Source organism: Wyeomyia smithii, chromosome 2, assembly GCF_029784165.1.
Source record: "Wyeomyia smithii strain HCP4-BCI-WySm-NY-G18 chromosome 2, ASM2978416v1, whole genome shotgun sequence".
Taxonomy (NCBI): Eukaryota; Metazoa; Arthropoda; class Insecta; order Diptera; family Culicidae; genus Wyeomyia; species Wyeomyia smithii.
Genome location: NC_073695.1, coordinates 119,070,659 through 119,142,747, shown reverse-complemented (window position 1 = coordinate 119,142,747; position 72,089 = coordinate 119,070,659). Strand labels below are relative to the sequence as shown.

Here is a 72,089-nt window from a genome sequence, read left to right as displayed (position 1 = left end):
CAGAAAGTCTTTGCGAGATCCATTGAGTTTTTCATAGAAATGACACTGTTCTGAAAGATACAGCTGCTCCACTTCCACATTTTTACTATGTTTTCCCAAGTTGGCTGCACTAATATGTAATGGCGTCTAAGTGTCATCTGTCAGAGTTAAAAATGTTTAATATACTGTGGCTTTTCATCATATAAAGACTAACAAACAAACCGCAAATCGTTGAAACTGACTTTAATTGTTCAAATTAAAAGATTTGATCATTATTGACACGTACTTTCAACAAGATGGCGCCAACTGCCGCACAATGGAAAGAATGAATTTGGTGAACTATTTATCTCTCGTTGTTTGCGGACAAACCAAACACTATGAAGTCCTTACAAGACAAGATATCACGTGTTTTTGGAGTAATTCAAACCGAAAGCAAACTTGAACCTTCCGTATGGACTAAAACGTATAGTCGTGGTCAAAATTTGCATGAAATAATTTCTAAAACGTAAACGGCAAGATCAAATTAATCGATTCCAACAATGATTTTATATTCAAAATGCACTTTTGGACGTTTTATTCAACCTTAAAAGAGGGCCTTAAAAATCACCTTTTACACTATATTTTTTGAGCACCTTTTTCTCTTGAAAAATAAAATCACAAAATCAATTACACTAGCGTTAGAAAACCAAAAACACGTTGTACACTGCAATTACAGTAACTGTTCGCTAACTGGGCGAAGAGCACTTCCCAGTTAGCGAAATCGGCTCGCTAACTGGGAAGCTTTTTCAAATATTTACATTCGATGGGGGTTACGATGAAAAGTAGGCTGATGTTGCTTCGCGACACTTTTAGGAAAGATTTAAATTTTTAAGTTGATCGCCAGACAGAAAGTTTTATTCGTGTTGTTACTGTTTATGTTGCTATTGAATTCCAAGCTACCAACTACCAAACCGCGAAACCAACAAGGAGCAGCATCATCCTCTAATGTTTCTTATTTACGTGCCCCCCGGTCGTTTTGATCATTGACGTTTGTTATCTTTTTAACTGGGAATCGTCCTAGTTAGCGAGCGCCCAGTTAAGAAGGAGCTCAGTTAAGAAGAAGCCCAGTTAAAACGAACCCAGTTAGCGAACAGTCACTTTACAATAAGAAATTGATAAAATCCAAGTCCAATGTTCAACATTGTGCGTTAAATTTTTGCTTCAGAAATTACCATAATGACTATTTATTCTAAGAACGGTTCGACTAAATCAAACGATTCAATATCCTAATTCATATTCAATAAAAAAAAACCGCAACATTATATACTGCTCGAATTCAAGTTTTTCACTGCAAAGTTGGAAATAACGAGCGAGACGGCTGCAGTTGAATGTTCACATTAAAATTTTAACTTTTTTCCATTACACCAAACAGCGCTTTGGGAGCCACTAAACTCGATGCCGATGCCCATTTACCAACGGTCTTCCTTTTACCTCACCGAACTAAAAACGGTTGTTATGCAGGAAGAGATGCACACCTACGTTCTTCGCAGAGCGCGCCTTTCCGCTTGTTTGCTGGGGAAAACCTGGTGGCTTCCGAACCTAACCTAAACTGACACAACCCTTTCGGTGCCAGATAGAGTAGCACAGTATAGGTGTTTTTTTAAGTCCAGATGATACCGACCAAACGGAAGAAAACTACCCAACAAAAGCAATTATTTTTTCCCTCTGCTGACCATCGGACGTCCTCTCTCATCGAGCGTCTTTAAGTTTTATAGAATAATATATTTTTTGTAATGGCATAGGTACATGATTTTTACAGAACAGGAAGCACACACACAAAGCACAATGTTTAGTTCAATATTATTTCATCTTGCCCAAGTTAAATTTCTTGAATTCATCATTCATCAATAAGGATCGTTACATATACACGATTCCTATCTGATCAATTGATTTGTGTACCCACTTTTCCTGGTGATGGTAATGATGTCAATGCTTCTAATGCCGATAAACTGAAGCATGATCAACTTTTATTGCAATGTTTACTAATCAAAAAACACATATCTTTTATAATTGATACAAACTGCACAATTCTTGGTTATGATAATTCATGCCGAGCACTCGAAGAGTTTTCCAGCATGAGACTTTCATCAAGTCAAACTGTACTGTACATTTGAACGCATATAAGCATTTCGGTCTTAGGGAAAACACAAATGAAAAGCTTCATTCTCCGCAGCATCCTACACCAACGTAACCAGAGAAACGCGTGCCAGCAACAGCAACAGCAACTTGTGCATGACAACGAATATCTGAGAAGAAACTTTATTAATTTACATTCGGAAACATATTTCATATGTCGCTGTCGTCGTACAGATGTGAGCTTAATAATCAAATATTCATGCACAATGTTTGAAACACAAACGGATTTCAACATATATTAATTGACGCTTGTTTTAACGGTGACAGGCTATTCAAATTTAAATTGTCAACCAACATTGCATACGTAAAATTGCAAGGTGAGTAAATATAAGTTACCTTCAAATTAATTGTCAATTAAATATTGCTCATTGCAATTACCTATTGATATATCCATATTGATGAAACTTACAAAAGCTCAGAAATATTAGTTATGAAACTGTCGTTCGAATGTTCTGAGTAATTTCACAGATTTTTTTATAAAGAAAAATATGATAGGTTTTTTCAAAGTAAATTTTATACATATTGTATCAATATACATATTGTATCAATACATACATATTGTATCAATACATTTATACATATTGTATCAATATCAATATTTTTCATACGATTACTTTTTTATCTCCAACGCAAAGGTCATACAAGAAGACAATTCAACGAAGCTGCCGGCTGTGCAATCGTGTACGGATAAAAATGACTTGAAACTCCAACACTTTTCCAGGAGAATATTTCTGTTAAGCTAGAAACTGTACTTTTCTATGTCACCGGTCAATTAGGTTATGATTTGCAACACAGTTTCACGTAAATCCCAAGTTTATGCACCAAACCCTTTTACTTTGTTAGCTGTTCTCAAGTCTGGTGTCAAAAATAACAAATATAAAATAAAAAAAAACTCTAAGCTTCTGATTGGTTCACGCATCTGGCTGGGAGGAAGAAACGAATTCTACATTCAAAACAGAGAACACGCATCTGTGTCGTTTTTTGATAGCGTGTAACTATTTTCTTGCTGTAACGCATGCATGACTCAAACGAAGTTTCTAGTAACATCAGGAAAACTGAATGTGCAAATTAGTCTGTGAAACACAAATTTTTGGAGTCAGTGTTTTTTTTTCAATTTGCCGTTGCATAGAAATTTTTCAGAGTTTTGAGTTTATATATATTTGCGCAGTTTTTCTGAAAAAGTGTACGAGAGCGTAACCTGTGAGGCGGATCTCTCGGGGTTTCATGAAGTTGCAAAAATTTTACAACCCTACATCTCACTTTTTGTGAAACTAGAATCAACATTCGACCGTGATGAAGTGTGTTCGAAATTGTAACCAAAGCCTTAAATCCAGAAAAGCGCAAGTTTTATAATCGAAGTACGCTGACATGATTATTACTTAAAGCTTATGAAATTTATTTTTTCTTACGTTAAAACAAACCAAAATAATTTTAAAAACAACAATGATTACCAAAACTGTTTGCAATGAATATTTTTCCAACGCTATACCTTTCAATTACAATACTTTTAAAAAAAATGCTTTTTCCCTTGGTTCAAATTGACAGTTAATGACAGCTCATTCTGGTTCATTTCGACACTCCCACAGCTTCGTATCCGTCTTCCTCACCAACTGATCAATACATTTGATTTTAAGATGCCATACGCAAAAAATATGCAACTGGCATAACGAAATAGTTATCTAGGAAACATATGGAACAGGTTGAAGAAGTTTTATCAGTTATTGAAATTTTCTTACATTCGCTATTCAGCTTCCAAAATTACGCCAAATCGCCATAATAAATAATAATAAGCTAAGGCCTTATTCAGTTAACTTTAGCACAGAATAACAGACGTAGCACTGGAACCTAGCACCATCGCCACAAAAAGCGATCATTTCAAATTTCCAATCCAATAACAGTCAACGCGCGACAACATCATCTGGGGCGCTGTCATACACATTATACATTATACATTATACATTATACATTATACATTATACATTATACATTATACATTATACATTATACATTATACATTATACATTATACATTTACATTATACATTATACATTATACATTATACATTATATATTATACATTATACATTATACATTATACATTATACATTATACATTATACATTATACATTATACATTATACATTATACATTATACATTATACATTATACATTATACATTATACATTATACATTATACATTATACATTATACATTATACATTATACATTATACATTATACATTATACATTATACATTATACATTATACATTATACATTATACATTATACATTATACATTATACATTATACATTTTACATTTTACATTATACATTATACATTATACATTATACATTATACATTATACATTATACATTATACATTATACATTATACATTATACATTATACATTATACATTATACATTATACATTATACATTATACATTATACATTATACATTATACATTATACATTATACATTATACATTATACATTATACATTATACATTATACATTATACATTATACATTATACATTATACATTATACATTATACATTATACATTATACATTATACATTATACATTATACATTATACATTATACATTATACATTATACATTATACATTATACATTATACATTATACATTATACATTATACATTATACATTATACATTATACATTATGAACTCTCCATGAAAACGAGTCGTTTATTTCTGTTTATTTTTTTCTTTCTTCACACTTATCAAAGACACTTATGTTGTTAATAAAAAAAAATATTGTAGCCAGATATGCTGTCATGAAAATTGAAAAATTGTCTAACGACTGTATGTAGATGTGTATAATAGATGTTAGTGAATTGAGTTTTTTATCTCAGAGACGTCTGAATGATTTTTAAATGCCTTCCCCAGATAGAATTGACAAATTCCAAAATTAAAGAAAAAAAAATGACTCTGGTTAATCGAACCATTTTCTCCGAATAGTAGAGCCTTGTATAATCGAGTACGACTTGTAGTACAGATCGGACTCGGTTATCCGGACTATAAAAAAAATTACTCCGGATAATCGAATCACAGGAAAATTATTCAAATATGCGAACAAAAAATGAATATTCAATTTTGTTATTTTACTTGTATTATTTCTGAGGCGAAAAGGGATAAAATCTTGCTAAGTAAAAAAAGTTAAAGGGTATGTGCTTGAGTGCACAAACGTAGGCTTGACGTGGGACTATTGTGGGTGCAAAGATTTAATTCTGCCGAAGCCATAGTATATAACACACACCAAACGTACAAATACCAAACTCAACAGTCCATGAACACTTCACAAAAAAACACATACACCTGTCATGAATTATGGCATACAAACTAATAGGAAAAATAATTAACATGTTGCCTGTAAAAGTATTCTGTCATAAATAAATTTACCTCGGATGAATGCATTTTTGCACACACATACACGTTATACACACACACGCTATATACACACACTACTCACAAGCTCACGCTCCTCAGACACACCCACGCTACTCACACACGTACACATACACACACACCACTTACATACACACGCCACTTACACACATACACGCACACACGCCGCTCACACATACACACACGCCACTCACACATACACACACGTCACCCGCACACACATTCACACACACACGCTAACGCTACTCACATACACACGCTAACGCTACTCACACACACACGCTAACGCTACTCACATACACACACGCTAACGCTACTCACATACACACACGCTCACGCTACTCACACACGCTAACGCTACTCAAACACACACATACACACGCTAACGCTACTCAGACACACACACTCGGTATACGACACACTATACCTACACAAATTACTATCGGCAGCATCCAAACGGCTTCCAAGTCTTCCAAGTCTTCCAATGGTCCCTTACAACGGCCTCTAATGGTCCCCAGTGCCGATCACGTCCAGTTTCGAACTGTATTCCAACAACGATATCTAAATTAGATTACCACTGGTGGGGTCCAACTAAGATCGAAGGGAAGCCGAACTGTTCGGTTTGACGGTCGACCAGGGAATGAGCTTCTCTCAACACGAAATGTCCTTTTATAGTGTCACTCAGTGTGGGGAACTTGGGTAATTGGGGGAAACAATCACGTGAAAGCATCTCTGCTTTCTTTCTTCGTCGTTTACGTTGGGTGATGAATGCGATGCCAATTGGCTGGCATTGCTAGCCAATGACTGAATGCGTGAAATCATTTCGTCTATGTTTTAGAAGTCTGCGTTAGGAAAATAACCCAATCGTATGAGAAATATATGTGGATATTCGACCTTCAAACTTTCCCGCAATTCTCACGTAGTAGTAAGAAAATGGTAACTGAAATTATCATGTTATACAAATCTTGTATGTTTTAGCTTTCCAACGGTATATTAACTATTGAAATCGAAACAGTTGTTTGAGCGCTATTAGCATCTAAAATCTTCCATTCCGCCAACCAAAAACGTTACATGTTCAATCCAGTTTTCCCAGAATGCACCTTAGTATAGTGAAGAAAGACGTAGTCCCACGTGAAAATAAATTGATTATGTACCAAACATGTCGGAAAAAAATCCGGATAATCGAGTCTTAAATTCCGGATAATCGAACCCCGGTTAGTCGAGTCTCCGGATAATTGAGTCCGACCTGTATATGTAAAAGAAATGCGAGAAAATACAGTTTTAGTATGAGCTTCATACCATGGCAATTTTGCGGAATAAAATCTGTAGTTTGCAGAAAACTGCTATCGTTTCCAATACAACTAGCCTGCTGTCTTTTCAGTAGCAAACATAATTAGGTACGTTTTTTCGCAATTAAAAGTGGAAGATTTCATAAACCATCATGATGATGCTTTTATCTACACATATTTGAGGCAATAATAATTTATCAACCAAAAAAAAAATAAATTACTTATTAAAAAGATTTCAACGTGAATAATAAATATTTTTTTAACTGTGCCGGTACATCAGCTTAGCTAACTATAAACAAACGAACTTATGTACACGTACTCATACGCTAGTGTGCAGGTTCACGATTGCTCGTGTTCTGAGCTAACCGATTAGAGTTAGCAGACCTCTGTACTCCGAAGGATGCATCAACAACAGGCGTATAGCAATGCAATGCCTTAGCCAGTTGAAAGCTACCCCCTGGTCGTTTACAAGGCAAAGGCACACATTTCACATTACCCTATCCTCACAATAATTGTATGTACACGCTTACATTTTATTTTTCGCATTTTAAACAACCTTAAGCTTTTATTTCAACACCATTAAAAATTTCATTCTCGTTTTACTTCGTCTTTCGCATATGCATTCATTTCTCGTCAGGCGCGGGATCCTTCTTTTTCACGAAAAAGCCGTCCACTGTGCTTCAACCCAACTATGCACACATTATCACCCATCAGCATCGCGGCCGTTACCAGCAACCCCAACACACCAAACGGGGAAACTGGAGCGGTAGCTTCAACAACGGCAAAACAACATAAACTACCCCATCCACCAGAACAGTCACAGAATACAGGAAGAGCATCATATAGAGACATTTTATGAGCACTTTACCGAAAGGGTGCAAAGGTTCCATAAACAGCCACCAAAGGTGGAAAAGAAAAAAAAATTCAACCGGACCCAAAATGCAAAACAACTTTTTCGGGAGACATGTCTGGGTGGCACAAATTATGACTGTGCACCTTACTTTCAGTAAATTATTACAGCATATGTTTGTCTTCTAAAAGTGAAAAAAAAAATCATGAATAGGACAGAAGCTTCAAGCGCTATAATTATGTTATATATTACCAGAATTCTAGTTGTGAGCTCGGAGTATTCTGTGCTGGGCTTTTAACCCTGAAAAGATAGTCATATTTTGATATGCGTAAAAGGATAGTAACGCGTCAAATTGACTCCCGACTTTCAAATGATTGAAAATGCAACTTTTTCTGTCTAAATTATCGATGAATGATCATTACGGTGTTAACACATTGATAAATAACAAAAACTAGAATTTAGGTTTTAATATTTCTTCATTGATTAAACAAAAACGAGGAGTCGAATTGACGCAGACTATCTTATCACGGTTAAATCATTCATCGATGGTTTTCATAAGTTGCAAATACATATTAAAACTGACAATTCATCATTCACTAAAAAGTTGTTCAATTTATCGACTTCAATTGTAGCTTTTTGAATATCCACTACTAAGCATTCGTAAATAAACGGATGTAAAAGTACTTTTAGTGTATTCTAAACAAATATTGAATGACATCTGATCTTTTTCATGATAGTAAAAAATATCTTCTTTGGTTCTTCTAGCAGAAAGAGATTTATTTCTTTATCAGTTGATATTATCAGTAAAGTATTATTGAAAAGACTAGAAGCCTGCCACCGATTGCTATTTAATCAATTTGTTCCGTGAAATATTTGTACTATAGTTGTACTTGCTTATAGAGACATATAGAGATGTTTGAAATATGCAACGCAGATTAATATATAGTGACTCTGCTAAAAGGAATTGAATAACTATGTCATCTGATTGCACTTCCAACGAATAAATTAAAACATTTTGCACGATGGTAACAAAATATACCACTTAAAAAATCTTGAAGACTGGCTCGAATCGAAAATTGACTTGTGCCTTTGCTGAAATATCAACACAGCAAAACTGAACCCATTGATAACCCAATAACAATACATCATCTTATGATATCGCTGTTATCCATTCTGTGCGCAACAGCAAGAGCATTCCAATTACTGCTAGCCACTCAGTTTTAAATCAACCCTTGGGAATTAATTTGTCCTGATATAATGGTTTTATTATTGATGCATAATTAAATGACAACATTATAATGATAACATTGCATATCTATTTCCCATCCTAACATGGTGACTGTGTAACCATTTTCTATGCCTATGGTCTAACTCTGGCTGAAAGCTTTCATGCGCCAAGTGAACTATTATTGTGCATGGATAGTAGGTAGATAGCAAAACAATGTTTCGCAGAGAAAGAGGTTTTCAATGCTTCATGCAGGACACTGGACACTGGCTGATACCTACTGCCAGTAAACTTCCAAACGAGTATCTAGGAACCGCAATTTCGACACGCACGACAGGAGAAACTGCATCCTTCTCGACGCGGATGAATGCTCTTGTCGGTAATAATTTCATAATTGTTTTTTAAGCTTAATATTATTTTGCATTATAAATTATACTGGCACTTTATTGACAGTGATTTATTATCTTCATTAAGGCAGTTCTGTATATATCCGGAACGAATATAGTCGAATCTTGACAGTTGGAAATTCCTTCAAGAGCACAATTGGAAATCGTATTTCACTATCACATCTGGTCTCCTTTAACCACATGCCTAGCGAAATGTTAATTTATGTTTAATCGCGACCTACGCCACGGTGACTATAGAAATTCGGAAAATCCATATATACAAATGAATAATAGCACTAGTAGATGTATTTGTTAGTTTCTTTGCGGGAATAATTACCGGAAAAAACAATGTTCGGTAGATTTTTTCACAAGTTTTGAGAGTTTCACGCTGAAAATGCCTACCTGCGTCGTTAAACAATGCGGAATACCGTTTCAAATGGCATTTGCTCGTTGACCGAGATCTACGTCACAACTCAAACACGTGCTTCTGTTTACCTTGTTTTCGCTACTAATATAGGGATACCATCTGGTCGAAGTTAGAAATCAGGACACCTTTTCTGGGCACAAATTTGACAAAGGTCATTCTATTCTTCGAAGTATGAGCAAATATAACACTTAATATTTGATTTACTCAATTTTTCTACGCGGGGATACGTACCTCGTGGAAAAACGCGTGAATAAAGAAATCCGCGTATAAAAACGCGTAATTTGAAAATCCTTCGATTTAAAAATCCGCGTGAAAAAACCGTTAATTCGAAAATCCGTGTAGAAAAATACCTAGTAAAAAATCTGAGTATATCTCTAACGATCCATTTTCATCGAACCACTTTGAATTATAACGCATTAGTAGATACTTTAAAAATTCAGCACACGTTAACTGTTTTAACTTAAACTTAACAAATGCCAGATGCTTAATGGTAACGGTCAACGCGTGAGAGATTTTTTTTATTACTCTAGTGAGATTCAACCAATGAAAAATTTCGATCGCAGTGAGCGTTGAGCAATTGGGTTGTTTAGCTATTCACGGATTTCCGATTTTTATATATCATTTGAAAGAGTGTAATTTTCTGAGCAAAACGTGATTTTTTAAAATTTTATATCATTATCCTTCGATTTTTAAATGAAGAATTAAAATTCGCTCCAAATCGCTACAATGACAGTTGGTATATGAGCGAACTGTCATTGTAGCGATTTCGAGCAGATTTCGGGCAGTTTTAAATCTTGATTTAAAAAGCGAAGGACAACGATAGAAATTTTTTTTAAATCACGTTTTACTCAGAAAATGCAAATCTTTCAGATGATATGAAAAACTGATATAGCTAAACAACCCAATTCTGAAAAATTCTGCTTATTGCCACACAACAAAGTCAAATATCTCAAGAAAATCAGGACAAATGCTAAAATATAAAAAATAAATCAGGACGCCCAAATAGGACTTCAAAATCAGGACATGTCCTGCTAAATCAGGACGGATGGTATCGCTATACTAATACAGATAAATGTCTTCTTCTTCCTCACCTGTGTATACCTCATTGCCTCTGTTGACTCTGCCAAAAAAAAATTAGTCCCTCTTATAACAAACTGGTCTGCGGACGTAACGCATGAAAGTTCTTTTTAGGGAATTGTAATTAGGCGATATTGGTAGGATGGAAAGAATGTCGCTATAGTAGAGCAGTAAGCTTGAAACGGAAGGGTAAAACTCATAAACAAGCACGGATATAAGTGATAAGCGTATCACTTGTCACCGTTGTTACAAATCGTCGGATCTTTTGGAAATTGAAATAAGTATCCAAATAGGATCTCTTACTACGCCCGTATTTGTACGCTTTGTACTTTATTTTGAATGTTCACTTGAATATTTTAGATTATAAAAGGTATTCATTAATAAACTACAATCAAAACATCAAAACATGTTGTTCAGCAACACTGCCAAAATCAAAACAGCAAGCCTAATAATAAGTTCTTACGCACTCGTGGTTTTCAATTTCAACCAATCAGCGAGTGGTTCCCAAAGTGGATGCAAAACTATACCCAGTTGTCTCCCCGTAGGGTATAACCACAGGTAAACATAAAAAAACGATTATTTTGAAACCTTATTTAGTTGGCGGCATGTGACTTTACTGCCTACTAACTAATTTTCGTGAAAGCGGTTCTTGTCTTTACTTACATCTACACCAACCGTCAACTGAATAATGTTTCAAAATAATCGTTTTTTCAGGTTAACCTGTGGTTAGATTTGCATCCACTTCGGGCACTAGCTGATTGGTTGAAATTGAAAACCACGAGTGCGTAAAACCTGTATTACACTCTTCGACCGAGCGTCAAATATTTGTCACTTTTTGACAGATAAAAATTTGGTCAAATATAATTGTTTGTCACTCTCCAATTTTAACATGGGGCAAACACGGGCAAACAACAACCATGATGTCGCAGACAGACGTCCAAGCTGAGTTCCAAACTTGTGGAAAGTTTTTTGTAGTAGCAATCCGTAACCAGATAGCGCTACCAGTACGGCCAGCCTCGTACACCAGCGAAAAAAAATTTATTGTAGCGATAAGATCACCAGGTGGCGCTAGTGTACAAGTGATTTATAACGCAATTTACTTTGAAAATTTACACGGAAATTTTGATCAATGTTGTTCTTGCTTGGACGTCTGTCTGTGATGATGTCAAATAAATTTGACCATTATGTCAGAAGGTCAAATATTTGACCATTAGACAAAGAGTGTACTACAGGCTTAAGGATTTATCATTAGGCTTGCTGTTTTGATTTTGGCAGTGTTGCTGAACAACATGTTTTGATGTTTTGATTGTGGTGTATTCATGATTTCACCTTTTATAATCTAAAATATTCAAGTGAACATTCAAAATAAAGTACAAAGCGTACAAATACGGGCGTAGTAAGAGATCCTATTTGGATACTGTAAGATTATCATTCGGTATAATATACATCAAGGTCCAAACCCCTTACCGATTAACTGTCATCGCAACATACATAAGAAAAGACAACAATGAAGAGTCAATTGTATATAGAAGTGAAACCTATAAAAGCTGAGGGAATAAACTAGTCGGCCTCTTGCTGACTGGCGACAAACTTAAATTATACAAGTGTTCCTGATTTCTTTTAGATACTTATATCAGTTTCCAAAAGATCCGAAAGTGTGCAAGGAGTGGACAGGGTTTTGCATGACGCATAAGAACGACATTCTGCTGCTCAATGTCGGAAGTAAATGTGTAGTGTGAGCTGATTTTCACTTTTAAAACCTTTCTAGATTAAGTTTGAAACAAACCTGTTGAGGCACATTGTTTGTGCGGAGAATACAATTTAGATCGTTCAATGAATTATTCATAATCATCGATGGATGATCGTTTTAAAGATATTAAACACGTAGATTCGCTGGACACTGGCTGATACCTACTGACAGTAAACTTCCAAGCCGAGACGGTAAATCTATCGTCTGCAGGAGAGATTGTGCATAATGGTGATGAAGAGCATTAAAAACATTCAACTTTCCGTGTGAATGGCATCACTTGCGAAAACTACAACAGGAATCGTCGAGGTGGATGATAAAGAAGAGTAAGAAGCCAGTTATCGCCCCTCAGGTATATATTCTTCATTGTAAATATATCAATTTTTAATAAATATTTTTTCCTGTGTGGACTAACCATTGCGACCAGAAATATTTGATCTATTGTGCAATTGCTCAGGTGTTTCCTGTACTCCGCACTTTATATTATTGCCAGTTTCACTATTGAAGTTAGTGATACGCTTATCACAGACTGTTGCGTCAAACCATCCGCACTGCGACAGGAACGACTGTCCGCAACACCGTGAGTGACGCGAGAACCAAGCCAAGCTAGTTGGCGCGTTTTTGCTTTGCCACAATTAGGCTTTATTTGCGCCTCCCGCCAAAGCTGGTCATTGTTTGCGACCAGCAATAAAAGTGTACTTGCCATCTCAATCCGGTGTCAGTCGATAAGCGTACGGCGGCAGCGCCGTCACGCTGCCAGTTTGTAAATACTCTTAGAATAAATATACAGTAGCTAAGTAAAGTTTGTGCGTTTCGTGGTGCGCGAAAGAAACCTTCTCCCTGGGCCTTAATTGCCCATCGTGGTGCCAAAGGGCGAAAATTAACACAACGTAGGGCCGTGCGCGATCACAGACTAACAGACGTAACACTGGAACCTGGCTCCATCGCCACAAAAAACGTTCATTTGAAATTTTCAATCGAAAAACAGTCATCGCGTGATCGCTAGCGCTGATGTCGAAATACATTACGCAGCGCGAACACGACAGCAGATGGTGCTAGTGTTACAAACGTAAAGTACTGGAATCATCCGAACGATGATTTTATCGAAAATTTGTTCAACGTGTTATGTCTGTTAGTCTGTGCGCTTATCACTTATATAGGTGCTTGTGTATGAGTTTCACCCTTCCGTTTCAAGCTTACTGCTCTACTATACCGACATACTTTCCATCCTACCAATATCGCCTAATTACATTTCCCTAAATAGAACTTTCATACGTTACATCCGTAGACCAGTTTGTTATAAGAGGGACTTAATTTTTTGGCAGAGAATCAACAGAGGCAATGAGGTATACACAGGTGAGGAAGAAGAAGACATTTATCTGTATTAGTAACGAAAACAAGGTAAACAGAAGCACGTGTTTGAGTTGTGACATAGATCTCGGTCAACGAGCAAATGCCATTTGAAACGGTATTCCGCATTGCTTAACGACGCAGGTAGGCATTTTCAGCGTGAAACTCTCAAAACTTGTGAAAAAATCTACCAAACATTGTTTTTTCCGCAATGTTTTTGGAGTTCTACGTCTCACTGTTAACAAAAAAGCAGCATTTTAAACCCGAGACTCAAACCATCTCCGTACCTTTCTATATTCCATTGCTGATGAGTTGGACTTGAAGGAAGGGAGGGAGCCTGAAAATATTCTCATGTTGAAGTCCTTTGACAAACAAATGACCTGATTCTATTTAGAATCAACCTCACGACCACCCGCTTGTCAAAGTGGACTCTGTAACCTTGCGGCTACAGAACTCCCCTATTGCATATCATTGTCCAGAACAATCAAACAACCGAAAAAACCTTTTCGTACCCTAAAAGTGCTGCGTAGATGTCGCTTTCTGAGTTAAACAGTGTGTGTGTCCTTACTAGAACAAATATGCCTGAATATTATTTCATCGCTGTGGCAATATGAGCCGTGCCTGCAGCAAATACATGAACCAGTACCTGATATAAAAAAAAACATTAATTTGGCCGCAGTACCATCTTCAGTCGAATTTCATCTAGTCCGTTCCACACTGCAAAAATTCATAACGCAGTAAACGCTTGACTGACAAACCGTTCGTTGTCAAGCATACCAATTGTGCTGATTTTCAACTGAGTGTTCGAAGCTCTGTAAAAATAAACAACTAATTAAAGTTATTATTGGCTACTGCGAAATACTTAACATAGATTAAGTTCAGAATTGGGGCTAAACTTCTATTTAGTTTTTCATCTCTGTTATAATTATTGTTAGAAGGCAAATAATCTCTACTACTTCTGGCATCCCTAGTTTTCATTAGCGTATTTGTTGTTTTCTTCTTCTTCACCACAATAAATTTGACAGCAGAAGTTGCTTTTGCTTTGCATGTAGAGTTCATCCGTCATGGAACCTGCAGAATTCCTGAATAATTCGTGAATTTCAATTAAAAGTTCAAATATTCTGCGAAATTTATACCTTGCATTGTTCTTACAGGTTAGTAATCCAATGTAACAGTGGAAATTTAAAGAATTCCTTGTGCTTTACTTTGAAAAATGCCCTTTTGCACAATGCTTTATGGGCAAAGGCGGCTCGCCCATTTTTATTATCATTTTTTCACTTCGTAAACGAAAACACCGGAAATGTGTCATTTCGTGCAGTAGTACTTATAAACGTAAACATAGCTAACATTTTCATGAAGTGGTTTATAATAATTATGTGCAATTTTGTTTCCATTCAATCCCTACTACTGGGGTCCCGTTATGTAGGGCGATCATATTACACACTCCACTAATCACTGGGGAGAGCTTACAGACTTTCCGCTTGTTTCACCCGCGCATCACAGCAATAAAAAAAAGTACCTAGTGAATTATTGCGTATAATGTTATAAAATTTGGATATTAAGGCTTGATGGTTAAAGTTGTTTTTAAAAACTGTAAAATAAAACTACTTATAAAAATCTACATTATAAATTGGCATGATTGTTTGAAAAAAAACTCGAATTTAAAAATAAATTGAAATAACAAATAATTTTAAAGTTAACACTAACGGCCAGATCAATAACACACTAATAAAAAAATGTGCGATTCATTACAAGATTCATCAATAAACGAGTACGACACAAAAAAATTAGCATAAATTTAACATGATTGCAAGTGCCAACTATTTAATTATTTCCTTGTTCAATTTTAGATAGTTCTTAAACCGTAATGGCTCGTCAGTTGAATCCGAATCAGCAGAAAATTGCTGAAAAACTCATCATTCTGAATGATCGCGGAGTCGGCATTCTTACACGAATTTATAACATCAAAAAGGCATGTGGAGACACTAAATCAAAACCTGGCTTTCTATCAGAAAAATCTCTGGAATCTTCAATTAAATTTATCGTGAAACGATTTCCTAACATCGACGTTAAAGGTTTAGCTGCCATCACCAATATCAAATCGGAAATCATCAAATCACTTTCCTTATACTACTACACTTTCGTCGATCTACTTGACTTCAAAGATAATGTCTGCGAAATTCTCACAACGATGGATGCTCTTCAAATTCATTTGGACATCACCCTTAATTTTGAACTCAGCAAAAACTATCTGGATTTAGTAACGACTTATGTTTCGTTAATGATTCTGCTTTCCAGAGTCGAAGATCGCAAAGCTGTTCTTGGACTTTTCAATGCCGCTTATGAAATGCAACATCAACAAAGTGACCAGAGCTTCCCACGATTGGGACAGATGATTATTGATTATGATGTTCCGGTTAAAAAGCTGGCAGACGAATTCATCCCTCATCAACGATTGCTATCCAGCGCAATAACATCACTGACAAAAGTCTATCCTATGCGAAACCTAAGTGCGGAGAAATGGCGAGAACTACAACTTCTCAGTCTAGTTGGCACACCAGCAACTCTTTTGAAAGCAGCTAAAACAGATACAATGTCATGTGAATACATTTCCCTGGAGACGCTCGATCGTTGGGTGATTTTTGGGCTAATGCTGAATCATCAGCTCTTAGGACATCAGGATTTGATTACTTCAATGTGGATATCGGCCCTGGACTCCAGCTGGGTTGTTGCTTTGTTCCGAGATGAAGTCATTTACATCCATATGTATATCCAAAATACGTTTGAAGGAATGAAGGGATACGGTAAACGAATCTCTGAGGTTAAAGAGTGTTACAATCAGGCAGTGCAAAAAGCGGGATTGTTACATCGTGAGAGACGCAAATTTTTACGAACAGCACTTAAAGAGTTAGCTCTGATTATGACTGATCAACCGGGATTATTAGGACCCAAGGCACTGCTAATTTTTATTGGTTTATGCTATGCTAGGGATGAAATTTTATGGCTCCTTCGCCACAACGATAACCCGCCGGTTGTGAAAAGTAAAGGAAAATCAACAGAAGACCTAGTTGATCGTCAGCTTCCGGAATTATTATTTCACATGGAAGAACTGCGAGCTTTAGTACGCAAATACAGTCAGGTTATGCAGCGCTATTATGTGCAGTACCTTTCTGGCTATGATGCTATCGATTTGAATCTTAAAATGCAGCAACTGCAGGTAAGAGAAAGGCTGTTAATCGCTGAATAACTAATAGCTAAAACTCTGTATCATTACAGGTATGTCCGGAAGATGAAAGTATCATCCTATCCGCGCTGTACAATACAGCAGCTTCACTCACAGTGAAACAAGTAGAAGAAAATGAAACATTTGATTTTCGTGCATTCCGACTTGACTGGTTCCGACTACAAACCTTCATGAGCGCCAAATCTGCCATTCGTATAGTAGATTATCCAGATCTTGCCCGCTTACTAGATTCAATGATATTTCACACCAAAATGGTGGACAATTTGGATGAGATACTGGTTGAAACATCGGATTTGTCTATCTTCTGCTTCTACAATAAAATGTTCGAAGACCAGTTTCACATGTGTTTAGAGTTTCCAGCTCAAAATCGATACATTATAGCATTTCCGTTGATATGCAGTCACTTCCAGAATTGCACTCATGAGATGTGCCCAGAGGAGCGCCATCACATTAGAGAACGGTCTCTCTCGGTGGTAAACATGTTTTTGGATGAAATGGCCAAAGAGGCCAAAAACATAATTACTACGATTTGCGACGAACAGTGCATGATGGCTGATGCATTACTGCCCAAACATTGTGCCAAAATTCTGTCGGCAGCAGCCAATCGTAAAAAGAAAGACAAAAATAAAAAGCACATGGATGACATCCGAAGACCGGGCGATGAAAGCTACAGAAAGACACGTGAAGAACTGACCACGATGGATAAACTACACATGGCATTGACAGAACTCTGCTACGCTATCAACTATTGCCCTACTGTTAACGTTTGGGAATACGCCTTTGCTCCCAGGGAGTATCTCTGTCAACATCTGGAAACAAGATTCTCTCGTGCTCTTGTAGGTATGGTCATGTACAACCCGGATACCATGGAAATCGCAAAACCATCCGAATTGCTGGCTTCGGTGAGAGCTTACATGAACGTGCTACAAACAGTCGAAAACTACGTTCACATCGACATAACAAGAGTGTTTAACAACTGCCTATTGCAGCAAACCCAGGCACAAGATAGCCACGGAGAGAAAACTATAGCAGCGCACTATAATACATGGTATTCGGATGTTCTGTTGCGTAAGGTAAGCGGAGGAAATATAGTATTTTCTTTAAATCAAAAAGCTTTTGTTAGTATAACGCCAGAAGGGTGTATTCCATTTAATCCAGAGGAATTTTCTGACTTTAACGAGCTACGTGCATTAGCGGAATTAATTGGTCCATACGGAATCAAGCTACTGAACGAATCGCTCATGTGGCACATCGCAAATCAAGTGCAAGAGCTAAAACGGATGGTTGCGTTGAATAAGGAAGTCCTCATTATACTGCGGAGTAATTTTGATAAGCCAGAGATAATGAAAGAGCAATTCAAGCGACTACAACAAGTAGACAATGTATTACAGCGCATGACAATTATTGGGGTTATATTGAGTTTTCGGCAACTAGCCCAGGAAGCACTTGTGGATGTTCTTGATCAACGTATTCCATTCCTTCTTTCATCAGTTAAAGATTTTCAGGAACACGTCCCCGGAGGCGATCCTCTTAAAACCGTGTCGGAGATGGCTTCTGCCTCTGGTTTGAAATGCAGAGTAGACCCTGCATTGTCCAATGCATTAAAAGCCCAAAAGCCAGAATTGGACGAAGGTGAACATTTAATCGTTTGTCTTTTAATGGTGTTTGTTGCGGTATCCATTCCAAAGCTGGCCAAAAACGAACATTCGTTTTATCGTGCATCGCTTGAGGCACATACTAACAATACACACTGCATGGCAGTTGCAATCAACAATATCTTCGGTGCAATGTTCACAATATGCGGGCAGAATGATATAGAAGACAGAATGAAAGAATTTCTGGCTCTGGCTAGTTCCTCGCTTCTGCGTCTCGGGCAAGAATCTGATAAAGAGGCGATTAAAAATCGAGAATCTATCTATCTCCTGCTAGATCAGATCGTTCAGGAATCCCCGTTCCTGACTATGGACCTACTCGAATCGTGTTTCCCCTACGCTCTTATTCGAAATGCATACCATGCCGTTTACAAGCAAGAACAAATGTTGATTCATTAAAACATAAATTTCTCTTTTGAGAAAGTTCTAAGTGATTTCCTAAACGAAATCGTATATTCTGCTTTTTTGGAAAAACAATCCGATCAAATGTATCATACCGTAATTTTTACATTCATATTTATAACACATTTCAGGTTCATTAAGTCATTGCTATTTTGCATGTTATAACTATAAATTAAATATAAACAACTATTTCTTACCAAATATTCAAAATATATGTTCACAAGCTACATCCCAGGAGATTTCAAGTATAAAGTGAAGAATCTGCAATGTGCAAAAATTACATCTCCATATATTTGCTCTACCAATAATTATCCTGATTACTAAAAGAACCAGTAATTACACAGAAAAGCATAGAGCACATATAAATTAAGTCAATCATGATTCTAAGACAAAACTCGAGCGAAATTATTTCTAAGCGGCAATATTTCATATTTCATATAAACAAATATATAAAGCAAACATCATTCAGATCTTTATTTCATTGAAATTGAGAACCATTATAAAAGTTAGGAGTGATGTACCATTCGAAATTCATCCTCAGAATCCCAGACGTTTACTTTCCAGCATAATATTCTCTAGAATATCGAATAGGACGGGATGCTTAATCTGCATTCTTAGGACAGCGCAAAACTCACTTAAGAAAGACTTGCAACGGCGTACATCGCGTTTTAACACGTTTTTCATACTTAATACTCAGCCTTCTATTAGAGTCACAACTATTAATAGCCTTGGTATACGACTTCTTTCTTTTTTTTTTTTTGCTGAGCAAAATACCTATAAGGTTAGAATTTCATCCTGTATTTTTAATATTTTCTACATGGTGATTTAAACGGTAATTATTTATAAGCTGTGTTCTATATGAGCAGTTCTCCCTGAAACCGTCCCACTGGTGACATGAGGTCTTTCAAAAAGGATATTTTTATGTCTAAATGATTGAAAGTAGCAAAAATATGAGAAAACCACTTTGGTTAGTTCATATTGATGGACCCCTCGGGCACGAATCGATTAAACGGTTTTTACAAAAATTGATTTTTTAAGCAATTCTTGACATTTTTATTGATTTATTTCTCTTGAATTTGTCATTGAACCCCCTGCAACTAACACATCGTTTTCAAGAGGAATGATAGAGCTTTCATTTGAAGTAGAAAAAAACTGGCCGCCATCTTGGATTTCATCAGAAAAATGTGTTTTTGAGCAAGTTCGCAACCACCGATTTTAAATTTGACATCACCATTGGAAAGCTTAGAAAAAATGCTTTAAGATACATTCAAAACATTAGGTGAGCATTGAGTTTACCATGTCATTCTGGTCACTTTTTAAAATCGACCTTCAAACAGTACAACGCAGGACGTGCGGCCAATATCATATCATGCTGAGCCTGTGGTGTGTGTCTGTGTGTAGTGTATATTAGAAGCCATCCATGTTACACGTGGACAGATTTTCAAGGATTTTGTTTTGTCCCCTCCCCCACAACTTCTCATATAAATTCTCAAAATTTTGTATGGACCGTGGACATCACACAGACCCCCCTCCCCAAAGTTATCCACGTGGAATGTGGATGGCCCAATGCCTGTGTGACTTTGGGTCTGTTCACGAACTACGTAAAGCAAAAAATCGTATCATTGATCCCTTTTCACTGCATTCACACTGTTTATTTCTTCACTCCCTCGCTCCTCCTTGAGTGTAACGTAATTTGTGATTAAGCTTCTCTACGATTTTTTTGCTAGAACAAAGTTTAGTTCCCTGCACAGAGGATAGTTTTCGCGTGTTTAGTAATTGAACAAATTAATGTTAGATGTTGTTTTTGCTTCTGTTATATACTGTTGTTTTCATGCATCAAACTACTATCAACAAACTTAGGTATGGTATACCAAGGTATAGTATGAATCAAGTATATCCCGAGTAATCTGGAGAAGATTTGCGTATGCCAGCGTAAATAAAGAAAGAGTAGAATCATCACTTTTTTATCCCTAGCAAGTTCATATCGACGAAAAGGGTACGTTTGCCACCTATCTAAATTCAGCCAATTGATTAAAGGCTATTCAAAAATTACGGTGCGTGGGTGCACTTACTACTTGTGAACTAAGAATAGTGACTGTCCACATCATACGTACACCACAGGCTCAGTATAATGCGTTGATTTGATATTGGACGCGCGTCATGCGTTGAATTGTTTGAAGCTCGATTTTGAAAAGTGACCAGAATGACAAGATAACCTTAATGCTCACCTAATGTTTTGAATGTATCTTAAAGCATTTTTCCTCAGCTTTCCAATGGTGATGTCAAATTCAAAATCGGTGGTTGCGAACTTGCTCAAAAACACATTTTTCTGATGAAATCCAAGATGGCGGCGAGATCCAAGATGGCGGCCATTTTTTTTCCACTTCAAATGAAAGCTCTATCATTCCTCTTGAAAACGATGTGTTGGTTGCAGGGGGTTCAATGACAAATTCAAGAGAAATAAATTAATAAAAAGGTCTAGAATTGCTTAAAAATCAATTTTTGTAAAAACTGTTTAACCGATTTGTGCTCGAGAGGTCCATCAATATGAACTAACCAAAGTGGTTTTCTCATTTTTTTCGCTACTTTCGATCATTTAGACATAAAAATATCCTTTTTGAAAGACCTCATGTCACCAGTGGGACGGTTTCAGCGAGAATTGCTTATATGTATTATTTACAACCAAAATTCACAGGAATGGGTGGAGAGCAATAACCGGAAAGAACAAAGTTATTATCTACAACTGCCGAAGACACCATACCGATGAAACAAACCGTTAAAAATGTTTCTTATCATCTATAGGCACTCGGCACGGGAAATAGGAATCCCAAAAATGGATTTACCGGATTTTGTGTTGACATAACTGAAACGTCGTCACTATTTCCTTGATTGCCTATCAATGATAAACATATTTTCAGCATTTGAACTGTTAGTTTGATCGGTTTGGTGTCTTCGGCAAAGTTGTAGATATTCCAGAGGAAAAGTTGGAAAAAATTCCTTCTGAAAAAGTACACTGTAACGTAATTTCTAACAAATTTTTATTTTTCCAAGTTCAGTAAACAATTTTTGATTAGCATTTAATGTATAGTTTTCATTCATTTTCATCAAAAATTTAGTTTCATTATACGTGAGAATCTTGAGATGTTTAATATTATAATTATATTTTTGTGTTTTTTTTTTTAAATCTTCGTCTCATGGGGTGTACTTTTCTGGAAGGACAAAATCATTGTATACATCTTTGCTGAAGACGTTACACCAATCAAACCATACGTTCTGGCTTTATCTGTTGTAGTTTAAAAAAAAGTTTGTTAAAAATGAGCTGTTCTAGATTGTTATTTTTTTAAACTTTTCTACTCAAAAACGAGTCGTGATTATAGAAAAACAATAGCACAAAATGGCATCTTTTGTCCATAGAAACGTCTACGCAAAGTTTCAACCAAACCAAAAATGGTCGATTGAAATGTTTGCCAGTTTTTTTGTGGAAGATCACTGCCGAATTGCTTAACGTTACAAAGAGGGTTTATGTGAATCACGCAGGTTGGAAAACAAAATCTTGAGCTGGAGAGCTTGAATGACCGCACATTTCGTAGTTGCTCCTCCGTGATGGATCTGACCTAGTGAAGTTGCACGAAAAACCACGTTAGATGGCTATTTGGCATTATTTTCCATCCTTAATGTATAACAATTCAGTAGCTTCCTTTTTTTTTAAGATCGATTGGGGAAGGGAAGAAGAAAGTGTTACAATCGTTGTGACCAAAGACCGAGCTTATACCTCTGCATCTCTATACGACTTCACAGTAACCTTCCTTTTACTGTGTCACCGTGATATAAAAACTGACGGATTTTTATGCTTGTACCCTTCCATCTACACGCTTATATATAGGCTCTATTTGCTCTTCTTTAAGGATTGAGCCTGGTGAGGTATTCATTCAATTCATTGTGTGTGACTTTTTTATGAGCGTGAGGGGAAGACCTGATGTAGGGGGGGTAATGGGAATGGGAGGAAGCCTGAAAATAAATCCATGCTTAGAAGTCCCTCTGATACCGAACGGTCTAATGGTCTCATGACCAATCGCATAACTCTGTAACCTTGAGGCTACGAGCTCTCCTCACGCAGGCTGAAAAACAAAATCGACGAAGATACAACAATAATTTCTATTATTTTATGTTTTATCTGAAATCCAGAATAAATTCATAATACTGAGGAAGGTACCGTAAACCGGGGTGATTTTGATCACTTTTTCGAATGTTTCTTAAATATGTTGAAAATGTAGCGAAAAAAATATTTTCTGATAATTTTAAAATGAGTACATACTGGCATCTGTTGAACAAGATCCACTCACTACATCACGAGTTGTATAATCATGTTGCCAGTTTTTACATAACTCAAACACTTTTACATAAATTTTTGATTCGGGGTGACTTTGATCACTTCATTGGTTTGATGATTTTAAAGTGAAATATGGACAATTAAATGGACTAAAACATATTAAATCTACTATATTAAAATGGAATTCCGTAACGCTTGATCTTATTGATATTATTCACTCAGTCTCTGAGGTGTACAGTAATCATCATCATTTTGAATCGTTCTGAATCAAAAATAATTAGCGGTGACATGTATGTTTTTTAACATGAAAATGTTCGCTGATGTTCAGGAAAGACATTCGAGAAAAAATAATAGGTATCTAATTACTAAAACTTGAGATATTATTCACAAAACTACGTAAAACATGCAAAATTATGACTTTCTGTGTTAAATTTGCCTCTAAATCAAAATTCTAAGCGATGACATATGATTCTTTTTTCACTAAAATGTTTGTTATTGTTCAGGAAAGACATTTGAGGAAAAATAATTAGTATCTGATCACTAAAACTTGAGATATTATTCACAAAACTACGTAAAACATGCAAAATTATGACTTTTTATACTTAATTCGTCCCCAAATCAAAATTCAAACCGATGACATGTGATTATTTTTTCATTAAAATGTTCGTTGATGCTTAAGAAAGACATTTGAGAAAAAATAATAAGCACCTAATTACTAAAACTTGAGATATTATTCACGAAGCTGCGTAAAACATGCAAAAGTATGACTTTCTGTGTTAAATTTGCCTCTAAATCAAAATTTAAAGCGATGACATATGATTCTTTTTTAATAAAATGTTGGTTAATGTTCAGGAAAGACATTTGAGAAAAAATAACAGGTTTCTGATTACTAAAACTCGAGATATTATTCACAAAACTATGTGAAACATGTAAAATCATGACTTTTATGCTGAATTTGCCTCTAAATTAAAACTCGAAGCAGTGATCTGTGATTTTTACTATAATAAAATGTTCGTTGTGTTTAGGAAAGATATTTGAGGGAAAAATAATAGGTTTCTGATTATTCGAAATTTAAATATTTTCCACAAAACCACATGGAAAATGCAAAAACATAACTTTTTAGGCACAATATGTCTCTAAGATTCTGATTTAAAGCGACGACACGTGATTTTTTCAATAAAATGTTCGTTGATATTCAGGAATGACATTCGAGAAGAAATAATAGTTATCTGATAACTGAAAATAAAGATATTAGTCACAAAACTAAGTGAAACATGCAATATTATGAATATTTTGGCTCAATTTGTCTTTAAATCTTAATTCAAAGCTATGATGTATGATTTTTGAAGTAGAATACTTCTCTCAGGAAGTTCGGCTACATAGGGATGTGAAATGAAAATCTAAAACCGAAAAAAGTGAAAAATATGTCCAATTTCAAATGCTAATAAATCGGTTAGTATTCGATGGATTTCCTTCGTTCTTGCAGAAATAGATTGGATAATCTTCTAAGATTCTTTCCAAATGAAGATAATTGTAATTTTATTATTCAATCTATTGTACTATTGAAAATAGTCAAGCCATGTCAAAACGAAAAATTCGACCTCTGATTGGTTGATATATGATTGCTTCCCAAGCAAGGTCGACAGAATCATATACCTTGCAATTTAAAATATGATATTTGGCCTATATAAGAGCCTGTTTCAGCCAAAACTGCTCATAATAGTTCTATACAGCGACAACAGCAGTCATCCCTTAGCGGAGCAGTAGCAGTGCAGTGGATACTAGCGATAGCGGATAGCGGCCACAGCTGTGGAATAGCAATGGATAGCGCACTAGTTGCAGCGGATCTCAGCATCGATAGCAGCTGGGCCAGCTGATGCAGCGGCAGCGAATACCAATGGCAGCGTATAGCGTCCACAACTGGGGCATAGCTACGAATAGCGTAGCAGTTGCAGCGGGTATATCTGACCATGAAGCATTTATGCATTAATTGAATGAAAATTGCAATTACAGCAATCGGCCTTTTTCAAGGCTACTAAATGTATTTGGAAGAGCACAATGAATGGTTATTAATAAACTGCAATTGAGGTTTGATGCTGCTGCAAATGCACAGCAGTGTGATGTTTATTACGATTTGTTGATACTTTGCTTAACAAGCGGTGTATACGAAACAAATCCGATTTCAAACAAAAAAGTTCGGCACGTTCTGCTCACGATGCTGAGTCTGTTTTAGAAAATTCACAACACTTCATTAACAAGGATTGAAGAAGACGGTTATAGTTTGACATCACAGCAGAATGACGACCTTCATACTCATGTTTATCATTGGCAATATCAAACACGCAACAATCTGCTTCCATGCGACACGGGGACGGGAACATTTTCTTCTTCCAAGCCATGCAACACGACACAATACATGTTATTTTGTTGCCTTAATGAGGGCACTATCAGTCCGGCTCGACAAAATATCTACAATAAATCGTTTTTGTACATCCGTGTTACGAAACTGAGAAATGAATGAGATGTATTTTTCGTACATTAGTATTACGACATACGAAATAAAACTTTTCGAACGTTGTCGAATGGTATAGTTGGAAATAATTAAGTCACATCTATTTTTTTAGCTATATCATTCCACAACGTTCAAAAAATTTACGTTTATTTACTAGAAAAAATGACTGACTCCAAAGATTACTAGAACAAGATACCTGACTCTTGCAGAATTCATCGGACATGATGATCGCTGCGCGTGAGCAAAAGTCGAACTAATTTATACACTGTTAATATGATGTATACTTAACGTCAAAATCAACTGACGACAAGGCCAAGACATGACTGCTTAAAGGTGAAACAATTTTTTCAGTATCCATGTGGACGACTTTACGGTGCTGCCATCCGAAAAATGATAATAACGTGTACGAATGTTTAGTTCTTAAACATGAAACTTTCCGGAAGAATCAAGAATTATCGGCGCATCATTTAAAATTGAGCGTAGCATCAGAACTTCCTGATAACCGCTATGAGCACGCTCTACAGCCAAGTTTTCCACTCTTGCCGAGGTTAATAAAGCAAAAATTGGGTGCCTCGGTGAACCTGACCATATCCACAATGGTTTTGAAACCTGGTTTGCGACATATCAAACTTTAAGTTTCAGTAGAATGAGACCTGAAAATAAAAATAACCCCTTAATATAAACCCCCACCCTGACAGTCAACTTCATACTTTTCTTTCGAACTTTGAAGTGTAAAAAATATGGCAACAGCATTAGGTGCAAAAAATGACAATATTATTAATCTGCATGTTATCTTAAACGTCGAGCTGACCAAACTGCTACACCTTTTTCATATACAATCTTGAACAGCTCAACGACCGATGACGAACTATGCACCATAAATCGGTTTTGCTCATAGTGACAATTTCATGAGAATTTAAGTCATCAGATGGCAGCACTAGCCTTCGGGAATCGGTCGTGTACAAAATGTATGAAAAATATGGAAGTTAGGTATTTTGTTCTAGTTATCTTTGCTGACACGCAAGCAGCCGGGTTATCTTTCTTGTAAAAGTATTCTACTTCAACATTGCGGTCGTGGCTTTGCATACAACCCTCCTGTGATTTTTCCATTAAAATGTTTGTTTATGTTCAGGAAAGACTTTTGAGTAAAAATAACAGATTTTTGATTACTGAAAATTGAGATATTATTCACAACACTACGTTAAACAAGCAAAATCATGAATATTTGAACTCAATTTGCCTCTCAATCGAAATTCAAGGCTATGATACGTAATTGTTCTTTATTGAAATATTTGTTAATGTTCGGGAAAGACATTTGAGGAAAAATAATAGGTATCTTATTGCTAAAAGTTGAGATATTACTTAAAAAACGACGTATGTTTGAAGATGATTTTCTGCATACAGAAAAACACATTAAAATATTCTTTTTTAAATTTATATATATTATACATATAATACATGCACATTTTTGACTTTTTGAGTATGAGCTCAATTCGCCTGTAAATTAAATTTTTGTTTTAATAAAATGTTCGTTGTTTCTTCAACATCGTGCGAGCCGAGCAGAAAAAAAATACATTTCTGATGTTTTCTCAGTTTCGTGAATAGTAACACATTACGGGATTCGAAATACTTTTTTACTTTTACCAAAACTAGATCTTGGGACATTTGGCTGGAGGAAAGGCCGTATTTCATTGGTTTAATTTTTTTTAATGTCTACGTAGTTATGTGAATTAAAACGTTAACTTCTTCTCAGACGTGTTCCTTGGACATCAACAAACATTTTCGTTATATAAAATTCACATGTTATCTCTTTAGATATGATTATAGAGGAGAACTAAGCATTAATGGTCACGCTAAATTATTCTTACTTCTAAAAGTTACATAAAAAGAGGTTTTACTGTGAACGATTGACGAATATCCGGTTATCACCCGAGTGTGGTATATTCGGAACTGGGATGACCCCACATAACATTTTCCAAAATAACGACTTCTGGTTTTAGGAAAATAATCTGAAGTGGTATTTGGCCAGCCATTTCAATACTTCCGAAACTTCCGAACTCCATACGTCATTTTGAAATCCGAAATAGCGATTTTCAGTTTCTGTAAATCATCCCCAAAATATCAAAATATGCAATCCAATATGGGTATTTCCGTTCTGTGCGTTCTCAGAATGTTAAAGTACTTAAAGTGATGATGGACGTATAAGATGTGAAATGTTTTTGAAGTGAGTTGTGCTAATAATGCAATGAATTATAAAAAATGATTCCTAATTTTGAAACTTTCGATCCCGAGCATCGCCGGGAACGTTCCACTAGTAAGTTAATAAACATAAAAATTTAAAATTTTCAGAACATATGTTGACGGTTGTCTATGGATGGATAATCACAATCACCAAAAACTTGTCCACGTTGAATGTGGATAGCTTTTCAGGGGCCCTACACATTCCACGTGAACAGTTCGAGGGAGAGGTGGTTGCCCAATATCTGCGGTTCTAACAAACTCTTCAGAATTTAATTGAACTGTCGTCCACCAGGAAAAAAGGGGTTGGACATCCACGGTTTCTGCAAAATTTTAAGAATATATTCGGGGTTCGACTTCCACGATTTATAAAAAAAATTTAAAATATATTCGGACAGTTGTCTGCGGAGAAGGAAGGGGTGAGATTTAAAACAACCAGGAAATTCTCTACAGAGAAATTCATAAGTTTATGTATTCATATCGCTGATATAAAAAAGTTAAATGCGGACTTGTGTGGACTTGGATAGCCCACCAGATGTTTTATCTCGCAATCTTCTTGCTGGCTGCTGCTTCTGAGATCTGTTTGTTGCCTGTTTCTTTTGGGATAGCAGATTCTTAGTGGTGCCTCTGTTCTCTTTTATCTTGACGATCTTGGTCGGGTCATCGTTTTCATTTTTGCCTGTGTATAGCTCCGATAAAAGATGTGGTGTCTGCTGTACTCTAGTTTCCGAAGCCTCCTGTTTTAGTTGCGGTTAACGGTTGATTGTTAATCGGTATCGGGGTGTTTTAAGTTGTCAGGATTCTTCGCGTTGTCTCGGTTTTCCAGAAGCAATTGTATCTGTTCCTCGCTACAGCTTGCACCGGGTTGAATATCTATCAACCGGCGTCGCTTCGGAATATTTCGCTCACTGGTTTTTTCAATTCTTTCCTACTTCAGTTACGATACCAGCTCATCCAAAAATGAGCTACTAGTCGACTCCTTTTCTGTGCGTTTGGAATTTTTCGGATTACTGAAAATCTACTCAGCGGATATATGCCACAAGCCCTGAATCCGGATTTCATGCTGTTAGCACTATTTGCTTCGATTTTGTCCAAGGCTCCTTTTAGCAATAGGGGGAAAACATGCTTCGGAACGCAACCTTTATTGTCCTTTTCCCAAGCCTCCAGTGTGGTCTTCCAAGGCTTTTCTAATGGTCGAAAGTAAGCGACATCCGAAGGCTGACAAAGGTAGGTGGCGTTGGGAGGTAAAAAAAAAACAAATTTTATATTGTTGTCCTGGCAAGCTTTGATCACTGTTTAGGGGAACGGCTCCATTATCCATCTCATTAGGCCGATATTTACGAAGAATGCACGGATTAAACACCAAATTTTCACGAAATCATTGAACAAATAAACTAAATATGCTTACGTGCTCTTATGGAATCGTTTAGCATTGTATATTAAGTAAAATTAACTAGATTTATCCTGGATTTTGTAAAACAACCATTTTCATCTCCAAACCTGAAACACTGCTCAATTATTCATTTCACGACGCCCCCATATTCATCACACTGTTAATCATGAATAAATCACATCATCATGAATGAACGTAGCCGCAGCCCGTCGTAGTAGGTTACCAAGATATCCGCTATAGTTGTTTACGTGCAAAATTGGTAACCTAGGTAACCACTACAGTGCTGTAGATTTATGTCAATTATGTCAGTTGAAATTTAGGAATTGTAGAAATTCATCTCATATATTTCTGCTAATTTCAGCTTGTTTTAGGAAATGTGAGGTGAACATTCCAAAGATTTTGTTTAGTGATTAAAATAAAAAGTGGTCCGCTAGTGATGAAAAAAACATTGGTTGGCTGCTGAACGAGTCCCGTTGTAGCCGTATGCGGCGCGGATTTTGTTTTCTAAGGTGGGCGATTGAATTAAATGAGTTTTCGAGTATCAAATTTAGTGCTTTTACGTGAGTTTTTGAGGATTATACTTTATGAGGAATCTAAAGTGAACTAAGAAGTAGCCATTCCATAGATTAGAAGATTGGTTTAAGAAGAAAATATGCATTTTTTTCCTGTTTTCAATTGTGTTTTCATGTTGTATGAGATGAATATATGGGCTGAGATAAATAATGGAGCAGTTCCCCTATGATATATTAGATGCCACATTGCCTCCGATAATGATTCTGGATTTCCTATTCTTCCCCTCACGCAGAATGGAAAACAAAATCAACGAAGATACAACAATAATTTCTATTATGTATTTTATTTCTTTATGTTTAATGATATAGTACTTTTTCAAAACATCCAAATTCTAATATTTGTACCAGTTTCGAACCATTTGATGAGTATAGATGCTTTTAGATTCATTTGTGCAATTTTGATCGCTGGTGGCCAATTCGCGATCAAACTCTGCTGATGTTTGTTTGATTTTGCATGCGAAAAGAACTGTTTTCAAATCTCTTTAACTTTGGATGGAATACTTTTTTTATTACAATTTCTCACTTTTTGTAACTATACCACATTTCTTGAATTTGCTAACAATAGTCTATCTATCTTACTAACGCTTTCACAAATGAAGAAAATTGACGCGGATGGCGAGTCATACAAAAATAAGTAAAACACAAAGCGCAGAGATCGGGCGTCGCAAGAAATCTTACAGACTAAAGTGTATCTTTTAAGGTATTATCACGAAATGTCATTAACCCATTAAGGACCAGGTGTTTGATTTTTCGAACAGTACTTAAGAATTTGTTTACGCATAGCTGAGACGAGATAAACTTATTCCGTTTTCTGTATATGATACCTATGAATGTTAGGTACAAAAAAACATACCGGGCATCCTTCCCCTACCGTTCTGTAGGCAGGGTAGCGTTTTGCGCAAATGTGTTCAACAACACAGTTTTTCAATAATTGTTTTAAAGCTGAAAAAAATAGAAACTATTGGTAGTAATATAACTATTCTAGTAGCTAATAGATGACATTGTTTTTGTACCATTTATCAAAGCTTTGCAAGTATGTTTTTTACGCTTGGGCTCACTGTAGTGAGAAACGACCAGTTACAAACTCGATTGTGGAAAGTCGAAAAAAATTGTTTTTTCATTATTTTTTCTTGATTAAAACAATACGAATCCTGAAAATTACGTGGAAAAAATTGTGATCTAGGTTCGGTCCATAATGGGTTAAACAAAATGAAATATGCGTAGTCGATTAAACAAGTGATTTTATTCTACACTAAAAACCAAAATTCATTTCATAACATCGTGATGCATTACAACATACTCAGAATGTCTTTTAGAGAACCGATCACCACCATTTCGTCAGCTGCACTTTAAAGAGGAAGTGACGTAACAGCACAAAATACTGTCACCAGTCTACTTATTGTCCTATGAAGAAAACTTAAATTTGATGAAATTAATCATTGCCAATCATTTTGCTATCAGATACATACGTCTCTCAAACAATTCACTATTAGTGTAGAAGCGACCCCCAGTCCAAATATAAATAAGTATGGTACACATTTCAAAGAAATACTCCTGCGCTTCTTCAGAACTGTTGACAAGAAAGATAATTTTCCATCTGAGTAAGGCGGATATCGCGAGCTAAAAATAGTTTATATGATAAAAAGAACCTTTTCACATTTCTGTTTCACTTACGATGCTAGTTTTTCACCAACGGCATTGAAATCCTTTATCAGACATGATTTCTTGTGTGTGAACGTGTCAAACCCATATTTACCGTGGTATGCTCCCATACCACTGGGACCTACACCTCCAAAGGGCAGTGACTCAACTATTTAAAAAATATTTTTTTTTGTTAGGCACGTAGATATATAAGAAATTTGAACATAAAATATTGAATATTGTCAAACCTGCAAAATGTCCCAATACATCGTTGATGCACATTCCACCAGCGGAAGTATTAGCAATGATTAGATTTCTTACTGCTTCATTTGTACTGAATATATATAGTGCCAAAGGTTTATCTCTGAAAATAGAATAAAAAAGATTTTTTTCGGATGAATGTTATTCGCTGAAATCACAGAGAACTTTATTCAACCTGCTTTCGAATTGATTTAGAGCTTTTTTTCATTTTTCATAATTTTTTTTGTTAAATTGATGTCCATAACACCGAAACAAATAATAAACCATTAGAAATAGGTACTGGTCAGTATTCATTTGAGCTTGAGATCAAATTTAATAAATCGGGAAAATGAGAATATTGAAAAAAAATTAATGTTATGTTAAAAATATTCAAGATATCATTTTCTGAGTCAGTTTTTATTGAGGCAATGTTTTTGAAAACCTAAGCACTCAGCTTTGTGGTGTATGACGAGCTTCAGACTTTTCTCAAAAAAATCACACGCGGCACGCACCTAGTCCATCGACATCTCGTCCCAGATCTTTGAAATGAGCTTCCTAAATTGGTTCATAGCGCTCACTTTAAGTTCGCTCTGCTTGGCCAGCATGTACGACCATACATAAGAGCCCAGGGAATCTATGTCCGGGGAGCTGGGAGGCCACAAAGTTTTATCGAGAAAGTCAGTCAAAATCTCTCGACACCACGCTTGAACGATTTTCGCCATGTGGACCAGTTGACCTGTTGAAAGATGTAATGATACCTCCCGTAGGGATTCCAAAGTGCTGGAGCCACAACCTTCTCCAGAACTTCGGTCTTATAATACGCGAAGTTGATTTTTACTTTAGCTGACACCAATTTCGAATTCGAACTTGTTGAACACCCTCTATTTTTTCGAGAATTTGAGATTTGTACCTGGAAGATTTGAAGACGCACGTGAACATTTTGAATGAGATTTTTACTGTTCTTGGAGCTCTAAACAGCTTTATAAGAAATCCGTGAATTGTCGCTGTTTACCACGCATACCATGCAATTCCGGCTGAAAATTTCGCTGCGGTTTCATCCACCAATTGGAAAAAAATAAGACTTGAAGTAAAAGGAACGTAACCAACTTCGACCACCCATCCCTTCAGAAAAAAAGCTCTAAAACCAAGTAATGGAAGCTTACCTGTGTAGTGCAAAATTACCTTGCATTGATGAACTTGATTGCATCATTAGCGTTTTCTACGACTAAAATTGGTAAAATTGGTCCGAAAATTTCATCTTGCATAACTGGATCTTCTGATTTAACATTCGTTAAAATTGTTGGTGCAATATAGTTATCTGCGGAGTCGACATCACCTCCAATTGCAACATTCGCACCCTTAAGTAAACCGCTCAGTCGTCTAATTTAAACGCAAATTATTAGTGAGAGCCAATAACTCTGGAACATATACTTACTTAAAATGTTGTTGATTGATTATGCGGCATAGATCAGGACTATGCTTAGGATTTTCTCCATACCACTCCTTAAGTAAAGACTTAGCTTCCTTCAGAAATTGTTCTTGAATATCTTTAGAGCATAATATGTAATCTGGAGCTATACAAGTCTGACCAGCATTAATAAATTTGCCCCATAAAATGCGCCTCGTTGCAATTGCGATATCCGCTGAACTGTCGATATAACAAGGACTCTTTCCTCCGAGCTCCAGGGTACAAGGAGTTAAATTTTCAGAACAAGCTTTATGTATAATCTTTCCTATTCGGTTTGCACCAGTGAAAAAAATGTAATTGATGTCAATTATGTCAGTTGAAATTTAGGAATTGTAGAAATTCATCTCATATATTTCTGCTAATTTCAGCTTGTTTTAGGAAATGTGAGGTGAACATTCCAAAGATTTTGTTTAGTGATTAAAATAAAAAGTGGTCCGCTAGTGATGAAAAAAACATTGGTTGGCTGCTGAACGAGTCCCGTTGTAGCCGTATGCGGCGCGGATTTTGTTTTCTAAGGTGGGCGATTGAATTAAATGAGTTTTCGAGTATCAAATTTAGTGCTTTTAAGTGAGTTTTTGAGGATTATACTTTATGAGGAATCTAAAGTGAACTAAGAAGAAGCCATTCCATAGATTAGAAGATTGGTTTAAGAAGAAAATATGCATTTTTTTCCTGTTTTCAATTGTGTTTTCATGTTGTATGAGATGAATATATGGGCTGAGATAAATAATGGAGCAGTTCCCCTATGATATATTAGATGCCACATTGCCTCCGATAATGATTCTGGATTTCCTATTCTTCCCCTCACGCAGAATGGAAAACAAAATCAACGAAGATACAACAATAATTTCTATTATGTATTTTATTTCTTTATGTTTAATGATATAGTACTTTTTCAAAACATCCAAATTCTAATATTTGTACCAGTTTCGAACCATTTGATGAGTATAGATTCTTTTAGATTCATTTGTGCAATTTTGATCGCTGGTGGCCAATTCGCGATCAAACTCTGCTGATGTTTGTTTGATTTTGCATGCGAAAAGAACTGTTTTCAAATCTCTTTAACTTTGGATGGAATACTTTTTTTATTACAATTTCTCACTTTTTGTAACTATACCACATTTCTTGAATTTGCTAACAATAGTCTATCTATCTTACTAACGCTTTCACAAATGAAGAAAATTGACGCGGATGGCGAGTCATACAAAAATAAGTAAAACACAAAGCGCAGAGATCGGGCGTCGCAAGAAATCTTACAGACTAAAGTGTATCTTTTAAGGTATTATCACGAAATGTCATTAACCCATTAAGGACCAGGTGTTTGATTTTTCGAACAGTACTTAAGAATTTGTTTACGCATAGCTGAGACGAGATAAACTTATTCCGTTTTCTGTATATGATACCTATGAATGTTAGGTACAAAAAAACATACCGGGCATCCTTCCCCTACCGTTCTGTAGGCAGGGTAGCGTTTTGCGCAAATGTGTTCAACAACACAGTTTTTCAATAATTGTTTTAAAGCTGAAAAAAATAGAAACTATTGGTAGTAATATAACTATTCTAGTAGCTAATAGATGACATTGTTTTTGTACCATTTATCAAAGCTTTGCAAGTATGTTTTTTACGCTTGGGCTCACTGTAGTGAGAAACGACCAGTTACAAACTCGATTGTGGAAAGTCGAAAAAAATTGTTTTTTCATTATTTTTTCTTGATTAAAACAATACGAATCCTGAAAATTACGTGGAAAAAATTGTGATCTAGGTTCGGTCCATAATGGGTTAAACAAAATGAAATATGCGTAGTCGATTAAACAAGTGATTTTATTCTACACTAAAAACCAAAATTCATTTCATAACATCGTGATGCATTACAACATACTTAGAATGTCTTTTAGAGAACCGATCACCACCATTTCGTCAGCTGCACTTTAAAGAGGAAGTGACGTAACAGCACAAAATACTGTCACCAGTCTACTTATTGTCCTATGAAGAAAACTTAAATTTGATGAAATTAATCATTGCCAATCATTTTGCTATCAGATACATACGTCTCTCAAACAATTCACTATTAGTGTAGAAGCGACCCCCAGTCCAAATATAAATAAGTATGGTACACATTTCAAAGAAATACTCCTGCGCTTCTTCAGAACTGTTGACAAGAAAGATAATTTTCCATCTGAGTAAGGCGGATATCGCGAGCTAAAAATAGTTTATATGATAAAAAGAACCTTTTCACATTTCTGTTTCACTTACGATGCTAGTTTTTCACCAACGGCATTGAAATCCTTTATCAGACATGATTTCTTGTGTGTGAACGTGTCAAACCCATATTTACCGTGGTATGCTCCCATACCACTGGGACCCACACCTCCAAAGGGCAGTGACTCAACTATTTAAAAAAATTTTTTTTTTGTTAGGCACGTAGATATATAAGAAATTTGAACATAAAATATTGAATATTGTCAAACCTGCAAAATGTCCCAATACATCGTTGATGCACATTCCACCAGCGGAAGTATTAGCAATGATTAGATTTCTTACTGCTTCATTTGTACTGAATATATATAGTGCCAAAGGTTTATCTCTGAAAATAGAATAAAAAAGATTTTTTTCGGATGAATGTTATTCGCTGAAATCACAGAGAACTTTATTCAACCTGCTTTCGAATTGATTTAGAGCTTTTTTTCATTTTTCATAATTTTTTTTGTTGAATTGATGTCCATAACACCGAAACAAATAATAAACCATTAGAAATAGGTACTGGTCAGTATTCATTTGAGCTTGAGATCAAATTTAATAAATCGAGAAAATGAGAATATTGAAAAAAAATTAATGTTATGTTAAAAATATTCAAGATATCATTTTCTGAGTCAGTTTTTATTGAGGCAATGTTTTTGAAAACCTAAGCACTCAGCTTTGTGGTGTATGACGAGCTTCAGACTTTTCTCAAAAAAATCACACGCGGCACGCACCTAGTCCATCGACATCTCGTCCCAGATCTTTGAAATGAGCTTCCTAAATTGGTTCATAGCGCTCACTTTAAGTTCGCTCTGCTTGGCCAGCATGTACGACCATACATAAGAGCCCAGGGAATCTATGTCCGGGGAGCTGGGAGGCCACAAAGTTTTATCGAGAAAGTCAGTCAAAATCTCTCGACACCACGCTTGAACGATTTTCGCCATGTGGACCAGTTGACCTGTTGAAAGATGTAATGATACCTCCCGTAGGGATTCCAAAGTGCTGGAGCCACAACCTTCTCCAGAACTTCGGTCTTATAATACGCGAAGTTGATTTTTACTTTAGCTGACACCAATTTCGAATTCGAACTTGTTGAACACCCTCTATTTTTTCGAGAATTTGAGATTTGTACCTGGAAGATTTGAAGACGCACGTGAACATTTTGAATGAGATTTTTACTGTTCTTGGAGCTCTAAACAGCTTTATAAGAAATCCGTGAATTGTCGCTGTTTACCACGCATACCATGCAATTCCGGCTGAAAATTTCGCTGCGGTTTCATCCACCAATTGGAAAAAAATGAGACTTGAAGTAAAAGGAACGTAACCAACTTCGACCACCCATCCCTTCAGAAAAAAAGCTCTAAAACCAAGTAATGGAAGCTTACCTGTGTAGTGCAAAATTACCTTGCATTGATGAACTTGATTGCATCATTGGCGTTTTCTACGACTAAAATTGGTAAAATTGGTCCGAAAATTTCATCTTGCATAACTGGATCTTCTGATTTAACATTCGTTAAAATTGTTGGTGCAATATAGTTATCTGCGGAGTCGACATCACCTCCAATTGCAACATTCGCACCCTTAAGTAAACCGCTCAGTCGTCTAATTTAAACGCAAATTATTAGTGAGAGCCAATAACTCTGGAACATATACTTACTTAAAATGTTGTTGATTGATTATGCGGCATAGATCAGGACTATGCTTAGGATTTTCTCCATACCACTCCTTAAGTATAGACTTAGCTTCCTTCAGAAATTGTTCTTGAATATCTTTAGAGCATAATATGTAATCTGGAGCTATACAAGTCTGACCAGCATTAATAAATTTGCCCCATAAAATGCGCCTCGTTGCAATTGCGATATCCGCTGAACTGTCGATATAACAAGGACTCTTTCCTCCGAGCTCCAGGGTACAAGGAGTTAAATTTTCAGAACAAGCTTTATGTATAATCTTTCCTATTCGGTTTGCACCAGTGAAAAAAATGTAATCGAACTTTTGTTGCAATAATTCTGTAGTTTCCTTTACACCTCCTTCGACAACGCGGTAACAGTCCTGAAAAAAAAGTAAAACCAAAATTGTTATATTAACTCTAACTTTTTTTATGAGGACTATTGATACTTGATCTAAATACTTCGGAACAGTGTTGGCTATGAATTTAGAACAGGCCGGAGAAACTTCACTCGGTTTGATCACGACACAGTTTCCTGCTGCAATCGCTGCCGCAACCGGTGCGAGAGTAAGTTGCAATGGATAATTCCAGGCTCCGATAACCAAAGCTACACCATAAGGATCATTATAAATAAACACACCGTCCATCATATTGACGATCGTTTTCTCAGGCTTCTTTGGTTGGACCCAATCACGCAGATTTAAGATGATACTGCGCAGATCATTCATCAAGTAATCGATTTCCATTACGTAGGCTTCTTGCTTGTGTTTCCGTAAATCGGATGCCAAAGCCCGGGCCATTTCCGTATGATTCTCCTCGTACATACGCATTAAGTTCTGTAGCTGTTTCTCCCTGCGACCAGAAAACATCAATGATTATTAAAATTTTCCTAATCATATATTGCTTACTTACCTAAATCCAACATTCCGGGTTTTCCCACTATCGAATGCAGCGCGAAGGTTTTGTACAATCTAAATCAAAACAAATAATTTTTTAATTCTTTTTTTTTTAAGTAAAAGATCTACTCACTTCTGAATACGCCATTTTATGATGTCTGCTCTTTCCTGCAAACAATAGTTATTGTCAAAGTTTTAATTCATTTTGCATTGTGACATTCAGTGCTACAACTAGATTTGATGATTAAGAAAAACGTAAATAATGCGAAATGGTATCGCTCGGTAAAGTCTAATGAAGTTAAACAAACACCTTTGGCACCATCTGAAAAATAGGTACTATCCGTAACTTCTTGATGGAGGATACCTAGTTCTAGGACGTAGGACTACGTCTTGCTTTACTATACTGGTGTGTATTCTATGAAAACGAACATTTATCGTTTTAACTAGAGGGAAGATTTCAAGTGTTTAGAACCTTGGCTACCTCAAATTTGTTCATTTCATCTTGAACGCAAACCTTAGCACTGGCTGGAGCGCTGCACTGGCGGTTTGCCAGAATTTGAGAGAATGAGACGTTACCGAAGGAATGGATAGAAGGAATCATGCGTTCCATCTACAAAAGAGGCGACAAGCTGGATTGTAGCAACTATCGTCCAATCGCCCTGCTAAGCGCTGCCTACAAGTTACTCTCCCAACTTCTATGCCGCCGCCTATCACCTAATGCAAAGGAATTTGTTGGGCGATACCAAGCGAAATTCAACTAGGGTAAATGACCCAATAGTGGAGGAGCTAAGCACGAGTTATGCATGTTTAGCCATGTTTTGGCTAAGAAAAACGAATCTAGCTGGTCCGTTTCACTATTTTCTGTTGAAATGGATTCTATTTGATAATTTTGCACCTTAAAATTGACTTTGAACCCGCTTTGAGGGTTTAAATTAACTAAAATAAGTTGCACGCTTTTGTTCCAATAGTTGCGGTAGAGTTCCTATAGTTGTGAATGGGTGTTCCTGTAGTTGCGGTGCATAAAACATTCGTGTTTGCTTGGTTAAATGAAGGTATTTGCCTTGCTTGAAGTAGTTTTTGATTGTTTTACTATTTATCATATTGTTTTTAATAGGTTGACAAGTCGGTTTGCAAGTAAATACAAAAATGCACGAAGTTAACTAAGAGACGGATTTTGCGCCAATTTGGTCAGATGTTGGCAAAATTCAGTGAGGGTATGTAGGTTTTGTTAAATAAAACAAATTTTGCATACTTTTCATAAAATGTCTATAGACTAACATTTGAAAAGGGCTGAAATTGGCTGAAGAGAAAAACCAATGGCGCTCATTTTGAAATATTCAGAATTTTTTTTTTCGCAAATGGTGATTTCTCAACACTGGAAGTTAGAGTCTATTACCTCTGCTTCGTACCATGTTTGCGCTCACATTTTTGACGTTAGTGTTTACTAAAAGAGCGATTGAAGCTGTGAAAGGCTCGTTAAAAGAATTACAAGACCAAAAGCAGTGGGTAAGCATCGATTAAGAGGTCATAAATGCATAATACAGCATTTTAGGGGTGAGAGCGATAGCTTTTGTGGCCGATCATGTATGAAGTATCGGTAAATACACGATGTCTGCTGTTCGTCATTGCCACGAAAGATGATAGAAAAAGGAGATAGAAACGAGTGGTACGATTTTCAGGAAGTCCGTGTAGTTGCTTGGCTTCGCCGATGACTTTGACATTGTGGCACGCAGCTTTAGGACATTAAAGGAGACGTATGGCTAACTTAAAGCAGAGACCAATCAGGTCGGACTTGTCACAAAGTAGAACATCTACACGTGTCTTCCCAATTCGCACAAGTTTTGCACTAAAATCGCACAATAAATGTGTAAAATGCATAACGAACTGTTGTACTGCGAATACATCGACATTGAATGAAATCAGAATAAATATTATATACCTACACATATACCTACATTTTGGGGCGCTCGAAAAATCGTGCTTCATTTTCGTGCGCCGGTTCATATGAACGACATCTCATCCCTTATAATACTCTGCAGCCAAAACAACCTTCAGCGATTCATGTTTCTTAACACAACTTAGCCTTTTCCGACCGGGCCCATATAATTGCATAGGTAGAAGGTGACTCAAACAAAACCTACTCACTCTCTTTTTGAACGTCCTATTCATCGTTTTGTTGCTCACAACGCTAGTGTCAACATCGCAGCTGCTACGAAAAATAAAAAACCGGAGCAAGCAAGTGTTTTTATATAGGAATTGCTTCGGTTTAGGTTTTGTTATCCGTCATTTTTTACCTACACAAATGTGTGGGCTCGGTCGGAAAGGGTTAGTGACGCTGGTGCCAGTAACGTGGAATCATATGCATATGACCAAAACTACAAACTTAATGTCTTTCTAATTGAACAAACTTATTGTCTTTCTAATTGTTAATGATTCAATAATGTTTTTAAATGACCGGATTAATGAAAGTGAACCAATCAGTTAATATTTTCATTAATCTAGTCAGCACCCAAATTATCAGTATTGATTGCTGGTTGCACTGTTTCAACCCTTCTGAAAGCATTATCAATACCAGTACAAATCAGTCCTCTATGGCCACAAAACATAGCTCTGCTTGAGGAGGACTATCATGCCCTTGGGGTTTTCGAACGGAAGGCTCTGCATACGACCTGCGGTGGCGTGCAGATGGAAGGTCGGGTTTTTGTCCCACATTCTTACCACCATATCATTCCGATTTTACCTGTATGAACTATAGTGGGTTACCTCAGCAACTGATGCAACACGTGGAGACGACGAATGAATCATGAGTTGCATTAGTTGCTGGGAAAGCCCACTATGGCAAAAATCGTAGGGCTACAGTGGGATGGACATATCGTAAGGATGTTAGACGAAAGACTAGTCAAAATGATTCTGGATAACGACTCAACAGAAACGCGGCGTCGTGGCACGCAATGTATAAAGACGTCGGCTCTTAAAAACAGCAAAGCCTAAGCCGGACAGGCCTTCGTCTGATTGGTAAGATAAGTTGAAGTCGAAGGTACTGTAGCGAGTTAGGCTTTTGGATTTTCAAGAATTTGTTGAAAATCATAAAAAATGCGCATCCCTCAAGTGATAAAATATACAAACCAGTTTCTTAATATTGCGGAGTTCAGTACGTCGAAAACATTGCGGCATACTCTGATGGTCGTGATTTATGCAGCTCAGAATTTGCTTCAAAATGTAAGACTGTGTGATATTTAGAGAATTTGGATTTTTCAGTCGTGATAATTGCGCAAGCAATTCACCTCAACCATCTCCGCACTTGCGGTAAGAGCTGACAGAATTGAGCTCGTATTAATGAAATTTGATCATTTTATCAATTATCGAAGAAATTGAAAAAAATAGAAATTCATTGAAACAGTCAATAATACTGCAGATAACATTGGTTCATAAATTAACTGCTTTTATCACTACTTAAACGGATCTGATTATCTCCGGTCGGCATGAATTGCAATTTTTATGTCCAAAGTTCAAGATTCCTGGTAAACAATAAACCTTTACACCGATACCAGTAATCTCATAGCGGCCTATCAATCGGTTTCAGAGAATATTACTGCATACTTCGTGAAAACACTAACACGGACTATTCATATATCGTTAGCGTAGCATTTCACTCATAAAATAATTAAGTCTTAAATGAAATTGTGAGTTTTGGTTCTATGAATTTTTACAGAATCGGAAGATTTATAACAAATAAACTCAGCGCTTTGAACCTCTATAGTTTCACAATTGAACAAACATAATGACATGATGAAACAAAAAACACAAGCGTGCAATGTGAAGTAGTATTTTGAAAGAAGTTTAATTGCGTTCTGAATCACGATGTTTAGTTTCAATCCAAACATGATCTGGGCTGATTTATGTGCACCAGATTTATTATCAATATAATTTCGTGTCTTCGAGTCTCCGAGTTTCTGAGTTACGCACGCAATAGGTATTAGGGTGTTTTAGGGTATTTTGAATATAATTTTTAGTTTACTTACTGTCTTCGAATAGCTTTTCTGCACTATACACTACGCGGCCTACAGTTCGCCGGTCTTACTGATAACTGAATGCCGGCTAGCTTCACTTCTCATCCATACACACTCAAAACAGTACGTCAGAATTTGTTACATTTTTTTTGTACAAGTGAAATGATAAGCGATACCTCGAGGGTGAGCGATGATACAAGAAGCTTTTGTTGATAAGCTAAGGTTGAGTAAAAATCCAGGGTTTATTTGTATTCAAAACTATATTTAGTTTAACTTTGATGTAACATAAGCGTGTTTTTACAAATTGTTGAGAGTTTTCTGACAAAAGTAAATAAATGCTAAATTTGTCGTGATCCCCGATTTCTGTTCATAATTTATTTTCAGATAGTTGAAACCAACAAGGTACCATCGGACCACAGTGCAGCGCTCATTTATGAATGTCAAGTAACTACATATTATTAAAAACAATAGTTAAAACTTACAAGCCTACCAATTACTTATTTGTACCAGTATAATATTTTAAAATCATTGCTTTTTTAAATGTATTACATCTGTATACTAAGAGATGCATAAATTGTAATTGAATCCTATACCCATTCAAAGATATCTACTTAAAGAGGGCTTTATCACAAATGGTTTCGTATTAATGACACTGTTCTTGCTGAGCTAACCTCTGGTCTAGACGTAAACTAGCGTCTCTTTCAGTTGATTGTAAAACAGTGTCATTGCTGTCGGCCGAAACAGTACTTCAGATTTCCTATTCGTCGTCCTAGAAAAAACATACAGAAAGCAAACATAGAAAAGGAAACAGGTTTATTCTACGACAGAAAGAAAGAAATGTAGCAGTCAATGATTTAGTTTATTTTTCAAATTTAGATCAAAGAAGGATTAAATTCCTATATAATCGTTTACTCTTTGCGTTAAAATAGATACACAAAACAGTAAATCAATTTTAAATTTCAGTTGAAAGTGTCAGGTATATTGAATAATGACATCAGTAACAGAGCATTTTTATCCCATTTTTAAACCTATTACTGATTTGGAGGACTAAATAAAACATTTGTGATTTATAATAAAGAATTGGTTAGATTAAACTTTATTGTTTTCACTTGAAGATAAATCACATTTCTCTGATATTTAAGCACTTATTGAATTTTTGAAATACTGTTTCTTGTGCAATTAGATGATGTGAGTTTTATTTTGGAATAGGTGAGATGATGTTTCACCAAGTCCGAACTGATTTTAATGCATACGTTTCTGGAAATGGAAAATAATATGTATTAGAATCTAAATTAAATCCAGAGAACGTGATATGATTATTATCAATACAAAATGAAACTATGAGCATCAAGTCAAAATCTGGAATGGACATGATGTCGTTTTATCGAGGTTTCTACTGCTAAGTTAGATAAATGGAAACAGATTCCAATGAAAATTCAAAATGATAATAACTCTGGTAAACACAGGTTTTGCCCTAGAGCTCAAACTGGAAAAAAATGAAAGATTATAGCTTTTTAACCAGACCTGTGAATTTTGGTGCCCCTAGAAAATAACTTTCTTAAAGATCTAAATGAATTTTTCCGAAGGCCAACGTAGGAACGACAAACCCGGTGAGCAGTTACTCTGCGGCCTTTTGGCGCACTTCTAAGCAACATCAAAATTCGCAAGAATGGTTAAAAAGCTATATTTTTTTCAGGGCAGCTAATTTGATATTTAAGGCAACTTTTTTTTGCTTTTGTCGATCAGTTTAACCAAACCATGGAAAAATGATTAAGCTTTGCGAATGTCAGCGACTGAAAAATTACTTGTTCACTACTAAACCAATAAAAAATGCCAGTCTTGAGAACCAAAGTGAAAATTTGTGTTCTGAAATGACACTTAAACCACTCTCAGTAATCTTGTAATATTTATCAAATTTATCTAAAAGTAACAATTTATTTTAAGTATAAAAGTTAGACTTTTCTGTTGGGCGAGTTGATGACTATTTCATATGAATAAATCTTTTCACTATATGGAGAATCATGAACAATTATCAAATTCCTTCGTTTCAATACCTTTTGAAAATTCTAGATGATGTTATCAACAAGTTCGAAAACTGCCTGTTGTTTTGTACTTTCATAAATATTTGTTATTACTTATTTAAAATTTTATACAACCTACTTGGTCATAGCAATAATCACGCTAGCCTCCAGTCAAATCAGCTAGGATCGATTCAACTATTCGCCATTGTTTAACTCTTAATTTTTTAATTGCAAAAAAAAACATTTTCAGAATTAGTGTTAGACATCAGCACTCAAAATATGTCAGAATGACAAACGGATTAGCTATGTGTTTATAGGCAGTACTGAGCCTGATCCTTGCAAGGCGAAGTATTGAATATTACTAAGTAATTTGAGCGGCTCAAATGTGAATGATATTATATCCATTTCAGTGATGTTGTTTCTCAGAAAGAGTAAGTTTCTAGAAGCAACAAAATATGTATTTTTTTTTCAAAATAGGGTATCGGCTCTATTATCGCCAGGTTTAACCTACTATCGTCCGGGGGGTTAATGAAGTCATGGAGAACTAATCTTTTGCAGTAAGATGCGCTGCATTATGAAGAACCATCGAGAAATTAACGCTCTAGGATATCATTCACCCCCGGACGATAATAGGTGAAACTTGACGATAATAGAGCCGATACCCTACTTATTTCAAGAGTGATTTTGAAAGCCATCTTCGTAGCTAAAATTTACCTTTACAATGGAGCTCACAATGAGTGTAGTGGCAACTCCTATACCAAACATCAGTACATAAGGCAGAAATTTAGTGGAAAATCCCTGCCGTTTCTTCAGTAGTGCAGTCAGGAATGTGAGCTTGGTGTCTGAGTATGGAGGGTATCGTGAACTGTAAACAACATGATGTTACACGGTTATTCTTATAATGCTTAACAACAAACTTACGATGCCAGCTTTTCACCGATCATATTAAAATCCTTTGCCAAGCACGACTTCCGGTGGACAAACGTATCGAACGAGTACTTTCCGTGGTACGCTCCCATTCCACTCGATCCAACGCCTCCGAATGGCAATGTTTCAACTGATTAAGGAAAGTGACAATGTTATATAATGATTACACAGTCCGCAATAGTTAAAAATAGTTGAAATAATATAGTTATTGCGTTATATGTTTATAGACTTAGCACTATTGTTAAAGTAAATTTCCAACCTGAAAAGTGTGTCAAAGTGTCGTTTATACAAACACCCCCACAAGAAGTGTTAAGAATTATTGTTTTTATGTCCGCTTTATTGCTGCTAAAGATGTACATCGACAAAGCCTTGGGTCTAACAAGGAAAAGGTAAACACATTGTTAGTGTTTTAATCGCACGAAGCGAATACAATACATTGGTAAAAATTACAAGTGCTACGTGCTACATCGAAATAAAAAAATAAGATAGCGATATGATGTACTTCTAATGGATCCTACACTAAATGCTAGAACAATGAATTCACGAATCATGATCATTCTTATAGATATGTTTTTTTCACCTCGAAGCGCGTTTAGAGGAGCAATTGGAAATTAAAGCATTTACCTTTTCCCAAGTAAAATATGTACTACATATAAGGCCGTTGGCTCAATGCCGAAAATTATGTTGATAGAAACAGCTTATGGTTTCAACGAGGGCATATTTCAATAAATTATAAAGCACAATGAACCACTTTTCGAACCATAAATTAGATTAGGACATTATGCTGATAAACCTCTAACCTGCTGCGTGTAACATAGTGTCGTTGATACATATTCCACCACTAGATGTACTATTAATTAACGCTTTTCTGTCATTTTTATTCACGCTGAAGATGTATAACACGAGAGGCTTAATTCTATTGTAGGTAAAAAAGAGTAGTTAGAAGGATTTACAAACCAATCACCAGTCTAGATAAAATGTAGTATCAGTTTATCGAATGAGGAAAATGGTTTTCTTAATATAGAACAGATAAGCTTGAGAACCAAAATTATAATGTGAATGAAGACTTAATACTTTCGAGCCTTTACTTCCGCAAAACCTTAGAATCAGAATAAAGCCGTGTTTAAACGACCAAAATACTGTCGTATAGTGATGGGTTATCCATACCAAGAAAACACCGGTAAATTTCAATTGATTTCTATAGTCGTTTAAGAAAAGTGCCCTAAATTATTTTTGTCTGTTTTAAATGTAATTCAGTCAGAATCGTAATAGCTAAATCACCTCAACCCTAGAAAGATACACTAACCCAAAATAACTTTCACCATCACCAAAAAATATAATGGCAATTAAATAGAACAAGTATGAGAAGCTTCCACCAGCTGTGTCAACAATTTTATAATTCTTCTTACCAGCATATTGCATAATAGTGTCATTGAGACACATGCTTCCTGATCTCGTACCATGAATGAAAAGATCTTGCAGTTTCTTGTCTTGCGTAAAAATGTACATGACAAGCGCGGGTGATCTGAGCGTTTTCAAACATGCATCGATACCAATCGTTGATGGATCGAATGATTTTCAAATGGTGTGGAAGAAACAAAGACATAACGAAACAGAAGCATTACAAAAACGATAATATCAACCAATACGAATGTTCGGCGAACAAAAAAGTTTTAAGTGTATACACACGATTCTATAAAGAAATTTTTCAGCTATTACCTCGAATTAATAAAACGGATAGCATCGTAAGCGTTCTCAACGTTTATGATGGGCAGAATTGGCCCGAAGATTTCCTCCTGCATTACGGCGTCGTTGGGGTTAACATCTACGAGGATTGTGGGAGCGATATACTTTTCCTGTGAATCAGTTTCCCCACCGATAGCCACATTTGCTCCTTTGATCATGGCACTTAGACGTCTGTTGAGAATAATAGTAAAAAAAGTACTCCGTTAGCAATACCGAACAGATAACATCTGTATGTGACTATTGTATACAATTATACAACACAAAAACTGTAGGTACAAAAAATATCATTCTGCTTTGCATCCGTACATTCAACGTTACTAGAACAACCAATATGGAGTTCGAAATACAATTAATGTAGCAAAAATGAGTATTGGCGCGTGCTCAAAACTTTGACCGTTAGTGGTTCTCAGGAGTTGACACTTCTTTATCTTCTATTTCTTGCAAAACCCACCCGTCATAACAAAAAATAAGTATAAAACTATATACGTTTCCAAAGGCATTTGAACTCGAATTTTAAAATTCTGCTGGTTTAACCTCTTCGTTTCCATAATTAATTACTTTTTGTCCCTCTTACTTCGCTTGCTTCTTATTTCAATTTAATAATCCTAACTTTAGTTTCGAATTAACATTCTTTTTTTTCATTTCACTGAAATGAGATGCAAAATGGTATGAACAGTAAAACATTTTCTCGATAAGGACACAACGAACGCAACCGAATTCATATCTTAAGTACTTTGCGAGCATGCAAATGATATAAATTATGTCTGCTAAATTATGCATGGAATAAATAAAATCGCGCGACTTACTGGAAATGCTGCTGATTAATGATCCTGCACAGATCGGGACTATCTTTTGGATTGCTTCCGTACCATTCAGTCAAGATTTTTTTCGCTTCTTCCAAAAACTGCCTTTGCACCTCCTTTGAACACAGCAGATAATCGGGAGCAATACACGTTTGCCCTGCGTTGATGAATTTGCCCCACAGGATTCGCTTCGTGGCAATCGAAATATCTGCCGTGCTGTCGATATAGCAAGGACTTTTGCCACCTAGCTCGAGTGTACACGGCGTCAGATTTTCATTGCATGCCTGATGCACGATTTTACCCACCCTGCTGGAGCCAGTATAGAATACATAGTCAAATTTTTGCCGCAACAATTCTGATGTCTCTTTGGCGCCACCCTCTATCACCTTGTAGCAATCCTGTAAAAAGAAATTATTAAAACCATTCATGTTTCTCTTCTTGTCTAATCTAGTAACGCGAGCAGTTAAGTACAGTTGCAAGATTCAATTACGTAACTAAATAGCACACGAACCACATAGCTTAAAAAAGATAGACACTTTATAGGCATTTCGTTCGCCTAGTGTGTGCCTAGGCAACAACACACCGTTGAAGTTAACATGACATCTTGATACTAAATAAAAAGGCAGCAGTAAATTAAACTAGTTTTGAACTATTCATGCGAAACACGAGAATTGATTCAAAGGCACAAGATGGTTCATGTACTAGCCACACTATTTCTTGATGTAGTTTTGCAATCACTGAATCAAAGCAATATAAAGATTAAATATTAAACATAACATAAGTAGATCCAATCAAATTATACTCACTGAGTCCAAATATTTTGGAATGGTCTCAGCAATAAACTTGGAAGTTGTTGCCGCCACTTCGCTCGGTTTGATAAGTACACAGTTTCCCGCGGCAATCGCAGCCGCTACTGGGACGAGAGTCAATTGCAGCGGATAGTTCCAAGCACCGATAACCAAAACTACACCATATGGATCCTTGTAGATATAGACTCCATCCATAATATTGACCATGGTTTTTTCCGGCTTCTCTGGTTTCACCCATTCATGCAGATTGAAGATCATGTTCTGAATGTCGTTTTTGAGAAAATCAATCTCCAGTACATGAGCCTCCTGTTTGTGCTTCCTCAAATCAGCGGCAAGCACCCTGACCATCTCGGCTGAATTCTCCTCGTACATGCGCAACAAGTTTTTAAGTTGCTTCTCTCTAGCAATTGATGAATACAGGAAATATTGAAATTAATGATCGTACACGAGGTGTAGTGCTATTTAATTACGGTGAGCAATCAATGGGGTCAGTAAAGAGTAATAGTACAATGACAAGGGAAATTCAAATTTAGCGAATTTATACCTGCATCGACAACGTATAATTCTTTTTCGAACTTCTTAGCCAGAATGCAACTGAATGCAGTCATATATACTTGAAGAAGTAATATAAACTCACCTGAATTCAACATTTCTTGTCTTCCCACTAGCGAAAGTCGTGTGAAGCTGCTGTACTACCTTGTTGAAGCAAATATGAAAATTAATTACCAAATCAGTTAATAAAAAGTGGAAAATTTGAACTTACATCTGCGTAACTCATAATGATTCCGTCTTTCTCTGAAACAAAGAATAAAGATTATTACACAAATGCACTGCACAGGAAGACGTTTAAAACTGAGCACCGTTCAAATGAGAAATTTTAAATTTACAGTTTACGAATTGGTCGGGACCGCACTTCTCTTTATCGAATGTTATTTCTGGTACGTTGAATATGTCAGCATTATTTCAAAGATTTTCTAAGCAGCTTTTAAATCAACTACAATCTATTTAAAAAAAATCTAAGAACAATTTATCTGATAGTTTTATATCATAAACGCACGATTAGATTACAACAAATTTCAATAACTTTGGAACCCGCATATACCTAACGCAAACATCGACATCACATGATAAACAATTCAACATAAACAAACTAGTACATCCAACGACAACGCCACTTACAACGCTTGCTGCATGTAGCACCAGTCTCATTACCTAAAGTTAAAGCCATAAACAGAAGACGTGATTGCGTGCTTATTTCGTCACTGCAGTAGGAATACTTATTAATTCGATTCATATGCAGCAACGTCAACAACACGGTCTACAGCTATAGCGTTGAGATTGTATATATGGATTGCAATTACTTTGTTACGTAAATCAATATGATCTTTTACATTATTATCGCTTCTCTGTTTTTTGCTCTACCGAACCAATATACAATTTTCCTATGATAAACGTAAGCTCTGTTTGCTGGATCGAGCTTATTACTGGCGTATTAAAACAAAACAGGCACTGAAACTGTTTTGTATAATTCCGGCGTATAAAACCAAATTATCGTCTCACCTTCAAGATAACGTGTTAATAAGTAAATGTCGTTCAAAACAATTCACCAAACTGAACCTTCACTCATTTATGCCTAAGACTCAGATAACACAAATAAACCACAATATGAAAGTGAAACGGGAACATGCGCACTGAACAAATTCTCAACCGCAACTGAACGTAATTTTGCCCAGTGATGTACAAGCGGCTCTTAACAAGTACACCAAGTCAAAGTAGCACGCAACACATGCACACATTTCTGTGAAACGCGCCCAACCGACCCAAACCAAGATTTAACATATGGACGAAAATATACGGTATGGCGCAGACTACAATCTTAACGAGTCGCTGAATACCAGTAAGTAGAAATGAATTGAGTAATCCAATGAACAATTTATACACGTTACTCGTTGCTTTGCCTTCTTGCTGCGCATGGTTCGCAGCAGAATCAACAATTTCTCCGTATAATGCTATACACAAAAAACACAAAAATGACAATCTTTGTACAGCTTGTCACCAGTTTTAGAAGGTCACCGAATGATTGGTTCAGCTAAAGCGATAATTCTGTTTGAGCCCCATCATCTCATTCGAATGAATCATCGATGGATATGAATAGCAACAGCATGAATGAATATGGACTTCAAACCCTCAAAAAGCGGCATGGGATAGCATGTTGATACACAATACTATAACGATAATGATTCAACCAATTTTGATTTTTTTAAAGAACTTTTTCAAGTTATTCATCTATAATTAAGACATAATTATAATTTCAACAGGGAAATATGTAGTAGAATTTTGTATTGTCTGGACTCTTCAAGTTTAGATCTAGATATTCTAGATCTAAATTTGCTTCATTCGTTGGCACTGATTGTAACATACAAAAGTCTTGCCTCTCATAGAAATAGCGATGCAAATCAAAAATTTCTGGGGTTGCCCGAGTTGCTCTGTCAAAATTCCATGACATTTTATCATCGCATTCGAAGTAATGCTACTTCTGTTAATTTGGCTAGTTAGGTGTTACGAAGCATCTTTCCTAGCTAATTTAATCGTAGAGTATTAAGCAGTACACCCTGTGAAGTACATTTTTTATGGAAGGACAAAATTACTATCTACAACTTTGCCAAAGAGACTACACACTTATTCTCGTTTTAATTGTTCAGTAATTTTTATTACCGTCATGTTCAGTTAATTTGAAAAAATACTGATCATTTTGTAATTTTCTCAAAAATAACTGATCTCGGTTGCAGTTTTTACCGAATTACCGTTATGCAAAAGGCACTTGACGAGCTCAGCAAAAAACATTACTGACCTTTTCTGTAAACTAAAGTATGTTCTGCACTTTCATAAAGTTCAGTAAATATTTGACGATCTGTCAGCATCTTCCTAGGTGTTGCTGAAAACTCTTCAATTGTTTAACTGTACTCTTGTTGTTTTTTACTATACTGTTCGGCAATTTTTCTGCATCTGTCAAAACGAAACATCAAATGTCCGCCATTCTCAAATATTCAGGGTTCCGAAGCTGAGTTTTTAAAGTGTTTCGCGTGTGATTTTCAAAAAAAAAATGGATATCTTACTTTCAAATCTACAAGAAAACGACGTGGAGGTACACGATCTATTCAGTCAGCATATGGAAATTTTTCCACCACAGGAGAAAAGTTTACTAGAAGCCTGCAACCAAAAGCCTGTATTCATCAGAACATTAAACGTATCAAATTTTTACTCGAATGTGCTGGGAACACCAGTATAATCGATCTAAACAATCCGAAATTCCTTCCTAAAATTATTCAACAGTTACATTGCAACTTTAACAATGGTTCATATTTCTCTCGTAACCATGAAAAAACTTCACGTTTACAGAATGCTCGGTAATTTGTGACAAATCGTCAGCTTTGTAAATTTACAGAACGCTCAGTAATTCGTGACGAATAGTCAGCTTTGTGAATACCGAATCATGCAGCAATTTTTAAAGAACGCTTCGTAAATTTTTACTGAGCTATCTTCTATGTTTGAAGTTTCAGCGAGAATGAAAAATTACCGAGCACTCGTCAAGTAAATAAATTGCTGAACAGATTGCTGATGGCTCAGCTGTTGAGAACTCGTTAAAAAGATTGCTGAGTCCGGTAAAAGAAACTAAGTGTGTATGCCAATCAAACAAACCGTTTTGACTGTAAAAATATTTTCAGTTTCCCATAGAGTGCTCTATTGGAAATAAGAAATATTTCTACAGTCGAAACGTTTTGAATGATTGGCATAGAGTCTTCGGTAAAGTTGTAGATAACAATTTTGTCGTTCCAAAAAATTATTCCCTTGAAAAAAATAAAAAAAAAATTTTTTCAAACTATCATAACATTTTTTTTATTTCTCCATGACCGGACCGGTTGCATTGTTTAGGTAATCTTTTGTAGTTTTCATAAAAAATAATTTTTTTAAAAATGAGCTATGTTAGGGTAGCGAACGGCTTCGGCAGCGGTTTTCTTCGGCAGGTTTTTGCATAAGATTGCTGCAGAAAACCTGCCGAAGAAAACCACTTCCGGAGCCGTTTGCTAACCTAAATAATTTTAAATTTTTCTTGTAACTTTTTTTCAAAAAATAAATAATTTTTTTTGGGGTGTATATTTTTTCAGAAAGACAATATTATTATCTACAACTTTGCCGAAGATGTCACACCGATCAAACAAATCGTTTTGGCCCTAAAAATATTTGTAATCATCAATACCTTCCAATGTACCATTTTCCAAAAGTTTCTCAAACATGAGTCGTATTCCAAAAAATTAAACCAATAGCAAAAAATGGCATCTTTTGCCTATAGAATCGTCTATACAAAGTTTCAGCCAAAAAAAAGGTAGATTAAATTGGTTGCCCGTTTTTTGTGGAATTGCTCTATTGGTTTACTCAATTTCGTTCTGACCATTCCTCTACATCCGATGCACCACAGTCAGGAATGCAGCATTCACGCCGGCAAATACCCAAAATCGTCAAACCGAACCACCTTCAGACGGCACTAGACATTAACCTGAGTTGGTGCGCTCAAGAGGGGCTGAACATAAATCCCGCTAATACAGTTATTTTACCCTTCACCAGACGGAGGAAATACACTCAGTCTCTTCCTTCGTTAAATTGGTGTTTACTGCCCTTCTGTAAAGAAGTTGAATACCTGGGTATTATTTGGGACAGTAAGCTGAATTCGACAGTTCAAATTGACTACGCAGTTGAAAAAGTTACAATGGCAGTTTTGGCATGCAGTATACTATTTGGTAAAACCTTGTGATTGAAACCACAATTGGCTCTCTGATGTTACATAACCATTGCACGGCTAAGAATTACTTTCGCCGCTCTCGTGAGGTGCCCAAAGGTAAATGAAGTGACAGCCCAATCGAAGCTTAATAAGGTTCAAAGACTGGCCTCTCTCTCCATGACCAACGCCACGCGCACCCAACATGATAACTTTGGAGGGCATGCTCTGCCTACTGCCTCTACATTTTCATGTAAAGAAAGAGGCAGAGCTTGGTGCACTAAGGCTTCAACAAAAACAAAACAATCTTCGAAGGCGATCAGGCTGGTCATCTTCGAATTTAAGGGAGTTTAAATTCACACCCTCAGTCACCGCAGTATCAGACTCCATGGCGGTTCAAAACAATCCCGACGTTCCATATATCCCGACGTTCCAATATAACAGGGCAACCCCAGGGATGGACCTGCACTTCCATCAGACATCATCTGCTTTTATACAGATGGTTCGGAATGGGATCCAATACTGGCTCTGGAGTTTAAGGACCCGGTGTTAAGGAAACTAGTCCAATGGATATATGGCTCACCATTTTTCAAGCAGAAGTGTACGCTATACTCATCTGCGCCAAGATATGTCTTAAATGTAACTACAGACATGTGAAAATTGGCATTTTCTCGTACAACCAAGCTGCACTATTGGCACCTAAGTCCTCAGAATGTGCGTCCAAATTAGTTTGGGAGAGCAGCGAAGCACTACGGGAGTCATCCCGACAGAACCAAGTTCTATTGTACTGGGTACCTGAACACTGTGGTATCGAAGGCAATGAAAATGCTGACTACCTCACAAGACAAGTATCAGCACAGAAATTCATTGGCCTTGAGCCATTTCTGGGTACCTCCAAATCCGCCGTCAGGCGAGAACTTAAAACATGAGAAACGCTAGAAATAGCTAACCGATGGAATAACATAAATGGCTGCAGACAAGCTAAACAGTATATCTCTCAGTAGCTCTCCAAACAGCAAATGGGGCCAATGGATACGATCGCAGTGACTCTCTTAGTCCAAAGCTCTTCAGGTATACAAAAAAAGGTATTTTCTGGGATATTTAATATTTTGTGACAATTTGTAAAATTTGGAACAGAAAAAAATTATACAGTGTAAATATTTTTTCTAGAATCGCAACTTCATTACCCATAACTTTGCCGAAAATACTATTTCAATCAAACAAACCGTTTTTCTGATATTGAATATTTTATTCAATAGTCACATTTTTGGATAGGTCCTTTTGGAACAGCAGTCGTGAGTCAACAAGAACAACTGATACCATAAAATGATCAAAAAGAAACAACTGTGAAAAGTTTCAGCGAACTCAGAAATGACATGTTAAAACAAAATTTATTTTTAATCATTGTCTATGGACTGTCTCAAAGGTAAAGGTAACAACAATAATGGATTTTCAATAGTTTTAAATGTAGTTGTCCGGAACTCGAACATACGATGACAAGCTTGTTAGTCTAGCATCGTACTATGAGAATCTCATCAAGAACTTCGAGTATTGCGGAAATTGCTATAAGTTTTAAACACAAACCGTTTTACTGCCAACTATTATCAAAAAATCAGTACCAGCTGGTCTCGAGGTACGATGCTGGCCTATCAAGTCAGTCGTCGTATGTTCGAGTCCCGGCTCGGGAGAGACTGTTAGTGTCAGTAGGATCGTAGCGCTAGCCCCGCAATTATCCTGTACACTTAACAGTCGGCTGCGAAGTCTGTGTATAGTAAAACAGAAGGTCGAATTCCGATACGGAATGTAGCACCAAGGCTTTGCTTTTTTTTATTATCAAAAAATCAAAATTTCGCTTCGAACAACATAATTTTTTTAAATTATTTTCTTATTTTTAAGTTCATATTGTAATTTTCACTAATATCGTTTTTTTTATACTAGCTGCGTCAAAGCGTATACCATGCTACTCAGTCCGAGCATTTGCAATGACTGTGTGTATGTTGTGCGCAACAATCACAAATTGAAAAAACACGCACTTGCTGAGCGATTTTTTTTTGCGCAATTATAAAGATACAATAGCCAAATTATTACAATTCAATACAAATGTATTCTATTATGCCAATACTTATATTTCTACACAAAAAATGCATGAAAGACGTCAAGTCATTTGATCAGCTTTAAATTTCTCATAAAGAATATATCACCTACTCGTAAGTACAATACAATACATACTCTCCATAATTTGTGTTGAGTATACATGCAAAGTGTCATTTCGAGATACAAACTTCAGTAAAGCGGAAACGTGTCTTGTTTACACGTAAAGTGTAACTTGTATAGAAGTAACACTAGAACAAAACATCAATCAAAAACCAAGTACTACATTTGGCTGTACAATGTCGTAATCTACTTATATACCACAAAAAAGATAGTTACTCAAACCTGATAATCACGAGAAAAGATATTCACAGACGACACTACCGCGTTTAATGCATAGCCGTCAAATATGTGTCTGCATATATAATAAATATTGCTGCTCACGTGAAACGTCAAGCGAACTCTTGGCAATTGACCTCCACAGAATGATTTTGTCCAATGTTTCTTTGCATTTTCCCCACTAACGCGTCACTGGCGAACATGTATACATAATCAGTAATTGACGCTATTCCACTCGTAAGCTGGAGTATACAACTGGTATTGCACGAAAATATTCCTATCTAATTGTTGACGACTGATACCGCATAAATACCAGTATAATCAGACACAGCGAGTGGGTCACACCCGGGTCAGGTTTCGATTTAAACCACGCGCGCATACCTACCTAGTCTTCTGCTGATAAATATGTACTGCTACTTATTCTGAATTATACAACAGAGGTGACAGCCTTTCGTCTGATACTTATTGCACCTTCAACAACTTGTACAAAACGAGAGATTATTCACGTCGACATGCGATCAAGTCGGCTTTCAGCATTCAACTGTTGCGTCTCCAGTTCGCTACGTACTCCATATTCACACTTTAGTGTATGGGTACTGTATGTACACCAATTATTTTCAATTTTCGCTTATAACATTGCAATTCGCCACAGTGTGCGCTAAGTAAAAATTGAGCGAAACCAAAGACTTACAAGCAACAATATAGCTACCGAATATGTGTGCAATCATGAAGTACGCTCATATTAATGTAAACTTATAAAAGAAGCTCGTCCTTAGACCAACTGTGTGTGAGGCGCGTACGAATTAACCAATCAAATTGATTCGTACAACCCTCATAGTTTTCAATGTAACTATGCACACCACATGTTCGTTTCGTTTATGTTTTCACTTTTATTACAGGCTATCGCCACTATTTCGAAGTAGACATTTGAGTCGGTTCTAGATTGCTTCAAATCAACTTACCAGAGATATAAAAATTAGAAACTATGAGTTGATAATCAATTCAATTTGAATTGATGGGTTTAAAAGAAACAAGTTGTATATTCAAATTTATTTAAATTATTGGGCGAGATCTATTGTTGAAAAAATGAATATAAAGTATGTTAGTTGTTATTGTTTAACAATATAACAACATACATGTGTATTTTTCACCAAAATTTAATTTTCACAACTTTATCTTTAATGTAGATTTTATCGTATTACTAGATTTCAAACTTTTGATATAACTGCAGTCAATTATTCAATTTTCGAATGTGATCTTTTTTTTCTCTAGACGCCCTGCTCAGCGCTCTGCACATGTTACAGTGAGACCTAGGTTCTACCTTTGGCTAACGTAAAGCTCGTACTCTATAGCAAAAAGCTCATAATGGTTAAACCATGTAGCATAAGAAGCTTAAACACCTAACGAGCAATCATTCAATACACGGCGGGGTACTTGAAGCACGTGTAACTTCGTGCATCATTAGCCCATTATGACCTAGCGTATGAAAATAATAACTAACAACTTTAGTATTACACTAAATCACACTATCACACCTCAAATTGAATATTGGGTAGAATCGTCGGCCAATTTTTATCATTTTATCTATTGACTTTTATTTCAAGTTCGGATAAATGGTTATTAATCTATACCGTGAGTCGTGATAAAACATTACGAGAGATGTAAAACTTCATAAAATAAAAAAGCTATTTATACTGTATTGACTTAGTATATGAAATTCTATTGAAACCATTCTAAAATTGCATTTCCAATCGCTTTCAAATATGATGGATTAGACAGTGCAACTTCGTTTCTCTCAAATTTGTGTATACTTCTGGGTTATACTGGGTTAATTGAGCAGACTGCACCCTGAGCATGTTTACGATGCTAGATCATCATGGGCAACAGCAAAAAAATGGTGAAATGTCGCTGCGTAACAATTCAGTTACGATACGATGTTTTAAAATATGTGTATTGATCCTCCGCTGACGGTCTGTGCTGACGGTGTTGGTATTGTTACAGTTTATGCGGTTTATCGTTCTTAAGCGACGGATGTTTATGCTGCGCAAGTATATGCGGTGAGTGAACTGTTACTGATAAAGTATAGACTCCATACGAGATGAAATTATAACCTTTTCGTCTGTCAACGTGTTGGCTTGAACGAAAAAATCTATTACAAGCAAACTTATGCCATAGATCTGATTTCATATTCATTGCTTCAAAAAACATCACGGGTTCTACAATTACAGTTCTTGTACACTCCAATCGAGGTCAGTAATCAAACATGAAATGTAATTAATAGGGTGGGGAATCGTTATATGGAAAAAACGAAACTTGATAGCAGAAAGCCAAAACCATTTTTTTTTTGTTCTATTCGGGGCCCCAAACAATCCTAAATTTATCGGAAGTCAATTGGTTTTGTCTCGCTTGGCGCATTGCATTTCAAATTTATATGGAGATTTGTATGGAAAAACCAACTTTTTTGCATTTTCCATTCTAAAGAGCTCAAAATGGCCCAAACCATAGGTTTCATGACTTCAGATGGTAGGTTTTTTGATGCCTAACAACTTGGCCGAAGACACTAAAGAGCTAGGGTGTCCCAAAAAAATACTAGAGCTGTTCAAAGTTGATTATGTCGAAATTTATGTTGCAAATCATTTTTTCTACCAACACTGCCAGTGTACCGGCGTCAGTCAAATTTCCATCTGAAGTAACCTCTGAAACACGTTGTAGATTCTATTTACGCCTAGAATATTGACCTAAATTTGTTCGCTTGGTCCAGCTGAGAGTATAAACTCGTTACGACAGGTTACTTCTGATGGGAATCCTACTGACACCGGTGCATTGGTAATGTTGGCAGAAAACAAGATTTTCTGCATTTAAATCAACATACTCAACTTTGAACAGCTATAGCTCTTCTTAGGGACATTCTAGCTCTTCAGTGTCTTCTGCAAAGTTGTTCGGCATCTAAAATACTATGTTTTAACATAATGTAGTGCATTATTAGAGCATTATTGAGCTTTCTAGAAAGGTAAATGCTAAAAAGTGGGTTTTCCCATATAAATTTTCATACAAATTTGAAATGCAATGCGCCAAGCGGAGACAAAACCAATCGACTCCCGGTAAGTTTAGGGTTGTGTGGGGCCCCAAAAGGAACCAAAAAACTTGGTTCTGGAAAATCGATTATTTTTCCCCACCCTAGTAATTAACCAATTTGTTATTAAAGGTGTACTCCTTTCTGATTGGTCGATATCATTAAGGCACCTACATCTGCTGCTTGCTAGAGGTAAGAGGTAAATGTTGACGTTTAGTTTATGTTTTTATTCTGACTTAGTACAAACCCTTTTGTCACTCTAGTAAATTTAGCTATCGGTTTTATCTCATTTTTTACCTGCTTTTTCGCAAAGTTAAAGTTAAAGCTTCTCCGATTTTTTTTTTTTTTTAATCTTTTCTGAAACTCACATGTCCTGTACGAGAGAAAGAATACGGTTTTTAGCGATGTAGTTGTGAAAGCGATTCTTACCTTCCCAAGTTTCGATGTCGATGACAACTGGGGGGTGGGTAACGTTTTGATGTTGTTCGGATAAACTGGCGTCGCTGGTGATGTCTGTTATTTTATGAAGTGGAATGAATAAGCCACTAGTCGCCTTGTCGTTTTTACCGCTTGTCTGTTCATTATCAACGTTCGCGATGCCACTCACAATACTTCCAATTCCAGAACTTTCATCGTTACCATCTTCTGGGGAAGATGATCGCAGACTGAGCCTTGATAACCCCTGCGAAACCTCGTGCGCAGGTTTACCAATAGAGGTTGCATGTTGATTTACATAGCTACCGGGTACTTCACCGAAAAGGCGCGTTTCATCTAGTGCTGCTAAATTTTCTGATGAATTTCTTTTAACTGACGATTCCATCATTTTTTAAATTCAAGTATCTGAAAATATATGTAATTTGGAACAGTTGTAGGAATTTATAACAATGTTATGTATAAATTATAGTGGAGCAGCTCTGCTTTTTTAATGTTATTAAACCTAGAGTTTTATTAGAAATTGTTATTAGGGTAAAATCCAGCATAGTACAAATCCATTACCAAAACAAAGCAAAGTATTGGCGTAACTCGACCTTTTGTTTTTATTATACACAGACAACTGTTAAGTGTACAGGACAATTCGTCCCCATAATGCTAGAACTAGATAACTCGAAATTTGACGATTTTGAGTTAAGTATGGCATCATATTCATCGCGTCGAGCTCTTTAACATATCCAAAACTCGTTAAAGCACAATTACGAGAAAAAATGTTATTAATCAATTACAAAACTAAATATCTCAACGTAAAACAAGTGTGTTTCATGCAGAGGGGTATCACTGCTGTCAAATTCCATTTATGTGTGCGTTATCCCAGATCAACTCTGGTCCATGACGTTTGTTGGTCCATGATGTTTGTAACTAGGAACAATAATGGGGGGAAAAATCACTACACAACACATTCATGAAAGTTTTCCGCGGTTTCTCGAGTTTTGATTAAAAACCGTTCCAATTCTATGATATTTCACATCGATCAATTTCATGACCAAAAAGAACAAAAACCAAAACAAACGCCATGTTGCCGAATATGTTGGTTACACCAGGGGGGATTTACCGCTGTCAAATTTCATATATGTGTGCGTTATCGCAGATCAACTCTGGTCCATGAAGTTTGTTGGTCCATGACGTTTGATAAATTACCAATGTGACGATAATCCATCACCAATTTTCGTTAAAAACTTGTTGCTGTCCCAAAATTTCACTACGGAACGCATTATTAATAAAAGTTTTCCGCTATTTCTCGAGTTTTGTTAAAAGAAAACGTTTCATTTTACTTCGATCAAAACGACAAAAACTAAAACATGCAGACGCCTTGTTGCCAAATGTGCTGGTCACGGTTTCACGATATTTGACAGATAGATTCCCCCTGGGTTACACGATGTTTGACAGATAGATCCCCCCTGGTTTCGTGCTAAAAATAAATAACTCGGCTCTTTGTTGATTGTGTTGTTGCTATAACAGGCCTAAAATGATATGGATGCGTTTTTTTTTTTTGAATCTGAGCCATGTAAAATGGCATTTGAATCGTCATCACCAAAATATTACCTATTTACCTAATTTTCAAACTCATTTTTCTCGAAACGTCAATATTCGAGTTGTCTAGTTCTAGCATTAAAGGGACAAATTGCGAGGCTAGTTCTACGATCTCTACGACACAAACAGTCTCTACCGAACAGGAACTCGAATAAACGACGACTGGCTTGTTAGCCCAGCATCATACTTCGAGACCAGCTGGGATATCCATTACCATATAACTAAACTATTAATTAGTCTGTGAAGCCTATGCACAGTTTTTTAATTTTTATATATCACCTAAAAGAGTGTAATTGTTTGAGAAAAACAGAGTTTTTGAAATATTTATATAGTCCTTCAATTTTTAAATGAAAAGTAAAAGTTCTAGGATTTCTTCTTCAGATTTATATGCTTTTTAAGATGATATATCAAAACCTGTACAGCTAAACATCCCTGTTAACATGTAACTTAGGGAGCTGCGTAGCCGCAAGGTTACAGAGCCTGCTTTGTCAAGCGGATGATCGTGGGTTCGAATCTTAGTAGAATCACGCCATTCGATGTCAAAAAGGACTTAAACATGGGTTTATTCTCAGGCTCTCCCACCATTTACCCTTCCTCTATGCTGAAATCGGGAATTCCTTTGCTAGACTTCCTCTTAACAAAAATAAGTCCCTCTTATCAATAAAACTGGCCAGAAGGACGCATGGACGAAACTTCTCCAGGGAATTATAATTGGTGATATTTGGCAGGAGGAACGAGGCTCGATATAGTAGAATAGTAAGCGTGTAAAAGGAAGGGTTAAATCACATTACACACAAGTACTGATATAACAATAATAATGAGCATGCCACTTTTCAATAGCGGTATTGTTAATAATAGAAGTGCGGGCTACAGTATTCACCCGGGCATATCTAACAATAGATCAACGATTTTATCGCAGTGAGAAAGTACATACAGGAAAAAACTGTAACTTTACATATCAGTGTTTTTGGTTGTTTTGTTTTATTTTTTTTCAGTTGAATGTAGCACCAAGGCTTGCTTCGCTTATGTAGTTTACATGTTGTTTTGAAATATTATGGTTATTTTTCAAATCCCATATTTATACAAAGTTATATTATAGTTAGGTATAATCATTAACTTATATATTTATTACCTGAATTCATGATGTTTTTTATTGAGAAGATTTCCGAATCAATGTTGGGTTGTCTTTAGGATTCCACTGAAATTCAATCATAATACACGATAATGTTTAATAATTGATTATTAACTAACTCAATTGCAGTTTTCAATTTTGCAATCGAATCGCTCCTATGTATTTTTTTCTACAAAATAATGTTACAGTTTTGCTCTTTAATTACTGTTGAGAAATACTGCAACAGTTTATTAAACTTTAATTTTGCTGAAATCCGCTTAATAATAGTTAGGTATTAAGCTATTATCAACAACATTATTTGTTGGGAAATGCTTGAGGCATCACAGAATTAGTCTTATATTCTCGAATGCCAAAACCTTCATTACTCAAATCCAGCAATGATCACGATATAAAGATGAACGGAATTGTATTAGTCAAATCGAATTATACATTTTGGACTTATAAATAGTAGGAATCTACTGTCAAGAAGGATATAACAAAAGTGCAAAAAGTTGAAGAATGTTTTGTTGTAATGAATCAAGGCAACCCATATTTTATGTCTATCAGTAGCTCAGAGAAAATAAATTTAATTCATTCGTTATTTAACCTTTGATACTCTTCTATACTATGCTTAACAGGTGGCCTAGATGAGTTCTACTAACCTATGATGATCTGCCTAATAGGTTATGGACCCAGAAGAAATTTGATTTGATGGAAACAAAAATGTAGTCAAATACTGGAAGAGGTGGTTCCGAAGCTACGGTGGCTTTAACAAGAACTCGAAACTTTGCGGTGAAACCTTATCTGGAAGTTACAGCCAACATCGACAACCGTAAAAAATATACTACTGATCGACTCGCTGAATTATATCCACGTCGATAAGGGTTTGCAAATTAACAAAAAAGCTTTATTTCGCAATCTGATCTGATAGAATCTGAGTAAATACTTCACAGAATAAATCTCATTGCTTTAACTCGTCAATCCATATGTCACGATTTGACTTAAGAACGGATGAGCGAATTGGCGTGAAACTTTGTATGTAGCGGTTTTTGGGGTCCGGGAAGGTTTCTATACTGGTTTGAGACCCCTTTTGTTCCTCTTTAAGGGAGGGCTCTCATACAAATGATACACAAATTTCAACATTACTCGAGTACTTTTTGAGCAAACTGAACCAAATTTGGCCTACGGAGGTTTTCAGAAGCAAAAGATACTTCAATGATAGTTTGATATCCTACCCTGTACTAGAAGAGAGAGCCTCCATTTCTACATAACTGTAGAATTTTTCAAGAATGGAAATAAGGAGGTCCTTGGAAGGCAATAAATATTTATATGGCAGTTAGACACCCCTCCCTCCTCTGGAAGGAAGGACTACTGTAGAAATGAAACACAATTTTACACATAACTCGAGAATTATTCAAGCAAATGGAACCAAAATCACATGAAGAGGTCCACTTTTGAAAGGCTTCTATATAAATAAAACTCAATTTACTATTCTCGTGAACTTATCAAGCAAATGGAATCAAATTTGGAAAGTAATGATATTTTATGACGGTTTGACATCCCTACCTACTCCAGAAGAAAGGATAGGAGTCCCACGCAAATAAAATACATATTTCAACCAATTTTTCTAAAAAATGGTGAAAACGATCAGGCCATTTTGAATCTTTACAGGGCCACCATATAATTTTCCGAGAGTTATTTTTATCAGTGTTAAGTAAAAGTTATTAGCATAAGCATAATCATACAAAATAATCTATCGTAATATTAAAGTCTGTAATTCAAAAAAATGTTCAAAAGAAGTTTGTTCCGAACTTACCATTTGCGATGACTCTCGAATGCAACAATGCATTTAATGTAGCAAACAATTTTATGTAGTTCTACGTGAAATTTGTAGTCGTGGCATTGCACACAAACCTCTCTGATCTTTGAATTCATACTTAAGAACAACAAGAATCGATTTTAGGCAACGTTTGTTTTTGGTTTTTTTTTTCGAAACAATTGAGCGATTGAGAATGGAGAAGCACCAGTTCAAGTTTTCGTTCGATCTATTTTATTAGCGCAATATTTCTGCCGCTCAATCGCAAAAAGAGAAATGAATGTACACTAAGGTCGCTTTTTACGCGGATTCCGGAATTCACGCAGTTTTTTACGCGGATTCCGGAATTTACGCGGTTTTGTTTACGCGGCACGTATCCCCCGCGTAAAAAGCGACTTTAGTGTATTTTCAAATGTCTCTCAAAATCATGTAAACCATGATAAAGTGCATTTGCAATGCTATCAGTTCAAACCAATGATGTCGGCGATTTGAATTTTATTTTTAAAAAGAGCAAGAAGTTGGCGAAAAAATGCATCGCAGCACTCCACAAGCATGGTACACTATCCTATCCATAGCTAAACATCACTACTTATTTATGATATTTCCCAACTATTTTTAGTACATCAAGCTTCAAGATGCCGGCTAGCTATAATATTGTAATACTAAAAAAAATAATTCTGAAAATTTGGCGCTTACGTCAAAATGCCGGCCCATGGCAGAGGAAACCCTCAGAGATAGCTACTACTAGAGTTACCAAAGGGTGCATCATAATACTACACTATCGTAAAACCCTTTTTAATTGAGTAGGTACTACGATGCTATAACAATAATCGATAAAAAAAAAACAAAGCAGTCGTTATCAGTAGCGAGTAACGTTCTCAAAGCACCATCGGTACTGGCACACGAGCCATTGTCTGCAATTGTACAACGATCGCTTGATCGACAATGCTTAGAAAATTGAAAAGTCTTTTAGAAGGCCAGTGAACGAGTGAACTATACCTCAGGAATTACATGAGGATAGTGAATCAGGCAAGACTGTTTAGCCTCGTATAACCTTACGCAGAGGGTTGAGCTGATAGCAATTAAATAATTAGGCTTTTCAATGTTCGGACCCATAGTCGAAAATACCGCATTATCGAAAGGTTATATATAAGGTGTTTAGAAGAATAAGACATGACTTATGCAAATTTATTTCAACCCATTTTCCGTGGGTGGGTAACATCTAAACATTCATTACAGTTTAACATTAATACTTGAAATTTTGAACGATGAAAGAGCGGGGACAAGGTTATAACTAGCAATACTCAGAGGGAGAGATGAGCGGTGCTAATGTTGTGCGCCATGATAATAATCGATCATTAAATTATTGGGTGACACTTATACAGCCGCTTCAAACATGATTGTCCCACCATAGATAAGGTTTGTGTAAAACAACTATGCTTAGAACGGCAGTATAGGACTAAATACAATCAAAAGATGTATTAAAAAAAAAATAAATAAATCAAGAAATCAGAAGAAAGAATTATAAGTTTCCGTTAGACTACACTAGAAGTTTGAGAGATAAATATTGAAGATACCAGTCCACATGAACACTGATGATGACTGTATGTCACAGTCGATATACGTATTTGTTTGGACTAAACTCAAAATTTATCTCTCAAATTTCTAGTAGAGTGTAACGGAAGCTTATAATTTTTTCTTCTGATTTCTTAAATCACTCTACTAAGACGCTCAATATAGATTTAAAAAAAAAAGTCAGTTCAAAATTCTCCAAAATTGTATTATTCCATTGATTCTCAAACGGGAGTTCACGTACTTTTTGATGGCTAACAAAATAATAATCTATTGTGGTGAAACTGTATAAATCTAAACAAAAACATAAGATTTGACTCCTCCGCGGATTTTACAAAACCTTAAAATGCACTTTATTACTCCTCTATGCTTTCATCGTCACCACCTATTGAACGAGTTAAATGAAATAGTTGTCCACATTGTACTTCAAGAAGGGAACTGACACCTCTGCCTGATGAAACCCAGCTGCCAAATTTACTTTTTATTGCTTATATTTTTCTCTCTGAGTATTTCATGTTAATACCATCTTGATGCTATAGAACGTTCAGATGTCCAAGTAATTATACAATATAAAATAGAAAATAGTTTCCTTCAATCGGTGGCCAACCAGCCTAAAAACCATCAAAGCTCAAAGTAATAAAAAAAATCCACAGTTTTTCTCAGGACTTACAACCAAAAAATTGAAATTTAGAATTTGGTTTGACTATTATGACAATTATTGTTCTGTCATTTAATGATTTTTCTAGCAAACATTGTTATGCAGAGACAATATTGCAATATTATATATTGTGAAGGCTTTTGGTGCATGAAATGTGGCTCGTTTCTTATTAAAACGTTTTGTCTATGAATCGACAAATAAAAAACAACCTCAAAATTAAAAGTTCACATTCTAATTAAAGACAGAATAATTATCATATTGATCGTTCTTTTCGGATAATGGTCAAATCGGATCTGGTGAAACTTGCAAGGTTACAAAGTCCGTTTCAACATACGATTGGTCATGAGCTCGAATCATAGTAGATTAAGAACGTATTCTCGCGCCAAATTTTTGCTTCGATTCTTTTTACTGTCAATTCCTGGAAATCATGAAACAAAAATTTCTTCTCAAGAAAAAACTTGAATCCCCCTGATGATGTCTAATATAACCATGTCACATTCAGCACAAGTTTCAACGCATTGCAGTGGTTATAAGTGACGTGTTAAACCGTTAAACTATTTCGAATAGAAAAACATTGAAAAGTTGCGAAGCTATTTTTAGAAATAAATGCGGAGACGGGTTATTCCAGACACTTGATAGTCCTCTTTGAAACCTTAAATTTTTCGAAGTAGTATCTAGTAGTAAATATTTGAAAATGTGTCGAATGCTTCTGTGAAACATGATATTACAATACAGTAAATGCCGGAAGAGAATGCTGCTAAAATCCCAAATTTGCATGTTCTGGTTTAATGCTCAATTCCGTTTTCGGAGCTACTCGATTAAGTTTAGTTTTAATGTTGCTATTCATTCTTCCGTTCAGAGACAAACGAGTTTCCGAAACGACCTTCATCATTCGGAGCGCAGAATGCGGAAATCTCATTTCTGAATCTCATTTTCGTAACACTTAGTTGAACTTTTTCGCAGCTGACTTTATTCATCACGAAAAGAAGTTAAGATTTCAGTGCTGATATGAGGTAGTACAGTGACAACCTTTTCTTTTTGACCTTTTTCTTTCTCAAGCTGACGCGTTATACCTATACATCGTTATATTTATATGATCTTTGCCAGCTTGCGGAAATTGAAGATAGAAAAAAACAGAAATTCAAAATAAGAATAAATAAAAATCGGCCAATCTGTGTATTTATCAATGAAAATATTTAACCAGAACAATGAATGCTACAAACCATTCAATTTATGTTGCGAATATGTTAAGGATTATGTTTCATTTACTTCAAACAATCAACATGCCTGTATGTCATGAATTGTTTTAAAGTGAAGTATTTGCCTATACCAATACAAAAAAGCAACAAAACCCTGTTTTGTGATCTATTGTGGCATTGTCACAAAAGTAGTAGGTGAATTAAGCCGGCAATAAAACATATAGTAACCTCCTCGTATTGAGTGCAACGTAAATACTTTGAGTCATTATTATTAAATAATGTTTTTTAAATATGAGGTTAGTAATATTAAATACAATTGATGATTAAGCTTTGTGATAACTCAAACTATGAATGCAAGCCATAGAAAAACAATTACTGACTTACGCTAGTGTTGCTTGTCCTTTCTCTTCTAATTGGTTGGAACCAAGACGATCGACTGTTAAATTTAAATGTATTGTTGTCTGAAATCAGCACACTAAATAGTGTCTCCTTATTTGACTAAAAAATTGGCCGCACGCACTGTATACGTGTTACACAATTTGACCGGCGTGTTTCGCTCTGTATAGCTAAGTTATGTATAACGAACGGAAATCACTAATACAGTTGATTAATCGATTCTGCTCACCACTGTTCTTTGAAAAATGTGATGGCTTCTACTTTCTAATTATTGCTTCAAATTAAAAAAAAAACAATTTCAACACTATAATCGAGCGCTTCAGACACTAACTTTTATTCATACTTAGCTTCTATTGGAAAATCACTAATGATCCGGCTTCGTCGAGAAATGCAAACACTCGTTTCCACAATCAAACCGAAACTAAAAAATCTTTCACCACAGTATATTGGTTGGCCATTCGTTTTGTCGAATTTATTTCTCTCTTCAACCATCAGAACACATTAATTCACCATCAAAAAACGAATTCGTAAATAAGAGCTTCATGACCGAAAGAGGACCAACGTAATACAATCCGTCACATAAAGTATGAACGCAAGCGCGCTTCTCGTTCTCCTTTCTTCGCACATGGGGACAACCAGACAAAAGTCCGCTTCAATCGAGACTTCAACTGATACTAAAACGGCATGGTTCAGCTAGTCACTTTAGTTTAATATGTAGCTGATACTGACGTCTACTGCTGTGAGCAGGCGTGTGAGGAAAGAAAATTCAAGTCCAATGTTATTCGCACGCTCGTTGACTTTACCTTTACGGTTGCAACCCTCCCCGTCGTCGCTACGACAAATGGCTTTTTGACCAGCGACTTCGCGAGTAGAGCTGTCAATAATAATGGCTTGAGGCAATAATACTTCTGTAGAATTTACATTTCGTTGCTTAGAAACAGCAAGGAGTGATATTTGCGAATCACAAATAGTTATAACACACATGACGTTTTGCTCTAAAGCGTTGCTCACTGTTCAAGAACGAACCGCACTAAATGCACGTGATGCGTTGCAGAATTTTTTAACAAGCATGTTCAAGTTTTAACGATATAATACCTCATATTTCTAACACCGTTCCTTTGCTCTGCTTACAAGTAAATCATTAAGCAATTGCAGAGTTACCGCTATCACATTGAAGTAAAATGATAATATTTGGGATCATCATTTGCCTATCAGAATAGTATAGTTTAACTTACATTTCGCAAATACAGTTTAAAAAAATTCCAGAATACTCAATGCACATTTTTATATAACTATCAAGTTTTACTGTTTATATAAGAAAGTGCAATATTTATCAGAACAAATGAAAGATTGATGAGCTCGAATTACTCTAACGAACGATGTAATGTATGTAATAGTAATGGTCTCGCATTATGCGAGAGACTTGAATGCTAATAGTTACGAACCTTCCATATCTTCAAATATTTTTTCCCATTTGGCCTTCAAAACAGAAAACAGGTTGACAAGTATAGCCTTCACTTACGCTCGGCTCTCCTCTGTTTAGTTGAAGACAAAAAAAAACAAAATCTTCAGCTTTTGTGTTTGTATCGAAACGTAACTGCCTTTATACTATTGTTTAGCATGTATTAGAACTTGAGTGTGGTGTATTTCTACCCATGTCTCTTGATATCGATACCATTTTTATTGCGTACGTATTCTTCGGTTTGTTTTTTTACGATTCACTGCAGCATCGCACAAACTGAAAAAAGAGTAAAGCTCAACATGCTAGATAAAATGCGAACAAAGGTTTTACATTCACTTTTGGACTTCAAACCACCGATTGAAAATCAGCGAATATTCAGTTCTATTCGTCAAAATATCTGGGTGTAATTTTGGAATTCAAGCTCGCCTAGAATTTTTTGCTCTATGGACGTGTACCACAATCTTTGGTCATTTCAAAACTGCCTGTAATCAAACTACAAAGAAGCCATTTAAATGCCATAGTGTACTCGACAAAGTTTCTGTAAATCTCATGAAACAACTCTTGCATTAAGATAATTTTTTATTATACTTGCTCAATCAAAATAAAGCCTCAAGCAAAGTTGTAGGTAATCTTTTGTAGAAAATTTTTGCTAAGAGACACTTTGGTGCCTTTTCTTGAAAATTGACCACATACAGGTGATTTTATACACAGACGTTCTTAACATTTCTAAAAATCTAAATATACTAAAAACATTTTCTGATGTGACTTTGGAAGCGGATATTCTAGACACATTTCTATTTGAATAATACATCATCTGCCGAACATAAAAAGCAAAGCCTTGGTGCTACATTTCGTATCAGAATTCGACCTATATACAGACTTCGCAGCCGACTGTTAAGTGTACAGGTTAATTGCGGGGCTAGCTCTACGATCCTACTGACACTAACAGACTCTCCCGAGCCGGGACTCGAACATACAACGACTGGCTTCTTAGGCCAGCATCGTACCTCGAGACCAGCTGGGAAATTCTGCCGAACATACCTTAAGTATGTTTTCTTAACTTTTTTATAGGGTTTATCCTAAAATATCTTGCAAAACCGCAAATAGTTGCAAAAATAACATTCTATACTTGAAAGATGGCGGTTAGTACTTGGATTCCTAATTCCTTGATTCCTGTGATTGATAAAAAAATGTTTCAGTGTAATTTAGTTTAAAATAACTGTTTAACTATTGAGAGAGGTAAACTCTAACATCGACTATCACTTCTTTTAAAGTGATATGTCTACCACGAGTTATGTATTTCTGAATAGAATTTGCATACTACTCGCATTGTTATTTTTAAATCACCTTATTCCAGTTTCCAGGGTCTGATAGTGCAACCTTAACAGGTTTATGAGTTGGGAAAAGAACAATATAATGTATGTGGTAAGTGGTACGAAAATAATTGTTAAGCGATGGTACTTATTGGACGTACGAGTGTGCCAACAGGTTAACGAATATCTGTTTATCTGATTTGATCTAACATGGGTAATTATTATTCCCACATACTTTCTTGCTAAAGCTTAAACAATCTCTCTATGTAATTAACCTTATGACACCTCGGGAATAGGGTTGCAATGAGTTGTAACTTGTATATTTGTACCTAATAAGCCTTTGTCACCCATGACCATTATACTGTTAACGTAGTAAATTACTTTAGAGCCCGTTTTAAACTTGCAAGATCTTACCGAGAATGAAATATCAAAACGTAAAAATAATAAAATATTAATCGCGTCGCAAGATAAGATAATCACTATTACCAATCATGTCTTGGTGTATGTTTTCTATAATTTTATTAAAACCTTACTTTGATTATATTTTGAGTCAAATTAAGTTATGCGTTGAGGAAAACAAAACTCCTGAGTAGCAACGCTGGAAAATTTTACATAATTAAAAGCAAAAATTCAAATCAAGGATACCTCCATCAATCGATGCGTTCAATTATTTATTATTTTAATTGTTACCAACCAACAGCAACAAATCGTAACATCAAAGCAAAATAAAAAAAAGTCTCATCTGTTATTTCCCACATTTTCCGCGCTAGCAAGAGCGTGTGAACAGTCATGGCCAGTGACATTATGCATTATTGCATATTTTGCGCTGTAAACGTTTTGCTGTAGCCATGTTTGGAATCTAGTGAAAGCAGGAAGGGAATGCACACATTCTTTAATGTATTTTTAAACAACGCTCGAGATATCGACATTCTTTGTTGTTCCACTGAATCACTGCGACCATTGTTTGATCTATTGCGGTGTGTTATAGCTTACTCTAAGTGTGTACAAGTGAGCTGCTCGCTATTTGGCAAGTTGATGTCCTTGCAAGGTTGTAAAATTCTGCTAGTTAGGCGCCGCACTACGAACAAAGTTTGTTATTTATCCGGAGCTTTTATTTCAGCAATGCTCTACAAGTCTCTTGCCGATGATACATATTTTGCGTTGTATCAATACCCAGGCATTCGACGAGCAAGTATTCCAAGCATTCCGAGGTGGCATTCATTAACATCGAACTTCTTGGGACGATACTTGCTCGGACGGTGCCCTGTGGCTAGACCTGTGATTATTCTTGTTATTAAACCTAAGAAGCGCGCGGTTTTTCTCACGTTTTATCTCTTCAAATCTCACCATGGATGATGAGTAGTAAGAAATTTCATTATCATATGAAAGCTCTCATTGTTCCGAGAGTCTGCAAATTTGGAAACAGCATCTCGCCAACGATCGAACTGATCAAAGGGGGAGGGGGAGTACAGCAATACTTGAAAAATTCAGGCAGCGTAAGGAGTTTGAAGAGCAAA

At 36.0% G+C, this 72,089-nt stretch overlaps 4 protein-coding genes across 19 annotated transcripts; 1 reads left to right on the top strand and 3 right to left on the bottom strand.

Annotated features, from left to right (window-relative positions):
• Positions 1 to 14,930: 14,930 nt before the first annotated feature.
• LOC129725687 (membrane-associated protein Hem) lies at positions 14,931 to 19,694 on the top strand. The gene is made up of 3 exons (XM_055681757.1): positions 14,931 to 15,086; positions 15,783 to 17,149; positions 17,209 to 19,694. The coding sequence occupies exons 2-3, from the start codon at positions 15,800 to 15,802 to the stop codon at positions 19,225 to 19,227; spliced, it is 3,369 nt and encodes a 1,122-aa protein (XP_055537732.1). The 5' UTR covers positions 14,931 to 15,086; positions 15,783 to 15,799; the 3' UTR covers positions 19,228 to 19,694.
• Positions 19,695 to 31,496: 11,802 nt separating this feature from the next.
• Positions 31,497 to 33,938, bottom strand: LOC129725690 (aldehyde dehydrogenase, dimeric NADP-preferring-like; the record flags this gene model as incomplete). Its single annotated transcript, XM_055681775.1, has 6 exons — positions 31,497 to 31,679; positions 31,745 to 31,895; positions 31,950 to 32,085; positions 32,165 to 32,280; positions 33,339 to 33,536; positions 33,592 to 33,938. Coding segments are annotated over 6 exons (960 nt in total), but the record flags the coding sequence as incomplete, so codon positions are not given.
• A 1,489-nt stretch (positions 33,939 to 35,427) lies between these two features.
• Positions 35,428 to 42,554, bottom strand: LOC129725689 (aldehyde dehydrogenase, dimeric NADP-preferring-like). 2 transcript variants are annotated; one of them, XM_055681774.1, is made up of 10 exons: positions 42,450 to 42,554; positions 38,561 to 38,595; positions 38,444 to 38,502; positions 37,981 to 38,383; positions 37,520 to 37,914; positions 37,267 to 37,464; positions 36,093 to 36,208; positions 35,878 to 36,013; positions 35,673 to 35,823; positions 35,428 to 35,619 (listed from the first exon to the last, which is right to left on the bottom strand). In XM_055681774.1, the coding sequence occupies exons 2-10, from the start codon at positions 38,573 to 38,575 to the stop codon at positions 35,608 to 35,610; spliced, it is 1,485 nt and encodes a 494-aa protein (XP_055537749.1). In that variant the 5' UTR covers positions 38,576 to 38,595; positions 42,450 to 42,554; the 3' UTR covers positions 35,428 to 35,607. The 2 variants fall into 2 exon arrangements, with proteins under 2 accessions (XP_055537749.1, XP_055537748.1); XM_055681773.1 differs by having other exon boundaries at positions 35,428 to 35,607.
• Positions 42,555 to 42,678: 124 nt separating this feature from the next.
• On the bottom strand, positions 42,679 to 68,452 carry LOC129725688 (aldehyde dehydrogenase, dimeric NADP-preferring). Of its 15 annotated transcripts, none has more exons than XM_055681762.1 (12): positions 67,782 to 68,448; positions 62,178 to 62,243; positions 59,450 to 59,860; positions 49,507 to 49,538; positions 49,381 to 49,439; positions 48,741 to 49,143; positions 47,938 to 48,332; positions 47,105 to 47,302; positions 46,795 to 46,910; positions 45,380 to 45,515; positions 45,173 to 45,323; positions 43,265 to 43,694 (listed from the first exon to the last, which is right to left on the bottom strand). In XM_055681762.1, exons 3-12 carry the CDS (start codon positions 59,841 to 59,843, stop codon positions 43,680 to 43,682), a joined length of 1,899 nt encoding a protein of 632 aa, XP_055537737.1. In that variant the 5' UTR covers positions 59,844 to 59,860; positions 62,178 to 62,243; positions 67,782 to 68,448; the 3' UTR covers positions 43,265 to 43,679. The 15 variants fall into 15 exon arrangements, 14 of the variants coding, with proteins under 14 accessions (XP_055537742.1, XP_055537740.1, XP_055537739.1 ...); XM_055681761.1 differs by having other exon boundaries at positions 67,786 to 68,448; XM_055681763.1 differs by lacking the exon at positions 62,178 to 62,243 and having other exon boundaries at positions 67,786 to 68,071; positions 68,141 to 68,448.
• Positions 68,453 to 72,089: the final 3,637 nt, after the last annotated feature.

Bases quoted from the DNA above. Each gene is read 5' to 3' on its own strand.
- LOC129725687 (XM_055681757.1), top strand. From the start codon at position 15,800: ATGGCTCGTCAGTTGAATCCGAATCAGCAGAAAATTGCTGAAAAACTC. The intron at 17,150-17,208 runs GTAAGAGAAAGG...GTATCATTACAG, and splicing joins TTAAAATGCAGCAACTGCAG to GTATGTCCGGAAGATGAAAG.
- LOC129725689 (XM_055681774.1), bottom strand. The intron at 37,465-37,519 runs GTAAGTATATGT...CGTTTAAATTAG, and splicing joins ATCAATCAACAACATTTTAA to ACGACTGAGCGGTTTACTTA. The intron at 36,209-37,266 runs GTAATTTTGCAC...TTCTATTTTCAG, and splicing joins ATCAAGTTCATCAATGCAAG to AGATAAACCTTTGGCACTAT.
- LOC129725688 (XM_055681760.1), bottom strand. From the start codon at position 59,843: ATGATGGAATCGTCAGTTAAAAGAAATTCATCAGAAAATTTAGCAGCA. The intron at 49,144-49,380 runs GTGAGTTTATAT...ATCAATTGCTAG, and splicing joins ACAAGAAATGTTGAATTCAG to AGAGAAGCAACTTAAAAACT. The intron at 45,761-47,104 runs GTAATAGCTGAA...TTTCCTTGTTAG, and splicing joins ATCCGTTTTATTAATTCGAG to ACCCAAGGCTTTGTCGATGT.